At 36.3% G+C, this 60948-nt stretch overlaps 2 protein-coding genes across 3 annotated transcripts in view; one reads left to right on the top strand and one right to left on the bottom strand.

Moving 5' to 3' along the window:
- Positions 1-573: 573 nt before the first annotated feature.
- On the bottom strand, positions 574-37660 carry LOC111047345 (nucleolar protein 11). 2 transcript variants are annotated; one of them, XM_039428095.1, is made up of 8 exons: positions 37314-37660; positions 32343-32507; positions 30756-30989; positions 24268-24406; positions 23589-23768; positions 18293-18631; positions 11029-11459; positions 574-739 (listed from the first exon to the last, which is right to left on the bottom strand). In XM_039428095.1, exons 1-8 carry the CDS (start codon positions 37443-37445, stop codon positions 596-598), a joined length of 1764 nt encoding a protein of 587 aa, XP_039284029.1. In that variant the 5' UTR covers positions 37446-37660; the 3' UTR covers positions 574-595. The 2 variants fall into 2 exon arrangements, with proteins under 2 accessions (XP_039284029.1, XP_022188773.1); XM_022333081.2 differs by lacking the exon at positions 11029-11459 and adding an exon at positions 15102-15532 and having other exon boundaries at positions 577-739; positions 37314-37627.
- A 9969-nt stretch (positions 37661-47629) lies between these two features.
- The window catches only part of LOC111044076 (G-protein coupled receptor GRL101), a 492864-nt gene continuing 479545 nt past the window's right edge, over positions 47630-60948 (top strand). Inside the window, exon 1 of the mRNA XM_039428094.1 lies at positions 47630-47840. The gene's annotated coding sequence lies outside the window, so the exon portion shown is untranslated. The remainder of the gene's footprint in view (positions 47841-60948) is intronic.

Below are 60948 nucleotides of genomic sequence, written 5' to 3'. Positions count from 1 at the left end.
GTCCAAAAGTATTAAATTTCTAGAAAAATTGAAGATGAATATTGCATGAATCGTAGGAGATGTGAACGGGACTTGAAAGTTATTTACTTTTTGAGAAAAAGACTTACAAAGTTGCTCAATTTAACATTGAAAATATAGGAAGAATAGATATTTAGAGCACCAATGACGTCACACCGATCATCTGACTCTGATCAATAATTAAAAGATCGAGATGCGCGTGGCCAGTACCTTCTATTCTAGGTACCTTGGTTAAAACATATGACATTCTGCTTTCAATAACGTGGTAAGGGAATGAACAGAAATTTATTATTGATAGCTATAAAATGGTTATTTCTGGATATCTTATCTAAAAGGATACTGTACTGAAAAACAGATTAAGCAATATAAGATACTCCAACTTTGAAGACAGTGGACACAGTTTCTCAAATATGCCAACCAGAGGAATAGCTATACATTATAGCTACCGGAATATATCATAAAGCTATATTTAATGACACAATAATAAAATATAATAACTGCTATTTTATTGTACATCACATTGCTATTTACATGGTAGGTGTATGAATAAAACTATTCTTCATTATAAACTATTGATTTATTTCTCAAATAAAGGCAACTCTTCACATATATAAATGGAAGAATCCTTCTTAGATCCTTTTGCTCGATTTTTCGTTTCTTGCTTCAATGTAACAACATTTATTAGAGTGACGAGTTCTTGCCAGACATTCATATTTTTCATCTGAAAATAAGGATTAACATTAAAAATGTATACTGACTGACTTGTTTATACTTTCATGTTCTTGAAAAGTATTTCAGTATTTCACAATAGCTTTGGAAATCACAGCCTATTAAATAAAGTTTCCATGCAGAGAAATAACTAAAATAATTTATGAATTATTAAAAGACTGATCGGAAGGAAGTGCAAAACATGCAGTGCCCGCCATGATGATGAATATTTTTGTAAATATTCACAGTTGCCAGTGGCGCGGGCAACAAACACGGTGACGGTGCTGGCGCGGTGCGTTAGTATGTGTCCCTGAACGTTTGAAAGCCTTTGTTTTCTCACCCGCCGTAGCACGCCCGACACTCGGCCGTACGTCGGTGCGGTTATTGTGTGTCCCGGACATTACTCGGTGCGACGTAAGCCGTGTACACACCTGTCATGCAGCATTCCGATGACACTCTGACAACGGCCTAGAATGGTGCATGCCACAAATGCCCGTCATGTCATCTCTCTCCTCGTCATCACGTCTCCATCCCACAGAAATATCGGGACATTAGTGGTATGAGAACGCTGCATAACAGGTGTGGCTTTACTTGCATGTCAGCAATTGGAATGATGCGGTTACAAGGTGCGAGTAGGTGCAGATTAGTTCATTTTTCGTCAAAACACACTACAAAATCAAGCAGTGAGGTAAATAACCAACTGGAGGTAGAGGCTACGGCTAATATGACATCATAACTTATAGTTACTATACATACAGGATGGGTGAAAAGTCCGAGAACGGCTCAATATCTCATAGACAAACGTTATTTGACGATTGGAGTGATTGGGGATCCTACTCAAATTGGAAATACTACTTTACTATGATTTCAAAAATCTGGTCCGCCATCTTGGATCCGCCATATTGAATGCAACTTTATTTTTTTAAATAGGAAGGTGGTCATGCGATACATGATTTCGATACGAAATTTCAAAGCAGAAAGGAGAGAAAAAAGTATGAGAACGGCTTGGTATCTCATAAAAGATTGTGATTCCAAGGTGGGTGTGATTGAGGATCCCTCTCAAATTGAAAATACTACTTCACTATGACTTCAAAAATCTGGTCCGCCATCTTGGATCCGCCATATTGAATGCAACTTTATTTTTTTAAATGGGAAGGTTGTCATGCAATAAATGATTTCGATACGAAATTTCAAGGAAAAATGAATGGTGAAAACCGCACATCGATATCTCAAACAGTTCAGAAGATATTCACATTATAATTCAATACCACGTATGTATTAATTCATTTCTGATGTGCATGATATTGATTAATAATGTGAATATCTTCTGAACGGTTTGAGATATCGATATGCGGTTCTCACCATTCATTTTTTTCTTGAAATTTCGTATCGAAATCATCCATCTCATGACCACCTTCCTATTTAAAAAATAAAGTTGCATTCAATATGGCGGATCCAAGATGGTGGACCAGATTTTTAATGCCATAGTAAAGTAGTATTTTCAATTTGAGTAGGATCCCCAATCACTCCAATCATCAAATAACGTTTGTCTATGAGATATTGAGCCGTTCTCGGACTTTTCACCCACTCTGTATAAAGTGTTACTATTTTAGCGTTCCTTCTAATCCTGTTCGTTTGTTAATAAGGTGAGGAAATAATGAGTCAAATAACATTTACTAGGATAATTGGACAAAACGCAGTTGCCTCAATCAGTAGTTATTCAGCTCGGAAGCGCATACTGCCACCCACGGCCATCGCTAGTATGATGCTCCAGCATCACGAAAAATGCAACGTTGCATAACACGTTTCAGTCAGCCCGAGTTGAAAGCCAGTGTGTGTGAAGAGAACGGCCAGGCGTTGAATACATGGAACCTGAAGTCCAGTATTGGATTGGTACGAGAGAGAGAGAGAGAGATGCTCATAATGTTTAATTATTGATACTGAAGCTACAAATACTAGCTCTCTATAGCTTCAGTATCAATATCTTCATTCTCATATTAGATTGTTCTTCAATTAATAAATGTAACTAGAACGCTTGTATTTGACCGCCATAATTTTGTCTGACCGCTTTCTATGAAAACACACTCTAAAATAGTGATGAATATTTTTAATGCATACATCTAGCCAGCTAACACTGAACCCAGGCCTAGTACTACAATGTAGCCAGCTCGTTGCGGATAGGATACAATTGAAAGAAATAACCTATAGTGAGATTCACTTTATAAACAAAGTAACTGATTAACATTGGGTTTCTTATCATTGTCTATAATTAGACAAAGCAGATGCAATTATAAAGTTTAATCATGAGACATGAGATCAATTTTTTTTCATGAATATACAGTGTGTTTACGAACTAATTACCAATACTCTAGGGCATTGTTCCTGGGTAACAAACATATCTAAATATCAATTATTTAAATTGTCCAGAAGTCTTCACTTACTCCCACAGCGTCCATTTCATGCTTTTATCACTTTTTATTTTTTTCCAAATAATGAATGAATTTTATTTGTAACCAAAAACAAAATACAAAAAAGCTTTACAAAAAATAAATATAAGTATATGCTACTGCACTTAAACTAAGATTCATACATAAAAATTAAGAAAATGTTAATTTATTCAATTATAAATAATAACGAAATGATATCTTTATTCATGATATTATGAATGATAGTTATTATGTTATAATAGTGTTATTATAGTAATAATAGTTATTAATTTACGCTCACATGCATTAGTACAGTAGGTGAGGCAAAAACACCGGCATAATGGTTAAACATACGAAATTGAAAATTTGCACGATATTTTATAACAACTAGACAAAGCTACAAAACAATTATGAAAATTTTGTTACATAACCCTCTTGGTCTTGGCATGTGTTTAGAAAAGCTGCCATATCTTAGTTAATATTGGCACAATCTTAACAAATAAGGTACCAATCGATAGCTAATTAAATTTACTAAAACTATATACAGAGTGCGGCAGTCAATCGCGCATTTTTGAAATAGGTGTAAAAAATAAACGGACGTAGATATCAAAATTATATTCATAAAATATTTTTCTACATTAAAAAGCATTTAAGAAACATTGAAAATAATCACTGTTTGAGAATAACATCAGCAAGATGGCGGCCTTCCCGAGTACGGCATTCACGCAGGCGTTTTGCGAAGCTGTTCATAACATCACGAAGAGGAATTCTCTCAATTTCTAGCCGGATTCTTGCCTTCAGTTCACCAACAGTATGAGGTCTTTCTTCGTATACTTTACTTTTTAGGTAACCCCACAAGAAAAAATCACACGCAGTGAGGTCTGGTGAACGGGGCGGCCACGGAACCGGGCCATTGCGGGGAATCACTCGGTTTGGAAAAACTCAGTTAAGAACATTCATGCTCACGCGGGCTGTGTGACTTGTTGCTCCATCTTGTTGAAACAATGTTTCTTCATTCACTTCATGTTGCCGAAGCTGAGGAATGAAGAATGTCCTTAACATTGTTGAATAGCGCTCAGCATTCACAGTAACAGATCGCTCTCTTTCGTTTTCAAAAAAATAAGGGCCTATGATACCCGACGAGGACAATGCGCACCAAACTGTTACCTTAGATGAATGGAGAGGTTTTTGATGTAATTGTTGCGGGTTCTGGTCACTCCAATACCTAAAGTTCTCAGCCTAAGAATTCCTCAGCCTATGCTTCGTAATGTTATGAACAGCTTCGCAAATTGCCTGCGCTAATGCCGTACTCGGGAAGCCATCTTGCTGATGTTATTTTCAAACAGTGATTATTTTCAATGTTTCTTAAATGCTTTTTAATGTAGAAAAATATTTTATGAATATAACTTTGATATCTACGTCCGTTTATTTTTTACACCTATTTCAAAAATGCGCGATTGACTGCCGCACCCTGTATATAGTTTTAGTAAATTTAATTAGCTATCGATTGGTACCTTATTTGTTAAGATTGTGCCAATATTAACTAAGATATGGCAGCTTTTCTAAACACATGCCAAGACCAAGAGGGTTATGTAACAAAATTTTCATAATTGTTTTGTAGCTTTGTCTAGTTGTTATAAAATATCGTGCAAAGTTTCAATTTCGTATGTTTAACCATTACTTGGAAAAAATAATAAGTGAAAAAAGCAAAATGGCCGCTGTGTGAGTAACTGAAGACTTCCGGACAATTAAAATATGATATTTAGATATTGAATAAAAAAGACTAAGAAATTGTCAAAAACCACAGATTTAAATCTGAATAATTACCACAATATCAACTTCTCAACTAAACAAAAAGTGATATTTAGATATGTTTGTTACCCAGGAACAATGCCCTAGAGAATTGGTAAGCTGTTCATAACATCACGAAGAGGAATTCTCTCAATTTCTAGCCGGATTCTTGCCTTCAGTTCACCAACAGTATGAGGTCTTTCTTCGTATACTTTACTTTTTAGGTAACCCCACAAGAAAAAATCACACGCAGTGAGGTCTGGTGAACGGGGCGGCCACGGAACCGGGCCATTGCGGGGAATCACTCGGTTTGGAAAAACTCAGTTAAGAACATTCATGCTCACGCGGGCTGTGTGACTTGTTGCTCCATCTTGTTGAAACAATGTTTCTTCATTCACTTCATGTTGCCGAAGCTGAGGAATGAAGAATGTCCTTAACATTGTTGAATAGCGCTCAGCATTCACAGTAACAGATCGCTCTCTTTCGTTTTCAAAAAAATAAGGGCCTATGATACCCGACGAGGACAATGCGCACCAAACTGTTACCTTAGATGAATGGAGAGGTTTTTGATGTAATTGTTGCGGGTTCTGGTCACTCCAATACCTAAAGTTCTCAGCCTAAGAATTCCTCAGCCTATGCTTCGTAATGTTATGAACAGCTTCGCAAATTGCCTGCGCTAATGCCGTACTCGGGAAGCCATCTTGCTGATGTTATTTTCAAACAGTGATTATTTTCAATGTTTCTTAAATGCTTTTTAATGTAGAAAAATATTTTATGAATATAACTTTGATATCTACGTCCGTTTATTTTTTACACCTATTTCAAAAATGCGCGATTGACTGCCGCACCCTGTATATAGTTTTAGTAAATTTAATTAGCTATCGATTGGTACCTTATTTGTTAAGATTGTGCCAATATTAACTAAGATATGGCAGCTTTTCTAAACACATGCCAAGACCAAGAGGGTTATGTAACAAAATTTTCATAATTGTTTTGTAGCTTTGTCTAGTTGTTATAAAATATCGTGCAAAGTTTCAATTTCGTATGTTTAACCATTACTTGGAAAAAATAATAAGTGAAAAAAGCAAAATGGCCGCTGTGTGAGTAACTGAAGACTTCCGGACAATTAAAATATGATATTTAGATATTGAATAAAAAAGACTAAGAAATTGTCAAAAACCACAGATTTAAATCTGAATAATTACCACAATATCAACTTCTCAACTAAACAAAAAGTGATATTTAGATATGTTTGTTACATAACCCTCTTGGTCTTGGCATGTGTTTAGAAAAGCTGCCATATCTTAGTTAATATTGGCACAATCTTAACAAATAAGGTACCAATCGATAGCTAATTAAATTTACTAAAACTATATACAGAGTGCGGCAGTCAATCGCGCATTTTTGAAATAGGTGTAAAAAATAAACGGACGTAGATATCAAAATTATATTCATAAAATATTTTTCTACATTAAAAAGCATTTAAGAAACATTGAAAATAATCACTGTTTGAGAATAACATCAGCAAGATGGCGGCCTTCCCGAGTACGGCATTCACGCAGGCGTTTTGCGAAGCTGTTCATAACATCACGAAGAGGAATTCTCTCAATTTCTAGCCGGATTCTTGCCTTCAGTTCACCAACAGTATGAGGTCTTTCTTCGTATACTTTACTTTTTAGGTAACCCCACAAGAAAAATCACACGCAGTGAGGTCTGGTGAACGGGGCGGCCACGGAACCGGGCCATTGCGGGGAATCACTCGGTTTGGAAAAACTCAGTTAAGAACATTCATGCTCACGCGGGCTGTGTGACTTGTTGCTCCATCTTGTTGAAACAATGTTTCTTCATTCACTTCATGTTGCCGAAGCTGAGGAATGAAGAATGTCCTTAACATTGTTGAATAGCGCTCAGCATTCACAGTAACAGATCGCTCTCTTTCGTTTTCAAAAAATAAGGGCCTATGATACCCGACGAGGACAATGCGCACCAAACTGTTACCTTAGATGAATGGAGAGGTTTTTGATGTAATTGTTGCGGGTTCTGGTCACTCCAATACCTAAAGTTCTCAGCCTAAGAATTCCTCAGCCTATGCTTCGTAATGTTATGAACAGCTTCGCAAATTGCCTGCGCTAATGCCGTACTCGGGAAGCCATCTTGCTGATGTTATTTTCAAACAGTGATTATTTTCAATGTTTCTTAAATGCTTTTTAATGTAGAAAAATATTTTATGAATATAACTTTGATATCTACGTCCGTTTATTTTTTACACCTATTTCAAAAATGCGCGATTGACTGCCGCACCCTGTATATAGTTTTAGTAAATTTAATTAGCTATCGATTGGTACCTTATTTGTTAAGATTGTGCCAATATTAACTAAGATATGGCAGCTTTTCTAAACACATGCCAAGACCAAGAGGGTTATGTAACAAAATTTTCATAATTGTTTTGTAGCTTTGTCTAGTTGTTATAAAATATCGTGCAAAGTTTCAATTTCGTATGTTTAACCATTACTTGGAAAAAATAATAAGTGAAAAAAGCAAAATGGCCGCTGTGTGAGTAACTGAAGACTTCCGGACAATTAAAATATGATATTTAGATATTGAATAAAAAAGACTAAGAAATTGTCAAAAACCACAGATTTAAATCTGAATAATTACCACAATATCAACTTCTCAACTAAACAAAAAGTGATATTTAGATATGTTTGTTACCCAGGAACAATGCCCTAGAGAATTGGTAAGGAGTTGATAAACACCCTGTATAGTAAATTAATATTGAGATACAGATTGCCAGTATGTGAGTGAGTGACTTAAATCTCTCTATTACAATAGAGTAGAATATAGTTTAGTAAAACCAATAATCATTCTATTAGTTCCAGAGCCTTAGCTCATACAAATGTAGATTAGTTTATTCTTCACCAGAGTCGATAGACTGGGGAATTGTCAGATTAATTCAATTAGAACACTCCATAAGGTGTTGTGGGGTGAGCAAAGTGTGATCAACTGATCATAGTGCTTAAGCCTCAATAGGCCTATCTATGTAAGAGTAGCCATAAGGTGTTGTGGGGTGAGCAAAGTGTGATCAACTGATCATAGTGCTTAAGCCTCAATAGGCCTATCTATGTAAGAGTGATCATAAGGTATTGTGGGGTGAGCAAAGTGTGATCAACTGATCATAGTGCTTAAGCCTCAATAGGCCTATCTATGTAAGAGTGGCCATAAGGTGTTGTGGGGTGAGCAAATTGTGATCAAATGATCATAGTGCTTAAGCCTCAATAGGCCTATCTATGTAAGAGTGATCATAAGGTATTGTGGGGTGAGCAAATTGTGATCAAATGATCATAGTGCTTAAGCCTCAATAGGCCTATCTATGTAAGAGTGGCCACTAACGACAGGACAAGTAGTGTATTCACACATACTAGTCATGCATTTTGTGTCATTAGCAAGAGGCTTCAAACAAAAAACTGTTTAAAGCAGCTTATAACACAAAATAAACAACCAATAACAATAAATAAACCACTGGGAAATATGAAATCATAATGATATAAAAATAATTGACCGAGCAAAGTGGGATCTAAGATTGAAGTTGACGGTTTTGCATCTCTCTTTATGTATTTATGTATGCATGTTTGTTCCACAATTATGGCGAAACGCTACAATAGATTATCAGGAAATTTGAAAGGAATGTTCTTTGCGTACAGTTCTCCAGATTAGCAACATGACAGCACAAAATAGTCAGTAGGTTATATAGAGGATCAGCACAAAAAAGTTGGCGACACTGACTGTGATTGAATTTCAATGCCTAAACAAGATAAAACCCCCATCACCACGCAATCTATCATCAGAGCGTTTCGAGTGGCTCACTTGATAACACACTCGACTCCTAAGCGAAAGGTTGATGTGGTTGAGGGTTCGATTCGCTGAAGGACCTTCAGCAAGATATCTCAGAGGTGAGATCCGGCTCAAACATTTTTGTGTCACTTATCTAATATTTGCTGTGAGCATCTAATGATGCCACAACTAACAAGTAAATTATTAGGTTGTCATGGAATAATTCGTGCTGCTCTGTAGAATAGTGGCCTAATTGCAGGGAATGTTTTTGGAATTTTGGGCGGGGCTTAAGAGTTGACTTTGGCTACATCCCCGATTTCTATGCATATGTTGACTTGTATAGTCTGTCCAAATTGCCATGAGCCCTGAAAGATTAAGCCGACCCTCGCTCCCCCACGCGCAGGCACAAACGCCCGGCCTACCTGCACCATTGATATACTATTTATACTACATAGTATAAAGGTAGGCAGACCGTCCCTTTACTCACACACACACAAAAGGAGACTGCGCTTGAGTGTGTGAGTAGTAGGAGGGTCGGCCTAATCCTTCAGAGCTCATGCCTGTTTGGACAGAGTATAGGTATGTCTTGCAGGAAATTAGCATTTGTGATAGTTGTTCACAACAGATGATAAGCATTGTTGATATGCCAACCCAATAACCCATTGGCCGTTTTCATACAGATATCTTCCCGACACAACAATACATGACATGACTGAACTCACTCTGATGGACAGTATTAGAGGAGGCTGTGATTTATAACTGCACGAAATCAAATTTTTACAGAACTACTAGTTTAACCTCAAATAGAGTAACAAAGAGAAAATTAACAACAAAATTAAAGATATAAAAATTCAACCTCAAGATCTAAGATTGAAGTTGACGGTTTTGCATCTCTCTTTATGTATTTATGTATGCATGTTTGTTCCACAATTATGGCGAAACGCTACAATAGATTATCAGGAAATTTGAAAGGAATGTTCTTTGCGTACAGTTCTCCAGATTAGCAACATGACAGCACAAAATAGTCAGTAGGTTATATAGAGGATCAGCACAAAAAAGTTGGCGACACTGACTGTGATTGAATTTCAATGCCTAAACAAGATAAAACCCCCATCACCACGCAATCTATCATCAGAGCGTTTCGAGTGGCTCAGTTGATAACACACTCGACTCCTAAGCGAAAGGTTGATGTGGTTGAGGGTTCGATTCGCTGAAGGACCTTCAGCAAGATATCTCAGAGATGAGATCCGGCTCAAACATTTTTGTGTCACTTATCTAATATTTTCTGTGAGCATCTAATGATGCCACAACTAACAAGTAAATTATTAGGTTGTCATGGAATAATTCGTGCTGCTCTGTAGAATAGTGGCCTAATTGCAGGGAATGTTTTTGGAATTTTGGGCGGGGCTTAAGAGTTGACTTTGGCTACATCCCCGATTTCTATGCATATGTTGACTTGTATAGTCTGTCCAAACTGCCATGAGCCCTGAAAGATTAAGCCGACCCTCGCTCCCCCACGCGCAGGCACAAACGCCCGGCCTACCTGCACCATTGATATACTATTTATACTACATAGTATAAAGGTAGGCAGACCGTCCCTTTACTCACACACACACAAAAGGAGACTGCGCTTGAGTGTGTGAGTAGTAGGAGGGTCGGCCTAATCCTTCAGAGCTCATGCCTGTTTGGACAGAGTATAGGTATGTCTTGCAGGAAATTAGCATTTGGTGATAGTTGTTCACAACAGATGATAAGCATTGTTGATATGCCAACCCAATAACCCATTGGCCGTTTTCATACAGATATCTTCCCGACACAACAATACATGACATGACTGAACTCACTCTGATGGACAGTATTAGAGGAGGCTGTGATTTATAACTGCACGAAATCAAATTTTTACAGAACTACTAGTTTAACCTCAAATAGAGTAACAAAGAGAAAATTAACAACAAAAATTAAAGATATAAAAATTCAACCTCAAGATTTTTGTTTGAAGCCTTTCGCTGTGATGACACAACAATGCATGAATAAATGTGTGTACATACATGTTTTGGAAAGTATGTTCTTCAATCTCAAAATATGATGAGGAACATATTTTGCAGCATTTACGATAGGCCTATTGAGGTTTAAGATCTATGATCAGTTGATCATACTTTGCTCACCACAGGACATCTTATGAGTGAATCACTAATCCGACAACTCCGCAGTCAATCGACTGTGTACGCAACTAAACTGTAGATTGTGACATTACCTGGTTGTCAATGACATTCCTGAGCTTGGCGAGTGCAGTGTTGGCGGCCGCGTCCTTGGAGAAGAGGAAGTGCTGGCAGAAGGCGTCGACGACGAAGGTGGCCCAGTCGAGGGTGCGCGCGCAGCAGGGCCGCTGCACGAGGCGTTCGGTCAGCTGATCAATGAGGCCGACCACGTGGCCTGCGGGCAGAAGGCCTCGCGCCAAGGCCAGTGTTCGGTCGTCGTTCTGCACTGGCTGCGACAACAGCTGATCGACCAGAGGCTGGATGCTCTCGCGACCCGGCTGCATGCAAAGGGCCAGCGTCTTCAGCTGCCATTCGGCTGGCACGTCCACTAGCTGACTGCTGCCGCACAGCGCTTGCAGCATGCCTGTGTCGCCCTTCTCCAAGTAGACTGGGAAGAACAGGTTGGCTATGGCTGCTTCTGAAAGGCCTGTACAACACAAATTACATATGAATCCTACATACAGGGTGTTTACGAACTCACTACCAATACTATAGCTAGGGCATTGTTGCTGGCTAACAAACATATCTAAGTATCATATTTAAATTGCCCGAAAGTCTTCAGTTACTCACACAGCGGCCATTTTGCTTTTTTCACTCATTTTTCTCTAAATAATGGTTGACGGTTTTGCATCTCTCTTTATGTATTTATGTATGCATGTTTGTTCCACAATTATGGCGAAACGCTACAATAGATTATCAGGAAATTTGAAAGGAATGTTCTTTGCGTACAGTTCTCCAGATTAGCAACATGACAGCACAAAATAGTCAGTAGGTTATATAGAGGATCAGCACAAAAAAGTTGGCGACACTGACTGTGATTGAATTTCAATGCCTAAACAAGATAAAACCCCCATCACCACACAATCTATCATCAGAGCGTTTCGAGTGGCTCAGTTGATAACACACTCGACTCCTAAGCGAAAGGTTGATGTGGTTGAGGGTTCGATTCGCTGAAGGACCTTCAGCAAGATATCTCAGAGATGAGATCCGGCTCAAACATTTTTGTGTCACTTATCTAATATTTGCTGTGAGCATCTAATGATGCCACAACTAACAAGTAAATTATTAGGTTGTCATGGAATAATTCGTGCTGCTCTGTAGAATAGTGGCCTAATTGCAGGGAATGTTTTTGGAATTTTGGGCGGGGCTTAAGAGTTGACTTTGGCTACATCCCCGATTTCTATGCATATGTTGACTTGTATAGTCTGTCCAAACTGCCATGAGCCCTGAAAGATTAAGCCGACCCTCGCTCCCCCACGCGCAGGCACACGCCCGGCCTACCTGCGCCATTGATATACTATTTATACTACATAGTATACAGGTAGGCAGACCGTCCCTTTACTCACACACACACACACAAAAGGAGACTGCGCTTGAGTGTGTGAGTAGTAGGAGGGTCGGCCTAATCCTTCAGAGCTCATGCCTGTTTGGACAGAGTATAGGTATGTCTTGCAGGAAATTAGCATTTGTTGATAGTTGTTCACAACAGATGATAAGCATTGTTGATATGCCAACCCAATAACCCATTGGCCGTTTTCATACAGATATCTTCCCGACACAACATTAAATGACATGACTGAACTCACTCTGATGGACAGTATTAGAGGAGGCTGTGATTTATAACTGCACGAAATCAAATTTTTACAGAACTACTAGTTTAACCTCAAATAGAGTAACAAAGAGAAAATTAACAACAAAAATTAAAGATATAAAAATTCAACCTCAAGATTTTTGTTTGAAGCCTTTCGCTGTGATGACACAACAATGCATGAATACATGTGTGTACATACATGTTTTGGAAAGTATGTTCTTCAATCTCAAAATATGATGAGGAACATATTTTCCAGCATTTACGATAGGCCTATTGAGGTTTAAGATCTATGATCAGTTGATCATACTTTGCTCACCACAGGACATCTTATGAGTGAGTCACTAATCCGACAACTCCGCAGTCAATCGACTGTGTACGCAACTGAACTGTAGATTGTGACATTACCTGGTTGTCAATGACATTCCTGAGCTTGGCGAGTGCAGTGTTGGCGGCCGCGTCCTTGGAGAAGAGGAAGTGCTGGCAGAAGGCGTCGACGACGAAGGTGGCCCAGTCGAGGGTGCGCGCGCAGCAGGGCCGCTGCACGAGGCGTTCGGTCAGCTGATCAATGAGGCCGACCACGTGGCCTGCGGGCAGAAGGCCTCGCGCCAAGGCCAGTGTTCGGTCGTCGTTCTGCACTGGCTGCGACAACAGCTGATCGACCAGAGGCTGGATGCTCTCGCGACCCGGCTGCATGCAAAGGGCCAGCGTCTTCAACTGCCATTCGGCTGGCACGTCCACTAGCTGACTGCTGCCGCACAGCGCTTGCAGCATGCCTGTGTCGCCCTTCTCCAAGTAGACTGGGAAGAACAGGTTGGCTATGGCTGCTTCTGAAAGGCCTGTACAACACAAATTACATATGAATCCTACATACAGGGTGTTTACGAACTCACTACCAATACTACAGCTAGGGCATTGTTGCTGGCTAACAAACATATCTAAGTATCATATTTAAATTGCCCGAAAGTCTTCAGTTACTCACACAGCGGCCATTTTGCTTTTTTCACTCATTTTTCTCTAAATAATGGTTAAACATACGAAATTGAAACTTTACACAATCATTTATAACAACTAGACAAAGCTACAAAAAATTATGATATTTTTTCAAATTCATAAAAAATGGCGGCCATTTAAAATATAGTTTCTTGAATAACTCAGATACCGTTGGTTTTACAATAGATTATCAGGAAATTTGAAAGGAATGTTCTTTGCGTACAGTTCTCCAGATTAGCAACATGACAGCACAAAATAGTCAGTAGGTTATATAGAGGATCAGCACAAAAAAGTTGGCGACACTGACTGTGATTGAATTTCAATGCCTAAACAAGATAAAACCCCCATCACCACGCAATCTATCATCAGAGCGTTTCGAGTGGCTCACTTGATAACACACTCGACTCCTAAGCGAAAGGTTGATGTGGTTGAGGGTTCGATTCGCTGAAGGACCTTCAGCAAGATATCTCAGAGGTGAGATCCGGCTCAAACATTTTTGTGTCACTTATCTAATATTTGCTGTGAGCATCTAATGATGCCACAACTAACAAGTAAATTATTAGGTTGTCATGGAATAATTCGTGCTGCTCTGTAGAATAGTGGCCTAATTGCAGGGAATGTTTTTGGAATTTTGGGCGGGGCTTAAGAGTTGACTTTGGCTACATCCCCGATTTCTATGCATATGTTGACTTGTATAGTCTGTCCAAACTGCCATGAGCCCTGAAAGATTAAGCCGACCCTCGCTCCCCCACGCGCAGGCACAAACGCCCGGCCTACCTGCACCATTGATATACTATTTATACTACATAGTATAAAGGTAGGCAGACCGTCCCTTTACTCACACACACACAAAAGGAGACTGCGCTTGAGTGTGTGAGTAGTAGGAGGGTCGGCCTAATCCTTCAGAGCTCATGCCTGTTTGGACAGAGTATAGGTATGTCTTGCAGGAAATTAGCATTTGGTGATAGTTGTTCACAACAGATGATAAGCATTGTTGATATGCCAACCCAATAACCCATTGGCCGTTTTCATACAGATATCTTCCCGACACAACAATACATGACATGACTGAACTCACTCTGATGGACAGTATTAGAGGAGGCTGTGATTTATAACTGCACGAAATCAAATTTTTACAGAACTACTAGTTTAACCTCAAATAGAGTAACAAAGAGAAAATTAACAACAAAAATTAAAGATATAAAAATTCAACCTCAAGATTTTTGTTTGAAGCCTTTCGCTGTGATGACACAACAATGCATGAATAAATGTGTGTACATACATGTTTTGGAAAGTATGTTCTTCAATCTCAAAATATGATGAGGAACATATTTTCCAGCATTTACGATAGGCCTATTGAGGTTTAAGATCTATGATCAGTTGATCATACTTTGCTCACCACAGGACATCTTATGAGTGAATCACTAATCCGACAACTCCGCAGTCAATCGACTGTGTACGCAACTAAACTGTAGATTGTGACATTACCTGGTTGTCAATGACATTCCTGAGCTTGGCGAGTGCAGTGTTGGCGGCCGCGTCCTTGGAGAAGAGGAAGTGCTGGCAGAAGGCGTCGACGACGAAGGTGGCCCAGTCGAGGGTGCGCGCGCAGCAGGGCCGCTGCACGAGGCGTTCGGTCAGCTGATCAATGAGGCCGACCACGTGGTCTGCGGGCAGAAGGCCTCGCGCCAAGGCCAGTGTTCGGTCGTCGTTCTGCACTGGCTGCGACAACAGCTGATCGACCAGAGGCTGGATGCTCTCGCGACCCGGCTGCATGCAAAGGGCCAGCGTCTTCAGCTGCCATTCGGCTGGCACGTCCACTAGCTGACTGCTGCCGCACAGCGCTTGCAGCATGCCTGTGTCGCCCTTCTCCAAGTAGACTGGGAAGAACAGGTTGGCTATGGCTGCTTCTGAAAGGCCTGTACAACACAAATTACATATGAATCCTACATACAGGGTGTTTACGAACTCACTACCAATACTATAGCTAGGGCATTGTTGCTGGCTAACAAACATATCTAAGTATCATATTTAAATTGCCCGAAAGTCTTCAGTTACTCACACAGCGGCCATTTTGCTTTTTTCACTCATTTTTCTCTAAATAATGGTTAAACATACGAAATTGAAACTTTACACAATCATTTATAACAACTAGACAAAGCTACAAAAAATTATGATATTTTTTCAAATTCATAAAAAATGGCGGCCATTTAAAATATAGTTTCTTGAATAACTCAGATACCGTTGGTTTTACAAAAATTTACAGGAATAACTTTTTTAGTCAATTTAATTACCTATCGATTGGTACCTGATGTTTTGAGATTGGACCAATATTAACTGAGATATGGCGGCTTTAGACTAAGAGGGTTATGTAACATTAATATTATTGTTTGAAATGATCTAAAATAGATTACAAATGACATACAAAGCAGACGGAGACTGCTGCATTATTTTAGCAGACTTTAGCCGCATGCCTTGGCATGCACTGCAACTAACCCACAGCGGTGTCCTATCACTAAAGCTGCCATATCTCAGTTAATATTGGTGAAATCTTAAAACATCAGCTACTAATCGATAGGTAATTAAATTTACTATAAAAAGTTATTCTTGTATTTTTTTTTGTAAAACCAGCGGTTTCTGAGTTATTGAAGAAACAAACTTTTAAATGGCCGCCATTTTGTTTTATGAATTTGAAAAATTATAATATTTTTTTATAGCTTGGCCTAGTTGTTATAAATGATTGTGCAAAGTTTCAATTTCGTATGTTTAACCATTATTTAGAAAAAAACATAGGTGAAAAAAGCAAAATGGCCGCTGTGTGAGTAACTGAAGACTTCCGGACAATTTAAATATGATATTTAGATAATATGTTTCTTACCCAGGAACAATGCCCTAGAGTATTGATAGGAAGTTCGTGAACACCCTGTAAAGTGAGGTCCATGTTATAATGGCAGTATTTGATTAGCTATCCTTTTCTATCTTTCAACAAAGCAAATAGCGCTATCCTTTTCTAGCTCCACAACGTTGACAGATAGTTTTTGAACAATGTAGAAATAAAATTGATGAAAAAAGCATTTAGTCTCAATTATGAAAATTTATCATTAAATAATTGAAACATATCATTTATTGACAAATAATATTAATTGGTTATTTTTAACAAGAATGAAAAATACTGAGATTACAGTTGTATCAGTCTGGCCACTAATGGTAGAGCATCCATGTTTGGTATTCATATTAAGTTAGACACAAGTCATTTTATTTAGAATTATTCAAATGTAACCGCGCCAATTATCATCAATTTTTTGTTTGGTCTAGGAAGCCTTAGCTTCTTATCTAGCTATTACTGTAGCTGAGCTCGGGCATTATCTAACCACCCTGCCCCGGGCAAAACCTCGCATTCTCTCAACACCATGGGGTTGTGTGGCAGAGAGGTCCTTGAGTCCTAACTCCACCCTTAATAAAGGCAATTCAATTCAATTCAGCCACCCCCCGGGCATTCACTCGCTGGAACTCGAGTCGTGTACCTCTACTTGTGCTCTGGTTGCAATCCTAAAAATTCTCTCGTTTACGCTGCTACCGCTATGCTATGCTATAAACTCAAATGAATACCTCTTCTTGTTACCAATTCGAAAATCTCCATCACCTTCACCCTGCTCCGCTAAATAATGAAAGTGCGTCAAAAACCAAATAGGACAAACCTCATCGTATTGTTGCCTCACCCAGGACCTCTTATATACTACCGAACCTGAGTCTAGAAAAAAAGGCCGCCGTTTGTGGTGGTCTTATAGAAATTCCTTCTGAGAAAAAAATCACTAATCAGCTGTTAGAGAGCGTCTCAGTTTGTCGAAATCTCAGTTCGTCTAGTTCCCGTCCGTTCAAAATATCAATCATCATCATCATCATCAGGCTTGGTTCACTTATCACGGACTAATGCATAATAAACATGCATGTCATCCATGTTTATCATGCACATTCTCAGTGAAAGACTTCTAACATAAAATAAACAACCAATAACAATAAATAGACCACTGGAACCATTATGATTTGTATAATGGTGGAAAATAATTTTACCTCAGATAGAACAGCGGAGAAGAAAAAAATATTTGAGATACAAAAACCTAACCTCAAAAAAAATTTGCTCGAAGCGTTTCGCTGTGATCACAGCTGTGATGTTTATGACAACTGTGTATCATGCATGTTCCCCGTTAGTGGCCAGCCTCTGATATACCGGTATCGGCTAACTTCTGTAGAAGGCAGTAGCAAGGCAGAGAATCGGCAACGTACTTCTTCCTCTCTTTCTCCACTGCGATTATAATGTCAGCCTCACTAAAGAAAAATATTGTCCAAGATATTTTTTCGTTTATTATGCATTAGTCCTTAAGTGAACCACGCCTGATGATGATGATGTTGAATATGAATTAATATGAATTATTGAATCTTTTTAATTACTAAATTAGCCTCAAAATGACAGGGGTCAGTGTTCGAGCGCCTCCCTGTTGTAGCCGCCCCTTCATTTGGACTGTTATATAAATTAATATTAAAACCGTTTAAGACTTGAGCCTGTAGTTCATCTCTTAAAGTAGTGTAATTGTGAGTGATTGAATGAATAAATAAATAAATGGCAGCAAAAACACCTTACAATGAACACCTCAAAATGTACTAAATGTTTGGATACTAACCACTCTCAAGCAGACTGTCAATTCGCGCATGCAGTTGGTCAGGGGTGTGAGGAACCTCCGCCACCATCTCGGCGGTGGCAGGCTGACTGTGCTGCTCGTCGGTGGCGGTGGGCGTGGCCTGTGTGGGCGTGGCCGGTGTGGGCGTGGTCTGTGTGCCAAGCAGGGTGGCCAACTGCTGGGCGACCAGGCGGAAGTGAGCCACTGCCAAGTGGTTGCCAACTATTAGCAGCAGATCGGACGCACCTCCATGCCACAGTTTCGGCGACGTGCAATACAGCTTGAAGAAGTAGCGGCACTGTATCAGTCGGTGCCACACGTTGATTATCACTAGCAGCGCACCTGTGTAATATCAAAATGGTTATTCAACATTACATGAAACATAATTGGTTGAATAAATGAATCTACTAATTTCAGATTATCAAAAATTGGTAGCCTTTAAAAAATAGTTTTGCTTATGAGGTTGAGGCAAATAGATTCAATACGTTGAGGCAATCAATGAATTCCTGCATCTTAGTGATTGTTATTCTATGAGATCTTCTACAGAGTTGATTCCTCTTTATACCACTGACAACTGTTCACTTTGGAAAAAAAATTGAACAGAAAAAATGTAACAAAGAATCCTAACTGGGTTAGGATACTAAAACCAATTGAAATCAAAACTAAAATTCAAATTAAAATGTCACAGCTTAGTTCACAGAAGACAGTATAAGGTAGAAAACATGAATTTATTGATTAGCACAAATAATATAAGAGAGTTTGCAAGTTATAGACAATCATGTAGGAAGATATGAAGGTATAATACAAGATAGATATGAAGGAAAGTGAGTTGATTAAAACGTTTTAAAAACTGAACCCTACAATAATAATTTACAACTCTGAGGGTCGCTTTCTCCAAAGATGGTTCAACTATTAAACCCATTTAGCTGAAAGTTCAAACCAAAAATCTTTTTACCCAATCTATTTTGTCAGTTTAAACGCCCTAAAAATTAAACCAGCTCGTCACCTGGTTTAACCTTTAACCCGAAAGTTTAATAGTGTCTATAGTGTATGTGTTTAGTGCATAACATATTTGTATATTATTGACCGAGCGAAGTGAGGTCTAAGATTCAAGTCGACGGTTTGGCATTTCTCTTAATGTTTAAATTTTTATATGTTGCGCATTTACTGCGAAACGCGGTAATAGATTTTCATGAAATTTGACAGGTATGTTTCTTTTTTAATTGCGCGTCGACGTATATACAAGGTTTTTGGAAATTTTGCATTTCAAGGATAATATAAAAGGAAAAAGGAGCCTCCTCCATACGCCAATATTAGAGTGAAAATCAGGCTATAGAATTATTCATCATAAATCAGCTGACAAGTGATTACACAGATGTGTGGAGAAGCCAGTCTATTGCTGTATTTTCATACAGGAATATAACAAAGTCTATAGTTTCAATCAGGTACTTGTGGATGAGAATACTGTGTGAGGTCTACTGTTCACAGAAGTACTAGTAGTGTTTAAATAGAAATGAAAATGGAAGAGTTGATGGACGTTCTCGATGTTGACAAAGAGTTTGTAGAGCTAGAGGCCACGGATCGGAAGCCCAACAAAAAGTAAGAAATAGGGTTGATCACTTCAATTTTTGGGATGAGGACTCTTTCATGAGGTTTAGAACGTCAAAAAGGACAGCCAGTATGGATTTAGGTATGATAAGAGAACAAATAACATGAAAACTCTGAAAATAGACCTTTATATTCTGAGTTTAAATTTCTAACTGATTCGCGGTTTTTTTATGAAATGCAACTCAGTTTCTTACTACTAGTGGTACTTTCCTACCTGACCAAAGTGGAATTCACTACTCTATCGCTAGTTAAGTTATGAAATTAGTATAAGAGGATTACTTCCTCACATAGTTTTTATGCCTGCAAGGAAGCAAGTGAAGTAAGATTTTCATGGGAAGGCCCGCTTCCCAAATTGCATTGAGGCGATTCATTGTTCTCATGAAAAAATATTAGTTTTCCAGTTAGTGATGCTCCAAAAATCTGCCAAAACAGAAAAGGCCTGTTCTCTTTGAATGTTCAAGCTGTTAGCGAGGCAAATGAGGGCGTTTCAAAATTTTCTTCGGGGTTACGAAAATTCATTACAAGAAACTATTTCACTTACAATAATGAAACAAGTACTGTACGAAAGAGCAATTCAAACAGTTTTTCCACGGGTACTGAGCAGTTGGTTGACCGTTTACCCACTAGGTGTAGACAGTAGAGAAAATGACTGCCACCAAATGGGCCTTTCTTTTTTGCAGAAACGACAGTAAACGGCATGACGTACTTGGAAATGTTGCAATTATGCCTTAGCCATTAAATGACTTCATTTTCCAGCAAGACGGTTGTTCTGCCTATTTTCATAATGAGGTTCGACAGTACCTTAACACAACACTGCCTCGACCCTGGATATGACACGCGTCTGAGGAAGACCAACAACTTCTGCTGTGGCCACTAAAATCACCAGACCTCACGTCATGTGACTTCTTTCTCTAGGGCTGTGTGAAAAACAAGGTCTTCACCCCACCAATGCCGAACGATATCGCTGAGCTGATGGATCGCATAATCAATGCGGTCACCTTTATCCAAAGAGACATGTTAGGGCGTGATTGGGCTAGACTTTTGTGTTGACGTATGCCGTATCACCAAAGGAGCACACATTGAAGTTTTATATATACTAAAAAAACTGTTTGAATCCCTGCATCTGCACGTACAACTTTCATTTAGGTAAGCCTTCCTGTAGTGAATTTTTTTAGCCCCGAAGAACATTTTGAAACGCCCTGTATTTGTTTTGCTAATATAGTTGCAAGGTGGGTATTACTATCATATATTCAATTGCAGTGAATTGAATAGAGGCTTAGAATAGGGGGTGTATGAGAATGATTTGTACCAGGAATCACAAATCAGAACCATAAACCCAATTGAAAGGTGTTTTGGCTTTTAGAAAAGAAGATTTCCCATTTTAATTCTAGGAATAAGGTTGAAACTTGAAACTACGCAATCTGTCATTGCTGCGACCGCTGTGCTCCACAACATAATGCATCAGACAAAAGAAGCAAGTTCCTCCTGCCACAGATGAACAAATTCAAGCAATTGAAGCCCTTCAAGACCTAGGTGGTGAAGATAATGCTGTTCGTCAAAGACCAAGACATGTTGGACTCAATGCATTAGATTCAAATAAGCTTACCAGGAATAAGCTGAATAATCAGCATTTCAACAGCATGTTACAGTTCAAATAAATTTCTCTTGGGTTAATTATTGATCAAATGATATAATATAGGTATTTATTGCAGATCTTGATGTAGTAAATTTATGTAAAAAAAATTATAATAGGTATTATTCTGAATATGAGTTGTAATTTTCTCCTTTTTTGATCAGTCAAGTTTTAAGCAAAAACACATTTATTATATAAAACATGGTTGCCAACAGTCGTACTTTCAGTTTAAACCAAGGTACCTAGAATAGAATTCTAGGTACATTGGTTTAAGCTAAACATAGAAATCTTAGGGAAAGTCGAAATCAGAAGCGCTGGTTAAATACTGGTTTATACCCTTGGTATAAAGTTAATCGAGTTTAGTTCGAACGGTCTTTGGAGAAAGCGACCCTGAGGCCCCTGAAAGTGACTACTTATTATCAATCCATTCTGACTTCGATGCGTGATCAATTTGGAACACCTTACTTTGAAAGGTGATATTAGGTGTTGGTTGTTCAGCACGGTCACCACATCTGACCATTCATGACTTCTTTCTTTAGGAATATCTGAAGGGAGAGGTTTTCGAAGAGCGTCATCATATTTTGCAACGTTGGAACAACGGTTTATTGACAAAGTTAATGCCATACCCAGCGATATGTGTGCAAGAACAGCATAAAACTTCATAAAATGAGCATTGCTACTAAACGGCCTTCACCAACAAGGTAAAGTATTATTTTTTAACCGAATTAATATAAAATGGTATATCCGACCGATTTAAAAAATAAAAAAATTTCTTCATGTTAAAGTTCATTCTATTGCTCTTTAAAACTGCTTAGTTGTTCCTGCCCAATCTTGTAAAATGGGTCTAATATGAATGTGATCCAGGCCATGATTCTCTTGTCATTCTACATTCTACACTATTAACAGCTAATTGAGTGATATATTATCATAGGTCTAATATAAATTGAAAAGAATGAATGAACAAAATGTAAGGAAATAACCGATTCTCCAAGGTTAGGTTGACCTCTCAAAGCTCTGCAAGGTTGAGAATTGAAATTCAATTAAATCTGTCATTTATGTTACCTAGAGATGCAAAATCTTCAATCTACAGAGTGATCGAAAGATCAATAGAAAAAACTTTTCCCCAATGGTAATTTCTATGAATTAGATTTGGATTAGAGTTCTTTGTTCATGTATGCGTATGTGTATGTGTATGTTGTAGTGTATATTCTCGCTTATACACATATACATTCGCTTATATACACTAATTTACATTGAATGACAGAATAGCTAATTAGTCAACGAATATTACAAAGTATGAGAAATTTGTTAATAAGAATGAAGATTGAATGCAATTTGAACAACGATAATATAATAATGTGATGTAAATACATAAATCGGCGGTGTCTCAACTAATAATATTATACAATTATTGTCGACTCTCTGAAAAGGATAATGTATTATCATTCCAATCAACATATGACTGGAGGGAAAATTGAAGAAGAACAAATGTAGAGCAAAATACTTTGAAGATATTATTTTAAAGGTTTATGAAAAATCTCTATGAAGACACTGAGACTTGTAAAATTCTCATACCTGCAGAATAGATGGCAAGTGAATAAATGAGATAGTTATCAAAGGGAAATATCATTCTCAAGGAAGAATCAGATTGAAGATGGGATGAAAGAATGAAGTTTTAGAGATAGGGATTAAAAAAGGGATATTGGAAGCAGAGAAGATCAGTAAAGGCTTCGATGGCTATAGTGAAGTAGTTGAAAAGCAAATTGATTTATATTTTTAGCTAGAAATGTATACATTTTTGGTTTGAGCTCGAAGATCTGACGTGAATAGGAAAAAAACACAAAATAGTTTATTCAATTGTTGGACCCTATAATGACTAACAATACAAGAGTATCAAATCATACAAAAATATTTAAGAATTCAAAGATAGGCTATAATATAGTTGATTGAGAATAGAAGTTAGTTTTATAATAATAATGATTTCCTCCGCGTTCATATTAAAGTTATGAAGTATTTGTTGAATATTATAAAACAAGGAGGACAATTGTATAAACGTACCTTCTTCGCTAGGATCAGAGCCATACACAGCTATATGATATGGACTGAGAGGAAGCAGTGCTACTTTCAGTTTTGTGTCCACAGCCGATACATTCATAATCAGTTTTCCGGGATATTGTGATTCGATGCTGTCTAGTGTAGATAATGAAAACTCCAGGGCATACAAGTTTCCATCAGACCCTTTAAAACAGTGAAAATGGTTTTATTTTTAGTAAACACAAACGTCAGAATGGATACATATTTGTTAAATTGAGGATTTGAATTATTGAGAATCCTCCTATGAAATTCCTAATAGTGGAGTTACAAGTTACAGTGTTGGCGATAGCATATTGCATTTCAAGAACTCATTCATTTTGTTCATTAAGTAATATTCTGGGAATAAGTGACACAAAATGGTAGTATCCGCTAAAAGCACGTTGGTGGAGAGGATTTCATAAACGTTGGAATTTTGTTAAATATAATTCGTCAATTAGGTCATTATTATGACCTCTTACTATACTTATTTCACTACCCCTCACACATAAAAGATGAAACTGGTACCTATTTTAACAATGATTGAGTCTTCAGATCAGGTCAAATTAATTTGGACACAACTTCAGTGAAGGTTTAGACTTAAATCAAGATCAAGATCATAAAGTATTAAACTCAAACTCTAATAGCATTCATAAATAATACTCACAGATTGTAAAAAGTTGTAGGCTTTCTTCATTCATAAATGCATATCCCGTAAGTTTTGAGTCTTGGTCTCTATTCAAAGATATACTGAAGGGTCTTAAACGAGAACTCCCCACAGCTCTAAACACAAGTTTTGATTCCTCCTGAGAAAAAAAGAAAATGAGTATTAAAATCTAGATTATGTTTTCAACTGAAAACTTTATTGAAGAAAGTGTGAAGAACTTCTCTCAAATGAAAATCAATAGAAAGTAGTTTTGATTCATTAAAGCTACAGTTTCAATATTCCTCATTATAGCCAGTTTATGGTTCAACTTAAAAATGAAATAGGCAAAAAAATCCCGAAAAAAGTAGGGTAGACATGAAACACATATTACCCCAACTATGAAATTCTAACTTATTCACAGTGATCATAGAATTGTGGAAGATTCACAAGTTCAAATACGTTGAAATTTCAAGGTGATAAAATTTTGAAAGATTTAGGAGCCGGAATCAACATGTTATCAATAATATATGTACCAAATAATTACATTTCCAAAGTGTAAATTTGAAAAGCTTTTCTAGGCACTGAAATTCCACTTCTACTTGATACGTGGAAACTGAAGTTGAACAAAGCCTTATTGTCTCTGGAATTGACGAAAATGAAAGGTGAACATTATTTTTATTAAATGAAGTGGATTATTGATGAACCAATAGTTTGAGAAAGACAATTATTTTGGTCGATAAATAATATGATTACGACAAAAATTTAACAATGGTTTGCTACAGGAATCTATCTTATCCCCTTCCTTTTTAATTTGTATAGTGCTGGTTTGCCAAATATCAAATCAAGAATATTTGTGTATGCTGATGACATTGCTACAGCCATTCAGGACAGGATTATGGTAGCAACAGCAAGCAGCCTGACTAAAGACATGTCTTCCCTTTCAGCTTACTTCCACAAGTGGAGGCTCCAGACCAAAATGAGAGAAACAGAGGTTTGCTGCTTTCATCTGAATAATAAGGAAGCTAGTGTGAAGTTGAGGGAAAATTTAATTTTCTTGCCCAAGTACCTGGGATTTACACTTATAGACCGAACTCTATCCTATAAACACCATATACAACATGTTCAATCAATCAATCTCTTTATTCAAGACATACAGTGTATATTGTACATGAATGCGACATCTCATTAAAAAATACTTCTATTCTTAAATATAAAACTAGGAAGTTAGAAAGAAACACAACAAAAAAGAGACAATACAATAACAAACAAGGTAGGTAATGTATCCCTAATTCCCCCGGTGAAATTCTTCAAAACTATAAGTTTTCTAACTCTATTAGGTACTTTTTCAACTTGATTTTAAATCTTGCCCTATCCGTTTCGCTTCTGATGCTACTCGGGAGGTACCTCATGAATTTCATTCCCATATATGTAGGACTTTGTTTAAATTTTTCTCTGCTATGTTCCATTATAATGAAATCATTTCTATATCTTGTATGGTAATCGTGAACATTTGATTGCCTATTGAATGAGTGCTCGTTATTTTTTACATGTAAAATTGTTTTGTAGATGTAAAGGCCATACACAGTCACAAATCCTAGCTTCTTAAAAAGTGACCTACATGACTGCTGATTACTATTAATATTCAAAATTATTCTTACTGATTCTTTTGTAGTTCTAGTATTTTGTTTAAATTAGCTAAACTTGTCCCTCCATATACTTCAATTCCATATGAAATGTGTGCGTGTATAGTGGCAAAATAAGCTGATTTGAAAGTTACTGTGTTGCAAATGGGTGCCAGCCTTCCAAGTGCATAAATTCCTGAACTAATCCTCCTGCTAATTTTTAATACATGTTTTTCCCAGGTAAGCGTGCTATCAAGACAAATGCCCAAAAATTTAATTTCATTCTTATTATCTAGTTCATCTAATTTCTTAATATTAGAATTTCTGCAAATGAAATGGACAAATTTTGTTTTATCGTCGTCTAGTAATAGGTTTCTTCTACTCAAATAGTTTTTTAAAATAAGAATAGAATCTTTATATTCAGTTTCAAGTGAGTTAAAGTATTTGTCTGCTGAACACAAACTTATATCGTCAGCATACATACAAACTTTGGTATTTTCTAAGGCATCATAGGCATATTTCGGCAGTCCTCCCAAATAGCAAAGGAACAAGAATGGCCCTAACACAGATCCCTGCGGTACAGAGTACTTAATATTCCTTATGCTAGATTTAACGTCAAACAGGTTATTTTCATTGAAATGTTTGATATTTATATACTGTCGCCTGCCTTCAAAATATGACTATCCAACTAAGCTCTTTACCCCTTATTCCATGAGTTTCAAGTTTGTCCAAAAGTATTCTATGATCAACGCTGTCAAACGCTTTTGTCAAATCCAAGAAGGTGCCAACAATATTGTCCCCTTTGTCTAATTTTTCTAAAATAGATTCTACAATCACAGTAGTTACTGTAGACCTGTTTTTTCTATACCCATGCTGTTCCGTATCTAACAGTTTATTAATTTCAAAAGAGTTCATCAGTTGTACTAGCACACACTTTACAAATATTTTTGCAAAAGATGGTTGAATAGCCAATGGTCTAAAATTTAATGGATAAGAAGGGTCTCCCTTTTTATGTACTGGTATCACTTTTGAAATTTTTAGTTCGTTTGGATACTTTCAAGTTATGAGTGAAGTGTTAATTACGTGTAGAAGGGGCTTAATCAGTTCTGATTTAGCCTCCTTAATAATTCTCATTGGGATATCGTCATAACCTGCTGACCACTTTGGTTTGATTGAATCAATTATACTGATCAGAGCTTCTTCATCAATTGTTTTGTAAATGAACCTGGAGTCTGTAATATTTTGTGCTTTGTGCTAGCATTGGTCAGATTAGGAACAACATGTGTATCAACCATTTCTACAAAGTTATTATTTAGCATATTTTCTACTTCATAAGGATCATCTATATCTATATCATTTTTATTAAGTACAATATTATTGCAGATTCTTTCCTTTTTGCTAGCGGTCTGATAGTTCACTATTTGCCAGATTGTTCTGTTAACGTTTGTAGTATTCTTTAACATTTGATCAAAGTGTCTTTTTTATTTAATAGAATAGTCTTTTTCAAATGCTTCTTACGCGCTTTCAAGTCTTCCCTCAAATTCAAATTTATTTTATCCTTCCTAAATAACCGATTAGTTTTAATTAGATTCTCATGCTCATTGATAACCTCACCATCAACCCACTTGTTTTTTTTAAATATCTTTTTCAGTGGAAAGTACAGATCAAAAAAATATTTGAACGAATTGTAAAAGAACGTGAATTTACCTTCAACAGGAGTCATAAAAAGTTCAGTCCAGTCTAATTTAGCTAGGTCATTTTTAAAACAACATATTTGCTCTTTTTCATACTTCCTGACCATTTTACCAATCCCTTTATCCCCTTGTTTATTATTCAAATTCAATATATTGAAAGTTTGTCCATCATGATCTGAAAGTGCTGTTATTAGAGACTCCACTCTGATATCATTTTTGTTTAAGTTGGTGATGAAGTTATCAATCGCCGATTCACATGTTTCAGTTATTCTTATGGGAATATTTATAGTGTACTTCATACCATGCATATTCAATACATTAATAAAATCTGTTTTCTTTTTACCCTCCTTCAAAACATCTACATTAAAATCTCCCCCTATCACTACATTTTTATTGATTTTACATATTTGTACCAAAAACATTTTTCCAAAAACATATCGATATTCTCTGAAGGCGTTCTATATAACCCAGCCACCATGTATTTTTTATTCTCTATCTTCATTTCTATGATACATGTCTCAAAGATTTTATCTTCAACTATAACATTTATAGCCCTCGTTGAAATATTCCTACAAAACGCTAATTCCTCAGAAACTAAGATCAATACTCCTCCCCCCCTTGTTGAACTTCTAACATACCAGTTCACACAAGAGTAGCACGGTATTTTTAAATTTCTAATTTCTTCTTCCTGGATATTATGCTCAGTTATAATTACAATCTTAGGTTTTATTTCGTGCAGTGTAATGATTAAAGCATCAGTTCTAGATCCTAGGTGTTGAATGTTTTGATGGAAAATAACTAATCTATTTTGTAGTATGTTCTTCCCCTTCTTCCTACCTTGCTTAGATTTATCATTTTCAACTAAAGATTTTCCAATTTTATTACATTTATCTCTAGATCTACACAGTTTAAACTATTAGAATGAGATGGACAGTTTTCAGTTGGAGATGTGAGCACTTGTACATTATCAATGTTGAGGTGTGAGTTCTAGCGAGCCGAAACCCAAAAATGGATCAGAGATCTCGTCATGCGGAAGTGATGCCCCAAAAGATTTCACCTCCTGTCGCCCATCACCCCCGTCAGGGTTCACTCGTCCAGGCTGACACCCTTCCATAGGCGGCACGTTGTCATCACTTGGTTGTGAACTGCCCTCAGCTCCCTCCAGTCGCCAAATCACTGCTACCACTCCTCAATCTCAGTCCGCACAATGTATCGGCATAGGTTGTTGAAAATGTCGAAGAAGACATTCTACGGGTATTTTCCTCATTAGCCTCCAAAACAGCTCGCTCATTAGTTTCTTTAAACTTTTAAATTAATTTGAAAATCTCTTGTGAAACTATTTTTTCCCCTTTTTTGTTTATATGAAGCCCATGTCTTGTGTGACAGTGTCTGCCTAAACGTGCGTACAGATATACGCGCCGCGAACATGAGCAATTCACTTTTAATCAGCTGACTATATCTGTATTTTTACAGAAACGGTATAAGATATCGATATAAAAAGCTTGGAATCAGCTGATTAAAAGTGAATTGCTCATGTTCGCGGCGCGTATATCTGTACGCACCTTAATCAATCAATCAATCAATAATCCTTTATTGTTATGAAACACAAAGTGTTGTGACAAACGTCAAAATACAATAAAATTAAAAACAGTCAAAATATTAAAAAAAAATATAGTCAAAATAATATTTAATAATATTTTTGTAAAAAACATTTACAACAAAATTGGCAAATAGTAATAAACAGTAGCAATTGATAAATAGCAGGTATTAAAACGGGATCCAACACAAGTCACAACAAATCTGTTACAGTTAAACAGATGAACACTGAAGCTATTCAAAAAATTCTCCAACAGAATAAAGACATCTTTCTGTAAGTAAGCCTTTTATGTGTGACTTGAATAGTGAGGTACTCAACAGTCTTACTTCAGGGGCAAGTTCATTGAACAACTTAATGGACATGTTCCAATTCCTATGGGTACTCGCATATTGGTGAGAATCAATTCTGAGATTTAACCTTCCTCTGGTTTGATAATTATGTATGTCACCATTTCGACTATATTCATTCATTTGGTTTTTTATAACCAATGTTTATATAGTTTTATAACTATATTCTGGTTTTTTTTCATGTACATCAGACAAGTAGAAACATATAAAGATGGGAGAGTCAAGACGCCTAGTTTACGAAAAAGTGGCCTACATGTTGCTAGGGGTGGTGCCTGACAAATTATTCGAATGGCCTTCTTCTGGAGTCTGGAAAGTTTAACAGATGCCGAACAATTTCCCCAGAGCTGAATCCCATAGGCTAAATGGCTATGGATGAGAGCATAAAAGACACTCATTAAAACTTCATGATTAACTATGTGAGTTAATCTACTTTGGACAAACAAACCCTTACTGAGTTTACCAGCTGTATAATCAATGTGCTTTTTCCAATTTAAATTCGAGTCGAGCATGATACCCAGGAATTTGATGGAATCTGTGCCAGTAAACCTAGGGTTAAAGCTAAACTGTAGGTCACAGGTAAGAGATACATCTCTAGGATATTTACATGTCTGTTGTGTGACGCAAATTTCCTAATTATAAAATTAACCTCTTGAATAATTTAATTTTCTAGGCTATTAAAATGCAAATCATATCTAATTGGAATTGTCACCAATATCAAATTTGTGTGCTTTAATGCCGCAATCTGTTTCTCTAGTCTGTCTGTGAATTTGGTAAACAAATCTATATCTGTGAGGTTTGTGGATGAATCTATGTTGTTTGTTCCCCCATCACAACCACATAATCTTTATCTGTGTAGTGATTAATATCTATGTTATAATAATAATAATAATGTTGCTTAAAAACTAAAGAAAAAAGAAAATAATATTATTCAAAAACTTTGTGGCACTATATGGGTTGCTTCGGCCACAGCTTTGCGCTGTTGTGCTCTGGGTTTGGGGTATCCCACCGCTGAATATAGTGCTGTTGTGTGGCTGAATAGTGCCCATGTGAATAGAGTCAATACGCAACATGCGAATGGCAGAGCAACTGAGCTAAGTAAATTTTTTCTTAAGAGCGAGCTGTGAGGAGGAGAGTGGATGGAAAAGAACCCCTTCATTATTGTATCAACCTGACAACCGGATTCTTCTTGGAATAGGTAATTGTGTACGCCTATACAATAATAATAATAATAATGACAACAATCCCTCACCTTAGATTTGTTGGTAGTTTTGATAGCAACAACTAGATTGTTGTTCATATGAAGTAGAAAAGCATCATCTATGATTTGATCTTCACCAATAAGTAGGTCGCTGCTGTTTGGTTCACATGAAAACTTCCTATTTTGGAGAGCGGTTGACAGAAGCGATACTTGTCCATTCCTGAAGAGAACAACGAGTCCTTCAACATGCGCACTTGCAAGGATGCTGTGTATGCTGTTCGTGAACTGAAATAAATAAATCCAAATGGAATCATTATTAACTTGAAGCATATACTATTATAATAGAACTGCATAAACCAAAGTGGAAGGCTACATTAATTTAAATGATTGAATAAGCATGTAACTTCTTGAAACAGAAGTTTTATATTTTCCTAAATGATACTTACAACTTGAGATACATTCTGTTAAGTGTTAAGAGACGCTTCTAATTCAGATATAGAGTCGGTATCATTATTGTGAAACTATATTTCTTCTATCATCACACAGTAATGTTCAGTACATCACCATGGAGATCTTTTTCCCATAAAGAACGATAGAATACTTAGCGCAAAGATTAAGCCTTGCAAGCTAAGCCCACTTTGCAAAGGATTGGTTACTCCTGAGTTGAGAGCCCAGCAATGTACGAATAGGAGGCGTTTCACAATATCGTGCGTTCACCGCATAGCCACACTCTCAACACTGGATTTATATTCACTAAATTCACTAGCGTTCCCCAAAGCTGAAACTCGCATCCTTACAGAGAGAAATAGAGCATAGAGATCTACGACTCATGATTTGAAACATTCAGAAAAAGAGTGTTCAAAACTAGACCACAAATAATACGCATATGAAAATTGTTTGCAGCGTAATAGCCCAGCAATTTTATCACATAAATCCTTTAACTCATTCTAGAAGTTCTTCAAACACTGTGGTATTCACATTCAGATTCCTTTATTCATGTGTTTAACAATACAAAATTCAACTTACATTCTAGCGTTAAAAATAAATACCAGTAGCAGTAAAATAACATGGTGAATCATATTAAAATAATGTTGAGCAAGAAAAATGACGAAATATAGGAAAGTTAACGTACTACTGTAATGTTTTCACATGAAACGGTGAAGTTTGGACCTTAAAAAGTTCATTCTCAGAGAGGGTATCGAGGATACCCTCCTCTTCAGCACTTGACCGTAGATAAAGAACGTTGAAAATTCAAACGAAAAATTATGTCTAAGCGTATAATAAATTAGACTAAAAATATCAACAAGTAAAAACCAAATCATAGAAACGATAAATCAATCAGAGTTAAATCAATTAATCGAGTTAAAGGTATAGGGTATAGGAAGCGTGTTGGCAAGGGCTGAAGATTCAAGAATTTTTTCATTTCACAAAAAAAGATGAACAATCTGAGTTTTCAGCAAGTCTTAGTAATATGTGGGTTTTATGACAATTTGGCGTGAATGCTAAAACCCATCAAGGTGTCAGGTCGACAGAATATGCTATGTCAAGAGTACATAACGTCTCCTGAGGCGTGTTCCCATTGAGCCTCACTTTAACTTACTATTATCGTATTATGCAACCACTATTTCAACCACTCACCTTATACTTTTTTATTTTACTCAAGTCAACATCAGATTGCTGCCACATCTGGATGATGGACGAGTTGAATACACCTACATATCTCTCACTTTGTTTGTCGTAAACTACAGGAGCTGATAGTTTGATTGTTGTATTCCAACTGTTCACTTGTCTCTGATCAGATATCTGAAATAAGAATATCATTAGATGGTTTCTCATTACAAATTTAAAATGGTAAATAAAAATAAAAATTGTTCAAAATCTTGAGGGAACTTTGTATTGTTGACACTAACAGCTCTATACCACTAAGTCAATCCATATCTGAAATATATTGTGTCATGTTCATGCCCCATTATCCCTAATAGCCTACATCCGATTACTCATTGAGGGCAATCTTCAATTAAATAATAGTACCTAGAAGTCCTCTTTTGATGCATGACTTGAAATGAGATAAATAGGCTAATTTAAATAATAAACATGATTTATTTGTAATTATTGTATTCAACTCTAGAGAAATATTTTTAGTAAATATGTAACTTGACTTGAATATGTTGAAGCCATCAAACAAAATACATGAGTAGAAACAATGATTTAGATTATACATGTTTAGTATTATTGACACATCAATGAGTGTTAGGGAAGGTGAGCTTGAACATCCGGGTGTGCCTTCAGAGATCACAGGTATGCTGGGGGATTTACGTACTACGCTACTCCAACAGGCTGCCTGCATAAGTAAAGCAGTTACACCTCAGCGTGTTCAACACAGTTTTCACAGGTCTTTTGAGATCCAAGGCCTATTATGATGTGCACATTTTTTTCAATGTTGACCTGTCTCGAATGCTTTTTGGCTAAATTGCCATCAAATTGAAGAGCTAGACCTTGAATCATATCTATAGTATGGTCTACGCTACAATCGTTAAATCGTGGACCTCACTGTAGATATCAAGGCAATTTTCAACTTGATGGCAATTTAGCCAGAAAGCATTTGAGACAGGTCATCATTCAAAAATGTTTGGACTTCATAATAAGTCCTGTATCTTGAGAAACGGTCAAAACTCTCTCTAACGTTATGAAATTCAACTGCTTAACCCCTGCATACAGTCTGTTGAAGTAGCGAATTATTGGAATCGTATAGCATACATACCCGCGATCTCTGAAGGCACACCCTAGGGATGTAAAACAGCTCTCGATGCCCGATGTTGTGACTATTCTATTGGTGCAATTGAATTTTGTTGATTCCTCTTCACGACTCTACAAAAGTTTGTTGACTCCACATAAGGCAGAGAAGAAGGAAGTGGCTGAATAAGGAACTGATAATTAAAAATTGAAGCTGAAAAAAATTAACTGGAGCTTGATACGGTACTATCATAGCCTACTATAGATAGAATGCCAGATCACGTTCAATATGGCAACGTGTGGTTCAGGCCGACCATGCTTTACTTGATATGCATAGATTCATTACACCATTAAACAAATTGTATTTTGTAGAATCATTTGTATTATTGTATATTGTGAAATCATTTGTATTTGTTAGTAGGGATAGTGGGTATTCGATTTGTGTCAATAATGTTATTATAAACCCACAGAGATATGTAAAGATAGATTGAACTATTGCTATTGGATATCAATTCTTCTGTGAATTTTGTTGTATACTATTATGCCTAGATATAATTGAGTCAATGAATAAAGTTGAATGAATTATCATTATTCCAGCAATTTATTCTTTCAATAACCTATTAATTCATTATTAATATAAATTATTAATTCTCTTTATAAGGCTACTTTGAAATTATTAAAACATGCTATATATCTTCTAGTACTCTTTTGTATTTTTTTCCAAAACACGACTAGTAAATAAAACTAAATAAATTTAATAACATTTAAACTAAATAAAAAAAGATGAATTGAAACAAGTGTTGTTTTGAAAGAAAAAATAATAATAAAGGGTAGGGTACTTGATGATGTGTTTCAATAATTATAAAATGAAAGATATTATTACAAACAGAAACTAAATGGTAGTAGAATATTCCCTTTGATAGATATTATTGAACTATCGATTATCATTACGGTGTATATTTAGTTATAGATGCACAAAAAGCGAATGCATTAAATTCAGAAGTTTCTTAAAAAGAAGACGATTTTCGACTTTCATATTTTTATTTTACATTTAGAAGGTACTATTCGATACTTTAATCTATTAATGAAATACATTTGATCATTAAAATTGCTTGTAGGAAATACAGACACAGAAAGTAAGTACAGTGAAATATATTGCCAAGCTAGGCATTATACTTGAAACTCCTAGAACTAAAATTAAAGTTAAAATTAGTCTATCAGTTAATATTATATATTTTTTACTTTCATTGAATTGAATTTCTCAGTATTGGTATTTGATAAAGGTCATAAAGCTGGTAGTTAATCGGGAGTCTACCCAAGTGAATTCAATTTGCCAATTTGCTAGTATGAATGGAATCAGTAACTGACTAGCCGGCCTGAAGCTGAGTTTGACTGCGACGTTGCCAAGTTGTGCGCTCCAGACTTTATCTTAAGTAAGCCATGGTACTATTGATATTTTATTTTAATATCGTAATAATCAATGGTCTTCTGGTATTAATAATCAACTTGACTGGGAGCCGCACATCATCAAAGTATCCAAGAATCTATCAAGAGTATTATATATTTAATATCATCAGTATTATAAATCAGCTAGGCATTCGGCTCCTTTTGATGTTGTATCATTCAGTAATCAACAGCCACATCCTGGCATCCTGCTCTGGAGACACTCGGCTCATATGAAGGATATCCTACTGCTGCAGAAGAAAGCTTCGAGATCAATGAAGTATAGTGATTTCAACGCCCTCTATTTTTCGTCGTTTGGGCCCACACTATGGGCAGTACTATGGGTACTATGAGCAGTATATTCTGACATCTCTCCTATAAGTTAAGATTTACCATGAAGAAGTGGTCCATGATAATGACAAGGCAGTGGCCTGCTACTGTTACGACAATAAGTGGTATCACACAAACTGTGTTTGGATAACTGACAAGAAATGCGACCAGATACACACCAGGCACACTGGATATTTCGCCAGGATACACACCAATGCGACCAGGAAAGGACATAGAGAGATTAACAGACATGGCTATGTGATAGTTGTAGCACGCATGTAATAACCGAAGCGATAGATATCTTTACATTGCTAAATAATTTCCGACATCATGAATGTAACACCAGTGCGCGCTGTAACCACACAGCTAGAAATAGTAATAGTGTGTGACACAGACTAAACTTTATGATCTGATAAATAAAATCTTGCTGGATGACGTAAATGAGCTTAAGGCTATGCAAAGGCTAAAAATAAACTTTCTAATGGTGATATTTTTTAAAGGTTTCTAAAAAAGTCTCTCCTGACGAACGAACTGATCTGACTCACAAAATGGACGCGTTTACGAATTGTTTAATTGCAGATTTCAAGTTTCAATATAACCTTGACTCTTATAAAACTTCTTCAGCAATGATAGTATTATACAGCTTATTATCTTCAAAAACGGAGGAACAAAAGCCGTAGATATCAAGTTTACCCGATGGTCGCCCAAAGAGCATTTGAAGGGGAATTCAGTGTCATATAATATATACAACATTGCTTGGGGATGAAGATGATTTTTTAAATTACTTTAGAATGTGCTTTAGAAGTTTTAATGAGTTATCTGCAAAATAAGACAACTTGAAACGTCAAAATCTATTTCAAGCTCCTGTATCACCATTGGAAAGTCTTGCAGTTACTTTAAGCTACAGACCAAATAAATGTACCGTAGATAATAATAATAGCCCTATAAGATTTTTCTAATAAGAAAGTTAGAAATAATTTATTGAAGAAATGTATGGAAAGTTTTGATTTCAAATATGGTATTAATTGAATTCATTCATTATGTTATTCAATTTAATATTAGCTCATTGTTGGTCAGAGGTGTCAGCACAGAGGTTATGGTACCACAGATGATGCGATAGTATAGCTCTGAAAGCTTATATTTGCTTCAATAGACCGATGGAACGGATGCGCACGAGCTCGACCTATGGTCTTCGTACGCAGTGTAAAACGCATGGTCCTGAACGTGCAGATGCGTGTGGTCAGTCCAGCATCTCTATGGATACATAGAATCTCTATGGAAAAGACAAGCACGACTGACGTACTCGCTGACGGTTGGTCAAGCTCTGTAACCGGCCTTAAGGACGAAATCACTGCATTTAAATAGATAAGAACAGATTATCGGATGCAGTGGCAAGAAAAACGAATGTAATATTATATATAGCCTAAGCTTGAAAACACAATAATTGAATTCACACAGGGACTCCACCCCATGCCCTCCAACACAATAAGAAGAGAAACAGAGCAACAGAGGATGCCACAAATTTCTAGTGAGGGAGGAAGAGTGCGGTGAGTAATGGCGGCGGAGGTGCGACGGTGGAGATAACCTTACCGTACCTGATCGAAATGAGGTAAGACCAGAAAGGTTACTCAAACAAGAAAACCTCAGACAGAATACACCGAGTATCCTTTAATAATCGATGACTCACTACTAAAGGACGTGAATTACATATTATTGGGTGGAAACATGGCAAATATAAAAATAATTGTATAGCCTACCAAAGAATGTGGTATTAAAGACAGACTCCAATAATATACCTAATGCAAGGACCCCAAACTACGTTATAAGGCCACTGTGGCTAATCAAAAGATTTACCCAAAGACAAGGTGGCATATCTGTTCTATTCCCTATAGATAGAATAAAGAAGACTGCAATCTGCAATGATACATTTACTGATATATGAATAAACAGTCACACAAAAATGAATGATCTAACAAAATTCACATGTGAAAAGTAGACAAGTAGTGTTTCAACCCACGTGAGTATCTTACATTTTTAGGTTATGAGCAGTATTCTCACGTTATTGCACATCACTATTAATCAATTGTGTCTTTCTCAACTCACCTTGTAACGAATAACAATATTTCTACCTAAAGTAACAATAACATATCCACTCTCACAATCTCCTGAAACACCAAGGAAGTTTTTTGGGTCCATGAATGGACATAGTTGATAACACGAACTAATTTTTGCCATTTGTATTATTTATATACGTAGCTCTTAGTTAAAACAGTTAGACAATGATGAACATGGTATAGTGATCAACGTAATTTAAAGTGTTCAATAAATTTACAGAGAAGGTAATAAAAAATAGTATTGTTTTGATGATCAGTGATCACTCACTCAACGGCAAAACAAACAAGAAAAGAAGAAACAGAAACCTTAGACCAGTTATAGAATAGACACGGCCCATTGTATATTCATACTGAAAGTCAATGAAGCCAAAATTCACTGCCAAATCCACCCATCTTGACGTCACAGCAGTGACGTCACGCATCGTATAGAAATAATTAATTACATTGTTGTTAAACATAGCTTGTTTTCCATAGCAGATTGTTATTTATTTATGTAATTATTATTTATGAAAATGGTAATCTCCTGCGCAGCATATAATTGCACTGAAATTTTTAGGAAAAAAGTAGAATATACCTAAGTTGAAATTTATTCACATAAATATTGTAAGTTGTAACTACTGTGTTATTATCCTTGGTTATGATGTAAGTGAACTCATTGCAGCATGACAATAAATTAGTTTTGTAGGCTACCGTACCTTATTATTTTCAAAACACATTATAACTTTGAAGCCGATATCACATAACACAATATAACTTAACCGATATCGTTTTTGCCCGTAGCTAGAATAATCTATAAACACCATGAATCTGAAATAGACACAATCTGAAAGTTTCCATACGATGCGTGACGTCACTGCTGTGACGTCAAGATGGGTGGATTTGGCAGTAGATGTTGGCTTCAGAGGCTAGACTTCCCAGCGTGTCTATTCTATAATTGGTCTAAGGAAGAAACAAGCAGACAACAGGAAAACACAAGTTAAGCCCAGAACTGACAGACGCTGGATCGTGCCGAAGCAGCCTCACGCGCATGCCTTGACGAGGCAATGTGCGTACATCGATGTGCGTTTTACGGAAGAGATTTGCTTATTATTATAGTCCAGTCAAGGAAAGGTTATAGAGGGAAAAGTTGGGTAGACAATTTTTGACCCCACAGTTCTGTTAAGGGTAGTAAGGAGGTAAACATATCAAAAGTTCCCACCCCTACCCACTGTGCTAAGGGTGTGGGGGTGGTTTAAAGGTATCTTTTTTTGGTTACTAGCAAAAAACTCAAAAACTATTTATCTTAAGGTCTTGCAAGTATTCAACCGAAGTGCAGCTGATAATGAAAATGACTATCATAACACCTTCAAGGAAAGAAACCATCAAGCGTCTATGTTTTTTGAAGCTGTCACCTATGATGAACTGTTAATTTACATAAAACAATTAAAAAATAGTACTTCTTCTGGAGATGATCTTATATCTTCTAGAATTTTGAAGGAGGTTGCTCTGACTATTGTTCCCATTCTAGTTGATATTTTCAATTGCAGTCTATCTACAGGAATATTTCCTTCTGGGATGAAGCTATCAAGAGTGGTGCCAATCTACAAATCCGGTTCTAGATTTAAGTTGAACAATTATAGACCTATATCTCTGCTGTCTGTCTTCTCAAAGATATTGGAAAAGATAGTGAAAAGAAGACTTCTCAATTTCCTCAACTCATATAACTCTTTCTATAATAAACAGTTTGGCTTTCGTGAACGCATGAATACTGAAATGGCTCTTGAAAGATTCATGTCGGTTGTTTTCTGTGGCTTCAACTTCAGGCCAGCGCGCTGTGTTGCAGGACTGTTTTTGGACATCAGAAAGGCATTTGACACGGTTAACCATTCAATCTTGTTGAATAAATTATCTAAGGCTGGTATCAGGGGCATGGTTCTGGATTGGTTCTCTTCATATTTGAAGGACAGGCAGCAATATGTATCTATTGGGAGAGTGAAGAGTGAGGTTCAGGGAGTGGACTGTGGTGTACCACAGGGTTCCGTCCTTGGACCAATCTTGTTTCTCATCTTTATAAATGATCTCTACTCGTGTGAGTTCAATGGTATGCCTGTGTCCTTTGCAGATGACACTGCCTTGGCATATTGTGGACTGGATGACCCCAACTTAGAGAGAATGATGCAGGATGATTTGGATAAGCTATTGCTTTGGTTCAGGCACAATAGAATACAGCTCAATCTTACAAAAACAAAATATATATTGTTCACATTAACAACACCATGGACACTGCCTTCTGCACTGAAGTTTCATGGTGCCTGTGATCGGAATGACTGTGACTGTGAGGTCGTTGGTCAGACCAATGCCATTAAATATTTAGGTGTGATTGTTGATGAAAAGCTTAACTGGTCTCAGCATATATCTATCATAAAAAACTATCTGTTACTCGTCCTGCGAAAATTCTATTTCTTGAATAAATTTCTCCCTTTAAATGTTCTTAGGCAGTTATATTTTGCATTTGTTGATCCAAAAATAAGTTATGGTATTAATTGTTGGGGCTCCACCTATATTTGTCACTTGAAGCCATTGATAACGGTGAAGAAATCGATAGTCCGTGTTATAAATAGAAAGGGTAGATATGAACATTCTTTTCCTCTATTTCAGTGCCTTGGATGTTTGCCTCTTAGATATATGTATGTGTTTAAGGTCCTTTATATGTTCTTTGTAATGTCTGGAAACGGTGGTCATACGTTGCTCAGGGATGTTCCCAGCTATCAAACTAGGAGAGTGACAGCTGATTTACTGAGACTTCCCAAATCGTATACCACTTGTTTCCAGAAATCGTTTGTATTTCTTGGCCCCAAGTTTTTTAATAACATCCCAATTGAAATCAAGAGGCTTCAAAATCAACTTGTTTTCAAAAAAATAATTCTTAGATGGCTCAGAGGTCTTATGCCTGACCATTTAGAATCCTTATTCAATGTTATTTCGTAGTTTAAATGTAATTTTGGTGGCTGGCAATAAGCATTAGTAAGATGAGCTGTTTTTGGAAAGTGTGCAAGGTGTGTGAATGTGAGAGTGAATGGTTGCTAGTCTTTTCTTTCTCTTTTCTTTTTCTTTCTCCTTTTATTCATGCATTTAAAATTAGTTGAAGTGATATTCATTCCTGCTTGCAAACGTGGAGTATTGTATACTTCCAGCAGGTAGTATTTTTTATTCCGATTCACAAATTTACCGTATATCTAATAAAACATACCAGTATTTATTTTATTAATCTTCCATTAATTATTTTTTATCTTACTGAGCTGAGTGTTTTGTTTTTCTTATTGATTCTGAATGTGAATATTGTGAGTTTGAATAAATAAAATTTGAATTTGAATTTGAATTTGAAGTGATTCCATGGCCGCCTGCATGGCGCATCTCCAGTGTGCTCCGTGCTTCATAATGGCAGTGGTGAACATCCCATTCATCACCTGGTTGCTTGTCGCAATCGAGTGTGATATGCTTGGCAGTCTCTTCAGACTGATTAGACCTCGTGACCTACGTGAGTTCCACTCCTGGCCTTTATGTAGGTCCTTCCGCTGAGAGAGGACTGCTGAAACTGCCTCTAGGGCACCCGGCCACCCTCTTGACCCACATTGTGCCCGCAGTTTCACCCATCTCAGGTCTCTTGGGTTTTTATCTTTGCCCCTCCGAAATTCTGCAGGGTCAAAAGCCTCACCTCTCCTAAGAATTTTTGCCTGAATGGCCGCCCTTCTTTGAGCAGTGGTGAGTTTTGGCCTCTCCACCCACAAACTCGTGACCTACATGAGTTACACTCTTGGCTTTTTTGTAGGTCCTTCTGCTGAAGGAGGGGTCGCCGAAGTGCCTCAAGGGCACCCGGTCACCCTCGACTCAGCCTCTTGACCTAAATTTGTGCCTGGAGTTTCACTCATCTCTGGTCTCTTGGGTTTTTCTTTTTGCCTCTCCAAAACTGCCCTGATGGGGCAGATCCCGTGGGTTTGAAGGCAAGGCAACTCTTGGAGTTGCCTTGGGGTCTCTTTTAGTCGCCTTCTAAGACAAGAGGGGATACTGTGGGTAAATTCTGGTTTTCAACACATTCTTGAGTACGATTTTTGACTCAAAGCTCCCCCAACCTACAGGGGGCTGGAGAAAGATAGGAGAACAAAGTTGCCGAACCTGTCTTGTCAATGCCTTCTATAGACGGTATAGCTGGTACTGGTTTATTAATGTAATATCAACTGTTCATTCTCGTTTAAAATACTGCAATCAATTGTATTCTATTAAGCAATAAATTATATTTTTCAATAATTCCATAATGAATTTACATAATTAAGATGAAATTTTTTTGTGATTTGCATATTAGTTCTACATAAGTTCTACATAGTTGTTAAAATATGATCTGGCAACAGAGCAAATCGAGAAAGAGATAGCTTTATCCGCTTTGTTGAATGATGGACAAGGATAGAAATACCATTGCCAATCAAACTCTTTCAATATAACGTGGACCTTACTATAGATATAACTGCCATTGTAACATGGATTTGACTATAGAGAGAGAGAAAGTGCTATCTGCTTTATTGCATGATATACAAAAATAGCAACACTATTGTCAATCGTATAGTGCTATTACAATACAACGTGGACCTCACTCACTAATAGTCCAGGCAATGAAAAGGGTACTTATTTACTTATCATGTAAATAAGTTAGAATACGCACACTGGAAGCGCGCCGCGCAGTGCCACTTAGCCATGGAATTATTCCGCCGCTATAGTAAGGTCCACGTTATAATGACAGTATTTGATCAACTTTGGTTTTGCTATCCTTGTCTATCATCCGACAAAGCCGATGGTACTATCCTTTTCCAGGTCCACAACGATGCCAAGTAAGTTTTTGACACTGTATAAATATAATTAATTAATGCAGAGAATTGGCATCACTATTCTTCTATCTTTACCCACTGCCATTATAACGTGGATCTCACTATAGAACTTTTGGGAGAATACGGAGCGGAATTTTTCCAGCCGACCGTCCATCTTTTGCCTATCCACAAAAACCTAAATCGAGAAATAAATTGTGATTTCAAATTCGGATTCAGCGCCCACAAATTAATAAAATGCCTTGCGAGTACTTGAAAATAAGCTAGTTTTTTTCTTGATTGTATATAATGCCATATTTAACCCTTTTTTACTTTCCTTGCCCTATTACCAAAGGTAAGGAAAGTATCGCTTTCCGAAAAAAATTAAGGTATCCCAATTTCTATACGTTCCAAGGTCACCTGAGTCCGAAAAAGTGGTTATTGGGTATTGGTCTGCATGTGTGTGTGTGTGTGTGTGTGTGTGTGTGTGTGTGTGTGTGTGTGTGTGTGTGTGTGTGTGTGTGTGTGTGTGTATGTGCATCTGTGTACACGATAATCTCATCTCCCAGTTAACGGAATGACTTGAAATTTGGAACGTAAGGTCCTTACACTATAAGGATCCGACACGAACAATTTCGATCAAATGCAATCCAAGATGGCGGCTAAAATGGCAAAAATGTTCTCAAAAACAGGGGTTTTCGCGCTTTTCTCGAAAATGGCTCCAACGATTTTGAACAAATTTATACCTGGAATAGTCATTGATAAACTCTATCAACTGCAACAAGTCCTATATCTGTAAAAATTTCAGGAGCTTTGCCCCATCTATGCAAAGTTTGATTTTAGATTCTCGATTATCAGCCTTCATATAAAATTTGAACAAAAAATATCAAGTGGAAAAGATTGAGCATAAAAATCTCTGCAATTAATGTCAAGTAACATTTCCACCTAGAATTGAAAATAAGCTTGAAATCCAAGAAAATGTGATTATTAAATTGCAAACTGTTGGCAACTGTTGGTTCTATTAAATCATTCACTACGAAGAGATAGCAGACCTCCAGCGTTATTGACCTATCTCACCAGCTGTCTCATATCTTTGAATAGTAGACTTGAGATGAGCGAGTACATTAGCGTCAGGTGATCAATTTTCATAACGGTAAGAATTGGAAAGTTGTGAGAATGCGCCACACCAGATTTCTCTTTCTTGATTCTCGTGATACTCTCAGAATTTGATGTTGATATTATGATGTACTATCATGATATAATATGGGTACCTCAAAGTTATTTATTATCATTGTTTCAATGTTTGATATTGAAGACTAAAAACTATTTTTTTCCAAAATAATTAGGTACTTACCGGTAATTATTTGTAATGTTTACAAACACAGTTGTATCACAATGACCAGTTGAATCATAATTCACTCTTAAAAACTGTTATTTGTTTTCTCTAAGATCAAAACTCACTTATTTGAAATGTTAACAAACTCAGTTCACGTTTGAATCTGTATTCCATATGTTATCTAGTTCCTTGATAATCTTTCCATCTTATAAAAATAATTCTCAAATATTTGAAAATTAATTTTTCCAATCAAAGATATTATAATTCCTTCAGCATTATTTAGTTCATTAAATTATTTTTTTCTATTTTTAATCACCTATTCATTTTTTTTTCAAATGTGAGAATATTGATACTGATGGGGGCACGCATCATAATACCATGACTGCAAAACAAAATATTGAAACCATAGACCTTAGGCCTATGTTATACAAGCGCTAATGCCGGGGCGTTAACGGGGCGTTGGCAACGCTGAACCGAGTTATACACAGCGTTCTTAGCGCGCAGTATGCAAGTACTATTGCTGAATTAACGCGACGCTAAAAACGCTGCGTTAACGCCGCGGCATTAGCGCTCGTATAACATGGGCATTATAGAAATAGACACTCCAGACATCTGTTTAATGAATGCAATCAATAATCCACTTGTCAGCTGATTGATTATAAATAATTCTATAGTCTGATTAATTCTATCTTCAGAGTAGATGATATATATAGTGATATCAGAGTATGGAGGAATTCCTTTTCTTCTCTTATTCTTAAAATGCAACATTTCAAAAAACCTAGTGTATACATCGACGCAAAGTTGAAAAAGGAATATTCCTGCCAAATCTCATCGAATTCTATCAATGCGTTTGGCCGTAATCGCATACATACATACAGACAGACGAAAGAAAATTCGAGTTAAGACATCATAGACCTTACTGCGTTCGGTCAATAACGTATTTCATCAGGGATAGGTACATGATTTGTTAGTTGAAAAATAATTCCATAGTACCCTTTTTTATATAAAATCGTTTTTCTTAAAATGAACTCATGAAAAAATATGTTTATTTTATGGATAATGGATTCAAAATCCCAAAACTATTTGTTATTGTATTTTATAAAAAAAGTTTTTTTTTTTTTAAGAAAGCGTACTATGGAATTATTTTTCATGTAGGAATCTTTTAGTACAATGAGTGTTGTGAATAGTACACAAGATTAATGTTGGTTTGTTAACAGATGACCTTTCAACGAACACATACCGTAATGTACTTGGAAAACTTTCACTGCTGGTTTTCAACTACCCGGTACTGTACTGTTCTCATATACTGAAGAAGCTGACAATGTCTAAAATGAACGCAGCTTTTCAACAGTGGGAGATGTCAAGTACAGCGCTTGACATAATGATCTGGCGTTGTTCCAAAGCATTTTAGCGTTGTGGAGAATTCGTTTGGAAAACGGTTTATCTCGATTACGGCCTGAAATAATTGTTATTAGTGTTACCTAAATTTCACCTAGAATATTATCACAGTGCTTAACGATAAGGTAGACTACTCCTATAACTTCTGACATTGATTAGCACTGAATTATTGTTCTTTTTAGCTTATTCAAAATCAAACAAGGAAACAGTTTTCGATAATCTCGATCTTTCATACTATTCCCATTCATTTCCAAATAGAAGTCTCATTATATTGAGTCCAACCTTAAACAACGTTTGGTTCTGCAAACCAGAAAATATTACCTCAATTCACATGAAAATCATTTCAACCTTTTATTGTTCCAAGTGATTAAATTTATGAATGAATCATACTGCCAAGCATTATCTATTTAACATGAAAATCCATTCAATTTCAAAAATTTATTGAAACATTGTAGTTACAATAGGTAGTTAAACTGATTGATTCAATTATTGTAATCAAGAATGTCATACTTTTTTACTGAGTGTTCTATTTTCGTTTGTAAATTCATCTCACGCTATGACATCAAGAAAATTTGAACTGAATAATTTTTGCTCATATATTGAATCTATTGAGACAACTCCGTGTCCTTTACCCACACCCACATCTCCAATAACTTCATAGGAATGTTTGCTTTGTTGGGAATGACTGCCATCACATGCAACTCACAGTAGGTTTAGCAATATCAACTCAGTCACTGTTCTATTCTCAATGATGTATTACATCCGAGCTTTGCAGTGACATTCACACCCACCTGACATACGAGGATACGAATGCTTGTCACTCGTATAGCACATCTTCTATCAGTTACGATTTCAATTGTGATAGGATGCCGTATGTCCACTGGGTGAGAGGGGATATTGGGATAACAGTATTCCGTTACAATCAGTGAATAGTTCAACAATTCACTTTATTAGTAGTATTCTATATATGATATCAATATTTAACGATATCCCTTAACATCTCAATTATATTTTAAATTCAGTCGAATTCTTCAAAGTATAGTTTTAGCCAAAGATTTGCTCTTCCAAAGAGATAACTGTAATTGATTTTTGAAAGAAACTATTGAACAATATAGAACTATTCGAGGAGAGTGGGAAATATGATTATTGTGATATTATTTTAGTCGTCGGTATACATGCTACATGAAGGTTCAACTATTCAAGTATATTTATTGGGGAACGGAAGTTGATTGGTCATGAATTTATTGAAAATTTTCTCTTTGTTTGAATTGGCAATATCGTAATAGTTGACTTCAAATTGTATTATGATAATATTCTTTTTGCAAATGTGATAGATTTATAGAATAAGCTTAGCAACATTTTTCGAACACCTTAATTTTCTAATAATGAATTTCTTGAGACTTGAGTGAAATGAAGCTTCGCCTAACTCCCCAAGAGATTTGACTAAAACGCTTCAACTCGTTCAAAAAGCCATCATCCTGGACTCACTGCAACCTACTCCATAATCCCTCCGATCCTATTTGCATATGCACTGGAGCCTTTGTTCAATTTTTTTATCTCAGTAGTGGCTCCAGATTCTAGAGCCATTAAGCAATTAAAAAGCACAGAAAAACGATGAATTATCAATAATAATTGACCATTATATTATTCTACTTTCATGTTCCAGATGTCAAAAAGAGGAAACAAAATGATGCATGAAATATGATTCTCAGCTTATCTATCAACTGTAATGAATAGCTGAAATCCAATGTATCTTCTCCTTCTTGTAACTTCTACGGTATAAGCATGATAGCCTTTCCAGTCTTTGAAACAGCCTTTTGAAAATTGAAATATTACAATTTATCTATATAATGATGTCTAGTTTTGAGACCACATTTTTCCCTGGTCTCCCAACGTCTCTCTTACTTGCTTGTTTGTGATTGAGAGCTTGCAGAGGAATTCTACTGGTTGTCATTCTGTCTATGTGCGCTTTCCATCTTCTTCGAAAGTTTGTAATTTCTTCATTCAGCGGCTAAACCTTAAGCTTCTCTTGTGCATCCCTTTACACTCCTTAGAAAGCGCATCTTTGCTGATTTCTTTTCTACCTGAAACCCATGACTCGCATCCATGAGTCAATACTGGGATATCCAATGTATCCTATATTAAATTTGGTTGTTTGGAATATTTAACAGTTTTCAAAATTGATTGGAGATCAATGGTCTAATGATATTTGAGAGTTTCAACTATTTGATGTTACTTATTGAATCGTATTTCACAATGCAAGGATACAAATAATTACGTCTGCCAAGACACGAATAGTTTGTAGTTTTGGCGAGACAAAAGGTAGAGTAAAACAGATTGAGTTGAACGCGATTTTCATGCCTCTTCTGATAAAGTATGGTAGGCCTACTGATTGTATCGGTAATAATTGGTAGTGAGTGGGTCGCTTATTACTGGAAATCGATTTCTACCAACAAAAAACAGCTTCAATATGAGTTGAAGTTCTGCGATAAATCACTGTTAGAGCTATTATTCGATATTTTTATCAAATCCTGAACCGTTTTATACGCGAGAAGAAAGTGTTAGGAGCGGAAATTAGAACGGGAACCTGAGGGCCACACATTATTCACATGCTAATGTGATGAGGGTGGGTTCAATTCCAGCGCATGCGCGGTTTGATGCGACATGCGCCCTGTGAAATTTGGAGAATTGCAAAGCGCCCCCTGATCAGAAACTTCAGTGGCAAACTAGTTGCCGCATGTGAGTCATTTGCCACCCCAATGTCCGAGTTTCTCGATTGGTGTTTTCCCGTTGTGACGCGACTCGCGATCAAAAGGCGAACCTCAAGGGTCGCGATTAAAAAAATGGTAACAACATGGCAGGATGTTACTTGTTGCAATATTATACAATAAATAGCTGTCTCGAACTTTGTGGGAACTTTTCACCTATTTCATAAAAGATACTCAAGGAGGTAAGATCAGTGATTATGATTGTGATTTGTGATAATTATGATTTTTTTTTGAGTAGTCAACACACCTACAATATCATCTGTACAACATTACATAAATATCGGGGCACCGAGCTTCACTCGTTATTTATTTATAGATAAACAGAACTGATAGATAAAATGATTGGGGAAGGACTAACAACCACATCCCAAAACTGTGGAATTCTTTCCCGAATTTTGATTTATACACTTTAAATATTCCAAAAAGTAGGTTATGTTCCTTACACTTGAATTCAGGTCAAATTTTCAGTCCAAATATTTGAAAACATGAAAGTTCTAATTTAGATTGTTTACAAACCAAATTGAATAACAAAATAAAACTCACTAATCACTTAGAACTGTAAAATAATGATTAACTTTTAATATTATGATATACCATCTCATGTCAACAAATCAGATTATTTTGATCGAGTCAATTATTAAAAGTTCTAGATTTCTCGCAAGATACGGTAAGATAATTGATTACACAGCTGATCTCCCACACAGACACATGCATCTTCTGTTATCAACAGACGACGAAATTATCATCTGTTTTTCTAAGGAAAAATTATCCTTTTCATGTCCTTCAGCGAGTTTTCCCAGGGATGAGACCTAGTGCAATCGAATTTTTATATCATAAACCTACTATGTTCCAAATTCCGTGAAAATCGTTAGAGCCGTTTTCGAGATCCGTTGAACATAAATACCCAGATATAAAAATAACCAGATATCCTATACTATTAAACGAGCAACTTCTGTTTATAGGTTTATATGTTCAGATGTATATATGTTTAGATGTTTGGATGTTTATATGTTTAGATGTTTGTATTTCACCGGATCTCGAAAATGGATCTAACGATTCTCACGAAATTCAGAACATAGTAGGTTTATAATAAAAAGATTCGATTGCACCAAGTCTCATCCCTGGGAAAACTCGCTGAAGGACATTAAAAAGATAATTATTATTCATCCTTGGAAAAACAGATGATGATAATTATTTCGTCGTCTATTGGTGATGGAATTGAGTTAGCAAGTTGATGTGTGTGGGACTGTGTCAAAATTATTTATTTTTATTTATTCAAGTAAGTTACAATACATTCTGGCTTATACACGAATCTACAATGAATTACAGTACAACAGTTAATTATGCAACAAATTTCACATATTAGGAAAACTTATTAATTACAATGAAGATTGAATGCAACATTAGAATATTGATAATATAGTATTGTAATGTAACTACATAAATCAGCGGTGTTTCAACAATGAATAAATGATAATTTCAATGAATAAATATACACCCCACTATAATTATATGTGTTGGGGTATAAAAATTATGACTCAGCTGTTGAACTTTTATAATCATTCAATCAGGTACTTGGTACCGGTTGCAAAAAATCCGGGTTATTTTCAATCCTGATTAATTCCAGTAGATCCATCTTTTTAAATGGTCTTCTCTGATTTGGTTCACGAGAAGTTAATCAGGATTAGAATTTAACCGGCTTTTGTGCAACTGGGCTATCGTGAGAGAAATTTTTGCATTCCTCTGGGAATTAACTGTGATTAGATAGAACATTTCTGTATGAATGTTATGAATGTTATTATAATTTCTTCTTTCGTAATAAATTTTATATGCTTTTGTACTCCAGAGCGCAGCTCGGTCCCTGATATATTAAAAATAAAAACAGACATACAGAAATTGCTCGCTTAATATAATACGATTATAATTAGTTGAAGTTGTCAATTTTCTTCAAAAGTGGTAGAACAAGGCAAGGAAGGCTCTTGGCCGAAAATCGATTCCTCACTGGAATTGTATTTATCACGTGGCTATGGGAAAAATAATCATTGTATTATGGCTCCACACTATTTTGTTGTTAATGTGAAATTCGAGGACGCATTGGATGAATTATTGGAAAATATAAAATTATAAAATGTTACCAAATTGGCTATTGGTTTCTCTTTATTCACATACTTTAATTTCATAATTATTACTCTTCGAGTATGATGTTATTTTTTCAAAAGTATCCTATTATATTAAACGAGCAATTTCTGTTTTTAAGTTTATATGTTTGTATTTTATCGGATCTCCAGAACGACTCTAACGATTCTCACGAAATTCAGAACATAATAGGTTCATAATATAAAAATTCGATTGCACTAAGTCTCATCCCTGGGAAAACTCGCTGAAGGACATTAAAAGGATAACTATTATTCATCCTTGGAAAAACAGCTGATAATAATTATTTCGTTGTCTGTTGATGATGGAAGTGAGTGAGCGTGTTCATGTGTGTGGGACTGTGTCAAAATTATTACTCAGCTGTTGAACTTTGTAATAATTCAATCAGGTACTTAGGCTAGGGCCACACGAGCGCACAAAGTGCGTCCGTTGCAACTTACGTTTTGACGTCCGTTGTAGAAATACAATAGAAGTGAATTGGTGACAACACACGAGGTACGTGCGTACCAAGTAACGGAAGTCGTAACGGACGGTGATTTTTGAACTGCGCAGAAATGCTACAACGCACGTCGAGACATGCAAAAGTTATTGCTTCGTCTGGTTCAATTGCGTAAAGCCAACTGACGTTGACGCACCACACTCAACGCTCGTGTGGTGTCATTGGCGACGGCCGCAAAAAGTAAGTTGCAACGGACGCACTATGTGCGCTCGTGTGGCCCTAGCCTTAGTGTTGGTTGCAAAAAAGCCGGGTTATTTTTAATCCTAATTGATTCCAGTAGAGCTATCTTTTTGGAATGGTCTTCTCTGATTTGGCTCGTGAATTTGATCAGGTTGAAAATTTAACCGGCTTTTGTGCAATCGGGTCTTTGTGAGGGGAATTTTTGCATTCCTCTGGGAATTAATCTCAATTCACTGTGATTATAAATAGAACATTTCTGTATGAACTATAAATATTATTATAATTTCTTCTTTCATAATAAATTTTGCATGCTTTTGTACTCCATAGCGAAGCTTGGTCCCCGATATTGTGATTATCATCTTATGAAAAGTTCAATAATAATATCTCCTCATATTCACTATAGTTACCTTAAGCCGGCTCCAGACATGCGACATTCGGCGAACACCAAGCCTACTTGCCGAATCACGAGTATAGTAAGTAGTGTGGATGGATGTTTGGTATCCGGCAAGCAGTGAACATTCGTGCTCGTTGTTTTTCCGGTCAGGGTCGAACATCAAAGTGGACGAATATTCGGCAAAAGACACATGAAATGTACATACCATATGTTAATATAGAACTATAGAACTAGTGATACTACCTCTTCGAAACAGATGGTTAAAACTGGTAACTAAATTAATGGCCAGTTCAATTTTATAAGGTTGGCATCAAGTTGAGGAAGGTTTCTAAACAAGATTTCAGACTAGAGTTCTGTCACTTTATTATGTTACTACCAAGTTGAAGAACTTCTCTATATCCTGTTATATTAAGCGAGCAATTTCTGTATATCTGTTTATATTTTTATATCTGGTTATTTATTAATAAAACAATATAAAATCTTATAGCACCCTTTATTTTTAAAAAACTTTAAAATAGTTAAACTTTTAAAAATAGAGGGTGCTATAAGATTTTATATTGTCTTATTAATTTAAAAAGTAGCCCATATCAAAGTGTTTTTATAAAACTGGTTATTTATGTTCAACGGATCTCGAAAACGGCTCTAACGATTTTTACGAAATTTGGAACGTAGTAGGTTTATGATATAAAAATTCGATTGCACTAGGTCTCATCCTTGGGGGAACTCCCTGAATGACATTAAAATGATAATTCATCCTTGGCTGAAGCAGCTGACACTTTCCTCGTCTGTGGATAGCAAAAAGTGAGTGAGTTATTCTGTGGAAAATCAAAATATCGCATCCCCGAAATCCATAAGCTGACGTATAGCCAGCTGTAAAACACGATCATTTTAGGGAATTGTGTTCAGTTTATCAATAAATGTAAGAATCATGCAATGCAACCATGCAAGAACTCTCTACAAGGCTGGTAAGCTAGCTAGCGTCTGGGTGAACGATTGTAGAGTTCTGGTGAAAAAACATCAGTCAGGACCGGTCATTCGTTTAACTTCACTGGACCAATTGAACAACCTAATTGCAGAAACGGAACCAGTGCAGGATGTTTCAAACTGAATAAATTATAAATTACGGAAAGAAACAAGTGATTGATTACATCAAATACCTATGGATCAAGGAAGGGAAGATTCTAGCTAGGAAAGAAGACGGAACACCAGTTATTGAACTCAAGAACAGTGAACAAGTGAAAAAGTTGAGCGTGATAAGTGCATCTAAGCAGCCAGGTAACCAAGAAAATAACAGTGTCAGTACCGTAAATAAAAATGTCATCAGACATAAGTAGCAGAGAAACACTAATTATTCATCAAAATATACGCAGTCTGCGAAGTAATTTCGATTTATTCTTAGTGCAAATGAGGAAATTAGAAAACAACCCGCTAATAATAGTCTTGACAGAAATATGGATACTAGAGAATGAAATAGACTTATATCATATAGAGGGCTATTCCGTACATGGTAATTTCAATCATAACTACAGAGCAGGAGGAACTTTGGTTTATATAAGCAGTGAGATAACGTTCAAAACAAAGACAATAGTTTTTATTTCAGCGGACTGTGTACATATATCTTGTTCATATAATAATTTTGAATTTCAGTTGTTGGCTGCTTACAGGTTGCAATCAAACTCACCCAAAATATTTCTTAACGAATTAACCTTGTACTTAGAAGAAATATTTAATATTAACGAAAAAAACGAGAACACTGTTCAGTGTTCAAGTTGCACGTCTCCTTCGTGTGAAAGAGGCCTAACGATTCTCAAGAAATTCAGAACATAATAGGTTCATAATATAAAAATTCGATTGCACTAAGTCTCATCCCTGGGAAAACTCGCTGAAGGACATTAAAAGGATAACTATTATTCATCCTTGGAAAAACAGCTGATAATAATTATTTCGTCGTCTGTTGATGATGGAAGTGAGTGAGCGTGTTCATGTGTGTGGGACTGTGTCAAAATTAAACTCAGCTGTTGAACTTTGTAATAATTCAATCAGGTACTTAGGCTAGGGCCACACGAGCGCACAAAGTGCGTCCGTTGCAACTTACGTTTTGACGTCCGTTGTAGAAATACAATAGAAGTGAATTGGTGACAACACTCGAGGTACGTGCGTACCAAGTAACGGAAGTCGTAACGGACGGTGATTTTTGAACTGCGCAGAAATGCTACAACGCACGTCGAGACATGCAAAAGTTATTGCTTCGTCTGGTTCAATTGCGTAAAGCCAACTGACGTTGACGCACCACACTCAACGCTCGTGTGGTGTCATTGGCGTCGGCCGCAAAAAGTAAGTTGCAACGGACGCACTATGTGCGCTCGTGTGGCCCTAGCCTTAGTGTTGGTTGCAAAAAAGCCGGGTTATTTTTAATCCTGATTGATTCCAGTAGAACTATCTTTTTGAAATGGTCTTCTCTGATTTGGCTCGTGAATTTGATCAGGTTGAAAATTTAACCGGCTTTTGTGCAATCGGGTCTTTGTGAGGGGAATTTTTGCATTCCTCTGGGAATTAATCTCAATTCACTGTGATTATAAATAGAACATTTCTGTATGAACTATAAATATTATTATAATTTCTTCTTTCATAATAAATTTTGCATGCTTTTGTACTCCATAGCGAAGCTTGGTCCCCGATATTGTGATTATCATCTTATGAAAAGTTCAATAATAATATCTCCTCATATTCACTATAGCTACCTTAAGCCGGCTCCAGACATGCGACATTCGGCGAACACCAAGCCTACTTGCCGAATCACGAGTATAGTAAGTAGTGTGGATGGATGTTTGGTATCCGGCAAGCAGTGAACATTCGTGCTCGTTGTTTTACCGGTCAGGGTCGAACATCAAAGTGGACGAATATTCGGCAAAAGACACATGAAATGTACATACCATATGTTAATATAGAACTATAGAACTAGTGATACTACCTCTTCGAAACAGATGGTTAAAACTGGTTACTAAATTAATAGCCAGTTCAATTTTATAAGGTTGGCATCAAGTTGAGGAAGGTTTCTAAACAAGATTTCAGACTAGAGTTCTGTCACTTTATTATGTTACTACCGAGTTGAAGAACTTCTCTATATCCTGTTATATTAAGCGAGCAATTTCTGAATATCTGTTTATATTTTTATATCTGGTTATTTATTAATAAAACAATATAAAATCTTATAGCACCCTTTATTTTTAAAAAAACTTTAAAATAGTTAAACTTTGAAAAATAAAGGGTGCTATAAGATTTTATATTGTCTTATTAATTTAAAAAGTAGCCCATATCAATGAAGTGTTTTTATAAAACTGGTTATTTATGTTCAATGGATCTCGAAAACGGCTCTAACGATTTTTACGAAATTTGGAACGTAGTAGGTTTATGATATAAAAATTCGATTGCACTAAGTCTCATCCTTGGGGGAACTCCCTGAATGACATTAAAATGATAATTCATCCTTGGCTGAAGCAGCTGACACTTTCGTCGTCTGTGGATAGCAAAAAGTGAGTGAGTTATTCTGTGGAAAATCAAAATATCGCATCCCCGAAATCCATAAGCTGATGTATAGCCAGCTGTAAAACACGATCATTTTAGGGAATTGTGTTCAGTTTATCAATAAATGCAAGAATAATGCAATGCAATCATGCAAGAACTCTCTACAAGGCTGGTAAGCTAGCTAGCGTCTGGGTGAACGATTGTAGAGTTCTGGTGAAAAAACATCAGTCAGGACCGGTCATTCGTTTAACTTCACTGGACCAATTGAACAACCTAATTGCAGAAACGGAACCAGTGCAGGATGTTTCAAACTGAATAAATTATAAATTACGGAAAGAAACAAGTGATTGATTACATCAAATACCTATGGATCAAGGAAGGGAAGATTCTAGCTAGGAAAGAAGACGGAACACCAGTTATTGAACTCAAGAACAGTGAACACTTTTACCGGTTTTTTCCAAGATTTTAGAAGAAATATTCAAGATTAGACTTGAAAACTTTTATAAAAATAATAACTTTTTTAGTGATAACCAATATGGTTTCCGTGAAGGAAGAAGTACAGAAGCGGCAATTAAAAATCTCATTTCAAAAATAAATGACAGTTTTAGTGTTAATAATAAGTGTGCAGCTCTGTTTCTTGATATATCTAAAGCATAAGATGCAATTGATAAAAACATGCTTCTAAAAAAACTTGATTTATCAGGAGTAAGAGGAATTGCCAATGATTGGTTAAGATGCTACCTATCTAATAGGAGTCAAAGGGTCAGAATTAACGATACGTTGAGTGAACCCGGGGACATTACCATAGGTATTCCTCAAGGATCAGTGTTATCAAGTACTTTATTCCTGGTCTTTATTAACGATTTCACGGATGGTGACTTACAGGGAAAGATTACATCTTTTGCAGACGATACAGTTATATTTTATTCGGCCAAAACAAATCAAGAACTTAAAAATAAATTAGAAATGGATCTTAAGCACCTTAGGTGGTGGTTTTGCGAAAATAAATTAACTATCAACACAGACAAATCTAATATAATACAATTTAATCTTCAAAACACGGATCAGGAGTTAACTAGTATTTACTTCCATAAATTAGATTGTGCGCAACAGGTGAATAATATATTGTGTAACTGTGAAACTATAAAACAAGCACGTACAGTTAAATATCTGGGCCTCATATTGGATAGTAGGCTCACTTGGTCAGATCATGTACAGAAGATAAAAAATGAGTTATTTGTATACATAAGGAAGTTCTATTACCTCAGACAGTTATGTCCAAAAGAAGTATTGTTACAATTATACCATGCAATTATTGGTTCTAGAATAAATTATGGAATAATATGCTATGGGAGTGCATACAATGTTCATATTAAACCTGTGATTACTGGTCAGAAACATATATTAAAAATAATTTGTAATAAACCTAAACAATATAGTTCAATGATGCTCTTCAGAGAACTGTCAATATTATCAGTGAGACATTCTTTTCTATTCAAAGCATTGCTGGATTTAGCTGAAAATAATTTCGATATTCAACAGATGAGAGAAAGAATAAACCTCAGGAATTCACAGGACATTAACCTCCCAAAACCAAGATTAGAACCTTCCAGACGACACTTCAAATACATAGCTATAAAAATATTCAATTCACTTCCAGTAACAACAAGGAAAATAACGTCACGTCAGTTATTTAGAAAAGAAATCAAGAAATTCATTCTACAACTAGACAACCCGAATGATTTTTTTACTAAATTAATATAGGTCTAAATTTAGTATAATTTACACATTACACGACATGAACACTGCAACAATCAAAGATCATTGAACTCACAAATCCCGTCCGGTATGCGTAAACAGTAAGACAGTATCAAATTTCAATCACTGTATCTTTCTTCAAAACGCATTCATTTATGGTATAATTACATCAGCACTTTGAAAAAAAAACGAAACGTTAACTATGAATAAAATTGAACTAAATATGAAAAAAAAACAGCAACCACTCCGTACATAGTTTTAAGTTTTGTGTAAGTGTGTGTGTGTGTGTGTGTTGTGTGTGTGTGTGTTTGTGCGCATGTGTGAATGTGTGTGCGTATGAATGTGTGCGCATATGTGAATGTGTGTGCGTATGAATGTGTGCAAGAATGATTATAAATATTGACATATTGATTTATTTCAATATAATACCATATTCAATTATTATGTTCTTCATGATATAATATTCAAATTTGTATGTACTTGCTTTTCGTTCTCTCCTGGAGACTAAAATTATAAATCGGGAAGCATGTATTCCATCAGTTTCTAATCGCTTATCTATTCTTCAATAACTTATTTATGAAGTATTTTATTTAATTCAGAGCGGTTGACTGCTGCACTCTATTATTATTGTAGGCAATGGATTAGTAACAGTCGAAAACCCATTCAAGTGTGTGTGTGTGTGTGTGTGTGTGTGTGTGTGGTGTGTGTGTGTGTTGTGTGTGTGGTGTGGTGTGTGTGTGTGTGTGTGTGTGTGTGTGTGTGTGTGTGTGTGTGTGTGTGGTGTGTGTTGTGTGTGTGTGTGGTGTGTGTGTGTGTGGTGTGTGTGTGTGGTGTGGTGTGTGTGTGTGGTGTGGTGTGTGTGTGTGGTGTGTGTGTGTGTGTGGTGTGTGTGTGTGTGTGTGTGGTGTGTGTGTGTGTGTGTGTGTGGTGTGTGTGTGTGTGTTGTGTGTGTGTGTGTGTGTGTGTTGTGTGTGTGTGTGTTTGTGCGCATGTGTGAATGTGTGTGTGTGTGGTGTGTGTGTGTGTTGTGTGTGTGTGTGTTGTGCGCATGTGTGAATGTGTGTGCGTATGAATGTGTGCACATATGTGAATGTGTGTGCGTATGAATGTGTGCAAGAATGATTATAAATATTGACATATTGATTTATTTCAATATAATACCATATTCAATTATTATGTTCTTCATGATATAATATTTAAATTTGTATATAAATATTTTATTATATATATTCAAGTGTCCCCACACAGGGTAGCCTATAGGGAACACATATTAGAAATTAGGAAACAATATTGTATTTGATTTTTGGAATGCATTTGATTGTATAATTATTTTTTTTGAATAGAGAATTTGAAGAATTTTGAAGAATTTGATGCCGAACTTTTCTCATTTTTTGCTAATTGTCTTATCCTTATTCTTTTAAAATTTTTTAATGTTTTGTTTCTCTTTCACATTCTGTCCTAATCTATTTACATATCTTTCTTCAAGTTGTTGATTAGATTCTACTAAGTCGATCTCCAGATGACAAATGATTTTGTCGGAGAAGGCTTAGTTGTTGAAATTGTGCTTAGCCCTGAAGTCTGTGGATTTTTATCTGATCAATAATGTGATCCTAATTCTAGTGGTTTGAGGGTCTTGGAATTAAAAACATAGATATGCGGTTGACTGACTGCTCTCATAGTAATGAAAATAATAAATAATCTGTCTTTAAGATGCCAACACAACATGTCTTTAAGAGACCAAATACTCATGTCCTTAAGAGATCAAATACAATACGTCTTTAAGAGACCAAATACTCATGTCTTTAAGAGATCAAATACAATACGTCTTTAAGAGATCAAATACAATACGTCTTTAAGAGACCAAATACAATACGTCTTTAAGAGACCAAATTTACGGGGGCACATCTGATATTGTAGTGGGGGGTATCAAGTACTTATCTAAGATCTGTCGTCCTCGAGTCCGGTGTCCAAAGGGTGATGGATGAGGATGAAGGGTGATGGTTTCCAGGCAACGGGCTAGTGGCGTCAGATCGAAGATCGTCTCTCAGCCCCGCATGGCAAGGTCAGATGTCCGATATCACCGGCCATTTCGGTCGGCGAATTCGTAAGCCCTCGTTCGACAGCAAGGCATATTTGCAGCTCGATCCTCGAATGAGTATTCAAGAATACACACACACACACACCACACACACACACACACACACACACACCACACACACACACACACACACACCACACACACACCACACACACACACACACACACACACCACACACACCACACACACACACACACACACACCACACACACACACACACACACACACACCACACACACACACACACACACACACACACACCACACACACCACACACCACACACACACACACACACACACCACACACACACACACACCACACACACACACACACACACAAAAACCCTTGAATGGGTTTTCGACTGTTACTAATCCATTGCCTACAATAATAATAGAGTGCAGCAGTCAACCGCTCTGAATTAAATAAAATACTTCATAAATAAGTTATTGAAGAATAGATAAGCGATTAGAAACTGATGGAATACATGCTTCCCGATTTATAATTTTAGTCTCCAGGAGAGAACGAAAAGCAAGTTGAGTATGTCATGATTCAATCAGACAAAGATATAATCTAGCTCAAAAACATGTCTGTACTCTATAGAATCTGAAAGCGGTCTCTCGTTCAGGTCCAAGTCGACCAAATGGCCAGTTTCATTATATTTTATATTTTGCAGCTCTCCTGTGCTTTCACATGGGGATCTTTCAATTTAGCCGACGGATCTAACAAGTAAGCCGACGTTTGCTCAAAGTATGACTCATCACTTTTTCTCAAAGTCTAACTTCCTTAAAAATATAGATAGAAGATTTCGGATTTGGATTCAGCTACCTCAAATTCTTTAAATCGTAAGTCCCATTTTCAAAAATACCCGAAAACAAGGGAGTTATAGCTGTTTTTAATATAGCTTTCCATTATCATATGATTATTCATATGATAATTATCATATGATAGTAAACGTACAAAGATAACAATACTCCTGCCTCACGAAGAGACAGGCAAAGGTTTTAAGAAGTTTTCAAACACCTAAAAAGTTTAAACATGAACATTTTTAATTTTTAAAAGTTCAAAAAAAAATTAAACTTTGAAAAGATTAATCCAAATATGAACTCATGAATCATCTCTACTCATTACCGAATAAAATACGAGGAAAAGGACAAGTAAACTTCACTGAATTTCAATTGTCATTCAACAATCTAATTTATCAGGTTCAAATAGTTGAATATACCAATAATTATTTCTTTGCAACAATCAGAAAAATCTATTATGAACATACAGTATAAATATTGTGGTGATCTGAATCGATCTATGGTAATAATAGGAACTGAAAGAATAAAAAATGTCATTCCATTCCAACTAAAACGAAACTGATTTCTGTGTTTATACTGTGTGTGCATACTGAGAAAGTCATGAATAGTCCAGACCAGCCTGGCGACTTTGATGCTTTTGACACCGGAATCTCGTTTTATTTTTATTAAAGAATGAAAACCATGTATCATAGTAAAAAGCAGTTCTGTACTTTGTATTATTATATGAGTAGTGATTAACATAATCATGGCTTGTCGATTTTAGTCGCTGAGCTGAATCCTCAGTTGTAGAACTATGGACCAAGCGCGAGTTTTTGCTTTCTATGTCGTATACCGTCGACACAAACTTCGGCTTTTTTGTTGTTCGATTTTTTTTCCGTTCTTATGAATTCTGTTGAATCAAACATGATGATATTTAACAAGTTGCGCTGAACCTGGTAGAGTTCATAGGAACGGTAAAAATCAATTTTACGGAAATCGATGTGCATGTAACTGGATTTAGAAGATCAATACGATAATGTGTTCTATCATAATTTAATGATTATCACAGAAATGTTTAAGTGAAAACGTTGGGTGCAAACCTACTGCCATGAGGAGACAAATAAATTTATGAAAAGCTTGATTGCTTGAATAGTGATCTGGATATCTGTTACACGTTTTTAGTTCAAGACATGATATGTCTCGGTATAATTTTTAATCTGTTTTGTCTTGGAATAATTTTTAATCTGTTTTGTCAATTGGCAGGAAAACGTTGGTTTTTCAAAGTTATCTTACTCCCATATTTTTGGTTATTTTCAGAAATCAAGAAAAATATCCCACCAAATTTCCTACACAAATACAGTGTTAGTTGTATTATAATAGCTACAGTACATACGTACTGTATAGTACAGTACCTGTTCGTTTTTACCGTATAATTATATGATAATAGAAAGATTTATTAAAAACAGCCATAACTTCCTTGTTTTTGGATATTTTCGAGAACGGGACTTACGCACTAAAGAATTTGGGGTCGTTGAATCCAAATCCGAAATCAGAATCTTTCTATATTCATTTTCAAGAAAGATAGTTTTTGAGAAAAAGTGGTGACCGGAGAGACATAGAATCACCATGTGAAAGCAACGATTTGTCCGCTAGTATCTCGATCCAAGCCGGTTTCTGCTTTCCTCGAGGGGAAAAGAGCAAAAGACGTGACAAAAGGAGGTTCCTGGCTCGGGGTCACTATGTGAAAGACACGATTTGACTCAATGTACTTCGACAAAAAAACGTGAACACTGTTCAGTGTTCAAGTTGCACGTCTTCTATCATGTGAAAGAAGCCAATCAGGCTCAAAAATAGGTATCAGGGCTGGCAATGAAGCCAAAAGAGAATTACCAATTACAA

Source organism: Nilaparvata lugens, chromosome 5 (assembly GCF_014356525.2).
Source record: "Nilaparvata lugens isolate BPH chromosome 5, ASM1435652v1, whole genome shotgun sequence".
NCBI lineage: Eukaryota > Metazoa > Arthropoda > Insecta > Hemiptera > Delphacidae > Nilaparvata > Nilaparvata lugens.
This window is presented reverse-complemented; position numbering and strand designations above follow the sequence as displayed.

What these genes read in the sequence shown, in the direction of transcription:
- LOC111047345 (XM_039428095.1), bottom strand. Translation starts at nt 37,445, where the DNA reads ATGGCAAAAATTAGTTCGTGTTATCAACTATGTCCATTCATGGACCCA. An exon ending in CTCTGATCCTAGCGAAGAAG is followed by an intron (nt 18,632 to 23,588) that starts GTACGTTTATAC and finishes GATATTACACAG; the next exon opens with GTGCGCTGCTAGTGATAATC. An exon ending in GGAATGTCATTGACAACCAG is followed by an intron (nt 740 to 11,028) that starts GTAATGTCACAA and finishes CCTTATTTTCAG; the next exon opens with ATGAAAAATATGAATGTCTG.